General features: G+C 37.2%; 3 protein-coding genes and 1 long non-coding RNA gene across 7 annotated transcripts; 3 read left to right on the top strand and 1 right to left on the bottom strand.

Moving 5' to 3' along the window:
• Nucleotides 1-15,132: 15,132 nt before the first annotated feature.
• LOC108947013 (dormancy-associated protein 2-like) lies at nt 15,133-16,963 on the top strand. 4 transcript variants are annotated; one of them, XM_070185762.1, is made up of 3 exons: nt 15,133-15,261; nt 16,611-16,730; nt 16,853-16,963. In XM_070185762.1, exons 1-3 carry the CDS (start codon nt 15,153-15,155, stop codon nt 16,948-16,950), a joined length of 327 nt encoding a protein of 108 aa, XP_070041863.1. In that variant the 5' UTR covers nt 15,133-15,152; the 3' UTR covers nt 16,951-16,963. The 4 variants fall into 4 exon arrangements, with proteins under 4 accessions (XP_070041863.1, XP_070041862.1, XP_070041864.1 ...); XM_070185761.1 differs by having other exon boundaries at nt 16,611-16,787; XM_070185763.1 differs by having other exon boundaries at nt 16,611-16,796; nt 16,919-16,963.
• An 8,900-nt stretch (nt 16,964-25,863) lies between these two features.
• LOC138898333 (uncharacterized) lies at nt 25,864-29,659 on the top strand. Its single transcript, XM_070184393.1, has 2 exons — nt 25,864-26,065; nt 29,328-29,659. Exons 1-2 carry the CDS (start codon nt 25,864-25,866, stop codon nt 29,657-29,659), a joined length of 534 nt encoding a protein of 177 aa, XP_070040494.1.
• Nucleotides 29,660-31,757: 2,098 nt separating this feature from the next.
• LOC138898332 (uncharacterized) lies at nt 31,758-32,081 on the top strand. The gene has a single exon (XM_070184392.1). The coding sequence runs from the start codon at nt 31,758-31,760 to the stop codon at nt 32,079-32,081; it is 324 nt and encodes a 107-aa protein (XP_070040493.1).
• Nucleotides 32,082-50,742: 18,661 nt separating this feature from the next.
• LOC117279388 (uncharacterized) lies at nt 50,743-62,201 on the bottom strand. The gene is made up of 2 exons (XR_004509809.2): nt 62,070-62,201; nt 50,743-50,947 (listed from the first exon to the last, which is right to left on the bottom strand). It is a non-coding gene; the product is annotated as an uncharacterized lncRNA (long non-coding RNA).
• Between the last annotated feature and the right edge of the window lie 9,888 nt (nt 62,202-72,089).

The raw sequence follows: 72,089 nt of genomic DNA, 5'->3' as shown, positions 1-72,089 counted from the left end.
GCTGCCACTGCCGCCCCTCTCCTTCTCCATCTCCTAAAAATTCTAGGTTTGAATTACAACCCATTTATTTATTATTTCTAGGTTTTGTTAATTAGTTATGAATTAGTTTCAATTGATTAGTGTTTCAATTATTTGAACATTGCATTTTATTGAGGATTAGGGTTTAGGTCTTGTTTTAATTAGTTTTGTTAATTAGTTTTATTAACTAATTAGTTTTGTTAATTAGTCAATTAGTTATGAATTAGTTTAGTTTAGGGTATGGGTTGAATTTCTTTAGTTTAGTTAGTTTATGTTTAAACTCGTAGGATATGAATTGAAATTTTAGTTTTTAGGATTTGTTCTTGTGAATTGAACTTTTAGGATATGAATTGAACTTTTAAGATATGAATTGGACCTTTTGGATATGAATTGAACTTTTAGGATATAAATTGGTGTAATTAGAAAAAAATAATTATCTTGAATTAACTAAAAAAGATATAATTAATTTATAATTGTAGAATAAATTAATTTGTTCTTGTGAATCGAACTTTTAGGGTATGGGTTGAATTTCTTTAGTTTAGTTAGTTTATGTTTAAACTCGTAGGATATGAATTGAAATTTTAGTTTTTAGGATTTGTTCTTGTGAATTGAACTTTTAGGATATGAATTGAACTTTTAAGATATGAATTGGACCTTTTGGATATGAATTGAACTTTTAGGATATAAATTGGTGTAATTAGAAAAAAATAATTATCTTGAATTAACTAAAAAAGATATAATTAATTTTTAATTGTAGAATAAATTAATTTGTTCTTGTGAATCAAACTTTTAGGGTATGAGTTGAATTTATTTAGTTTATTTAGTTTATGTTTAAACTCGTAGGATATGAATTGAAATTTTAGTTTTTAGGATTTGTTCTTGTGAATTGAACTTTTAGGATATGAATTGAACTTTTAAGATATGAATTGGACCTTTTGGATATGAATTGAACTTTTCGGATATAAATTGATGTAATTAGAAAAAAATAATTATCTTGAATTAACTAAAAAAGATATAATTAATTTATAATTATAGAATAAATTAATTTATTCTTGTTTTATTTGTATAGATGGAACATCGTACTTGGATGTACAATAGAAATTATCCTAATCGGCGGGGATTGCGGGAGGATTTTGTAGAAGGGGTTGATGACTTTATTAGACATGAAATGTCACTTCCACCATACCAAAGTGAAAGAGTAATTAGGTACCCTTGTGTCAGGTGCGATTGTATGAAGTTTAAAAAATCGGAGGAAGTTAAACTTCATCTTTATAGGAAGGGGTTTAGAGAGAATTACTTTGTGTGGACTAATCTTGGAGAGATCGATGGTAGCCGTGGGATATTTCATAACATGGTTGTTGGTGAAAGTAGTAGGTCAGTGGAGAATACAAATCTTGATTCTAGAATTCAGGATATGGTTGCGGATGCTTTTGGGATGCACTTCGGGGGTGAGCCCAATGAAAATGTTGAACAAACTCCTAATGATGACGCAAAACGTTTTTATGAACAGTTAGAGGAAGCTAGTCGTCCACTACGTGAAGGAAGTCCGCACTCTGAGCTGTCTGTTGCAGTTAGATTACTAAGTATCAAATCTAATTGGAATATTTCTCAAGCAGCCATGGACTCTTTCATTGACCTTATGAGTGAACTAGTTGACCCTAATATCAACTTACCTGGTGATTTCTATAAGGCAAAGAGATTGGTTTCTAAGTTAGGACTTTCGTCAATGAGAATTGATTGTTGTGAAGATGGTTGCATGTTATATTATAAAGATGATGCAACTTTAGACAGTTGTAAATTTTGCGAAAAGCCTCGTTTCAAGAGGCTTTCCAGCGGGAATATGGTCGTTGTCAAAGCGATGCATTATTTACCTCTTATACCTAGGTTAAAGAGGTTATATGCGTCGATGAGTTCTGCTCCTCATATGAGATGGCACTTTGAAAATAGAAGACCACCTGGTGTTATGTGTCATCCTTCAAATGGAGAAGCTTGGAAGCACTTTGATAGGACATATCCGGATTTTGCTAGTGAACCAAGGAACATTCGGTTAGGTCTGTGTGCGGATGGCTTCACGCCTTTTTCTATATCTGTGACACCATATTCATGTTGGCCTGTCTTTCTTACACCTTATAATCTACCACCTGAGTTGTGTATGACTAGTCCATATATATTCTTAAATTGTATTATCCCCAGTCCACGTAATCCGAAAAGTTTGATTGATGTATATTTGCAACCTTTGATTGATGAGCTAAAACAATTGTGGTATGATGGTGTTGAAACATATGACATATCAACCAAGCAGAATTTTAATTTGCGTGCTAATTTAATGTGGACTATTAATGATTTTCCTGCGTATGGAATATTTGTCTGGGTGGATGACTGCTGGGAAGCTAGCTTGTCCTTACTGCATGGAAAATAGTAAAGCGTTCACTTTGAAACATGGCCGAAAGCAATCATGGTTTGATTGTCACCGTCAATTCTTGCCTGATGATCATGAGTTTAGAAGGATGAAAAATGCATTCAAAAAGAATAAAGTGGAATATGATTCTCCACCTCCGATACTTTCAGGTGAGGAAATTTGGGAGAGGGTCCAGAACTTCAGTAAAGTTACTGAGGCTCCACCTTATAGATTCTCCGGATATGGTGTTAATCATAATTGGACGAAACAGAGTATATTTCATGGAGACCTTAGTGCCTATTGCATTTTGTGGTTTGCCTGAAAGAATCTGCAAACCCATCACAGAGATTAGTTTATTTTTCAAAGACTTGTGTTCTACCATATTAAGGGAAGAAAACCTACTTCGGATGGACCAGAACATCCGTGTAATTTCTAGTAAGATGGAAAAAATATTCCCATGTGGTTTCTTTGATGTGATGGAACACCTTCCAATACACCTTGTACACGAGGCACGACTTGGAGGGCCTGTTCAATGCAGATGGATGTATCCCTTTGAGAGGTAATATTATAAGTTTGATGTAATATTCTATTTTATTTGAATGTTCTTGGCTAACATGAGATTATGTAGGGCAATTGGCAAATGCAAACAATTTGTTAGGCAGAGGAATAAGATTGAAGGATCTATATGCGAAGCCTATCTTGCAAAGAAAACTGCACATTTTTGTTCTTATTATTTTGAGAGTAACATGCCATGTTCTAGGAATAGGCCCAATAGGCACACGGTCGAATGTGTGAATGATCCATTATATCCACCAATGTCCATATTCAATCAACCAGGCCGATGTTCTAAGGATGTTAGAAAGAGAAGTTTGAGTGATATGGAGTACAAGTCAGCTACACTTCATGTGTTGCTAAATTGTCCCGAAGTTATACCATTTCTCAAGTAAGTATTGATTTATTAGTTATCAAAATATAAAATTTATTGTGACTACATATTGATGCAACTACTAAAAATATTTGATATGTCACAGTCACTTCGTGGGTCAATTTGGCTATGATGCTGTATATACGAGATTTGATACGTGGTTCAAACAGTTTGTAAGTATATATATATATATATATATATATATATATATATATATATATACGAGATTTGATACGTGGTTCAAACAGTTTGTAAGTATATATATATATATATATATATATATATATACGAGATTTGATACGTGGTTCAAACAGTTTGTAAGTATATATATATATATATATATATATATATATATATATATATATATATATATATATATATATATATATATATATATATATATATATATATATATATATATATGTAGTGAATGTATAAAAATTGATTCATAAGTTGTGCTAACTTATGAATTTTTTTAACTCTATGTAGGTAAATAATCCAAATAATGGTATAAATCAATTTTTGAAAGATATATCTTGGGGACCTGGGCTTCAGGTCACAACAATGTCTAAGTACGTAGTAAATGGTTATAAGTTTCATACAGAGGATTGCTCTAAAAATAAAAATAGCAACAACAGCGGGGTGTGGGTTCAAGGTGGTGATGGAAACCAAGTTGGAGATATTGATTATTATGGTGTGGTCAAAGAAATATTACAACTAGAATATACAAGTTTGCCATATAAGAAATTGATACTCTTTAGATGCAAGTGGTTTGACCCAAATCCAACAAGAGGTACAAGAGTACACAACCAATATAACATAATTGAGGTTAATCATACGAGGGAGTATGATCGCTATGATTCTTTCATAATTGCACATAACGTTAGGCAAGTGTATTATGCTCCTTATCCATTATGGCGGAATAAGTCCAATTGGTGGGTTGTAATAAAAACTAAGCCTGCAGGTAGCGTGGAAGTCGAGAATATGTTAGATGTTGCATATCAAAACGATATCTCCAATGTTCACCAAATAGTGGACGATCAGTTAGAAAATGATTTGGAACATCCTGAACGCATATTGGAAGAAGTTGATATAAATGAAGTAACAATTATAGAAAATGAGGACAAAGAATCAACTGATGAAGCTCAAACAAGTGAGGACGAAGAATTCTCGGACGAGGAACAATACGTCGATGAGGATTAAAAAGTTGGTTTTTTAAAGCACTCTCATTTTATAGCTAGTTTCTTATATGTTTCAATCTAAATGTGTATTATATTATGCAGATGGCAGGCAAGGGTCAAGGTAACAATGACCCTACTAGTTCTCGGGGTCGAGAAAAGGGTAGGAAGGGAAAGAGGAGGGTAGAAAATAGAAAATAATACTCCCTCTTGTCCACCCTTTTCAGAGATGCTTATGTCTTATCCTCCACCACACGGCTATACTGAGCTACCACAGCATCACGAGCCGTACACCTTCATTCAGACACCCAGTCTTCCATCACAGGGCCATAGGACTATACGTCCGACATACAGTCCAGCTGCCTCACAACCATCTGCATCACATCTATATGGATCACATCCCTACATATCACAGCCACATGGATCGCATCCATCCATGTCACAGCCACTCGGGTCACAGCCATCGGTATCACATCCACTTGGGTCGCATCCAGCTATGTCGCAGTCACAGGGATCGCAACCATCTTCATCATCGACTCCATCTATTGCAGGCCTTCGCCTGCGAGGCAGTAGCTCTGACCCGCCTACACCGTCTTCACATGCCTCTTATGCAGATGGCAGGCAAGGGTCAAGGTAACAATGACCCTACTAGTTCTCGGGGTCGAGAAAAGGGTAGGAAGGGAAGGGGGGGGGGGGTAGAAAATAATACTCCCTCTTGTCCACCCTTTTCAGAGATGCTTATGTCTTATCCTCCACCACACGGCTATACTGAGCTACCACAGCATCACGAGCCGTACACCTTCATTCAGACACCCAGTCTTCCATCACAGGGCCATAGGATTATACGTCCGACATACAGTCCAGCTGCCTCACAACCATCTGCATCACATCCATATGGATCACATCCCTACATATCACAGCCACATGGATCGCATCCATCCATGTCACAGCCACTCGGGTCACAGCCATCGGTATCACATCCACTTGGGTCGCATCCAGCTATGTCGCAGTCACAGGGATCGCAACCATCTTCATCATCGACTCCATCTATTGCAGGCCTTCGCCTGCGAGGCAGTAGCTCTGACCCGCCTACACCGTCTTCACATGCCTCTGATACACATGCTTTGGATGGTGATGACGAGGTAGTGCATTATGATCGATATGGCAGGATCATCATAGTCCCTGAGGGTGATGGGTAAGTGTTATTCATTATTTTTGCGTCTATTGATTTGTAACATTTTTACTAAGATATTAATGTGTTTTTATTGTTAAATTGCAGGTTCAGGCCGGGTAATAAGACTACGAGGATAATCACCAATGCCATCAGAAAGTTTTATGATGGCCCTTATGCGACTTGGACTGATTGCCCATTCTCACTGAAGGAGCAAATTTTCAATCAATTTAAGGTATAAATGTTCTTTTAAATAGTTTAATAATTTATATTTATGATATTTTCATCTAATATTTAACTTTTGAAATACAGAGCAAGTGTGTATGGGAAGACCGCTATAGCGCGGAAGTGGCTATAAATTTTTATCATAAAGCTCGCAAGAGATTGGCGGATGCTTTCTCGGATGCTAGAAAGAAGAACAAGAGGCCTGGCTGGTTACTTGAGAATTTGTGGAATGATTTGCAAAGGCAATGGCTTACCGCAGAGTTCTTAGAGAGGAGCAAAAAAGGAAAGAAAGCTCGCGCATCCGAGAAGGGAGGCTCCTTGCACACTGGAGGTGCGATCAGCCTAGGGACAATAAAAAGAAGATTGGTACATAATTGCTTAAATTATTTTACTTTTCTAAGTATATCTATTCTGTTTATTAACTAATTAAATTAATTTATTTTCAGAAAAAGAAGTATGGGCGTCCAATGAGTCATGATGAGCTATTCAAGGAGACACATATTGTGAAGAAGAAGAAAGAGGGGGATCAAGATAGGTGGGTCGAGGACCGGGCCTCGACTGCATATGTAAGCTTTCAATTTTATTTAAGTATTATAATTTACTTTTATACAAATTTTAAAATACTGATTTAATTTAAAATAATATAGGGTCGCTACCAAAGTAACATAGAGGAATTCATTCGTAGTCATCCAGCTGGTGAATCGGGTGAGCCAACCTAACCTTCAGACGAGGATGCTGAAAGAATATGGTTGGAGTCTGTTGGCGGTCCAAAATGGGGGAAGGTATACGGGCTTCCTACTAAAAACTTTCATCACTATAAGTGTGGAATGCGAGGAATAGGGACTTCCTCGCAAGGCGAGCAACTTAATAGGGAGAGCCTCTCCGCTATGCAGAAGACATTGACAAAGCTCACATTAGATCTAGAAGCGGCCAAGGAAAGAGAAAGGCTTAGAGATGCTCAATTCCTTGGCATGCAAGCTCAGATCAGAACTCTCCTATCTAGTGGACCTTTTCCGTTGCCCCGATCTCGTGAGTCATCTCCAGAGGGTCGACCTCCACGTGATCGTTCCTCCCGTCCTGCTCGTGATCATTCCTCCCGTCCTCCCCGTGATCGTGCTTCCCGTCCTCCACATGACCGTTCTCTATATCGTCTTGTAAATGTAAGTTCATCAGACGGTGATGATGATATTATAGAAAACACCCCTTGACTTTTATATACTTTGAACTAGACAAATAGAACCAGTTTTGAACTAGTTGTAATTAGTTTTAACTTGATTTTGGATTTTTATGTTCAATTGAACTTTAATTTGTTAGTTTTAAAGTATTTATTGAATGTTTTGGTTGTTGTTGTTGTGTTGTTGTTGTTGTTGTTGTTGTTGTTGTTGTTGTTGTTGTTGTTGTTGTGTTATTGTTGTTGTTGTTGTTATTGTTGTTATTGTTGTTGTTGTTGTTGTGTTGTTGTTGTTATTAGGTGTATTGGTATGCTGGCAGGTAGTGTAGCTGCCAAAACAGGCATTTTATGCCAAAATTAAACCCAGAAAGTTGGTCGGTTTTTAATAAAAGAAATAAATTATTCCAAAATACCGACCAAAGTTGGTCGGTTAATGAACATTGAATTCCCAGAATTCAACATTACCGACCAACTTTGGTCGGTATTTTGCCTGCACTGTTGAGATTACCGACCATAGTTGGTCGGTAATGTTTAATTTTAATTATTTAAAAAATATATATATTTTCAATTACCGACCAAAGTTGGTCGGTGTTTTTTAATTTTAATAATTAATAAAAAAATATAATTTAGTTAAACCGACCAACTTTGGTCGGTAAAATTAAATTAATAAAATATATTTCCGACCAAAGTTGGTCGGTAAGTAATTAAACTTGTCAGATGGTCGTTTTAAGCTACCGACCATCAAAACACCGTCCACACCGTAATGGTCGCGTTTTAGTCGGTAATTGGCCATAACCGACCAACGTTGGTCGTTTTTTTTGATCGATTTTTAGCGAATTTCTAGTAGTGTTCATACTGGCTTTGCCCAAAGCGGACAATATCACACCATGTTAAGAGTGTATTTGGGCTAGTTTAGCCTAACAACTGATATCGGAGCTCAGATTCGGTGGGACGAGTATGGGAATGGCAAAGTGATGGAGCGGACCGACACCCACACAAGAAGAAGCTAGTGGGCTACGCGGGATGGCAAAGTGATAGTGCGGGCCGGCACTTACACAAGAAAAAGCTAGTGGATTACGTGGAACTTAGTTCGATGGGGGATTATTGAGTGCGAACAAAGTCTCATATTGGTAACTGAAAAGATTGAGAGTCTACATATAAGGGGTAAGGATCTCATAATGAGCTTTTTGAGAAAAACCATGCGGACTTGACCCAAAACAAAAAATATCACACCAGGTTAATATTTGGACTAATTTAGCCTAACAGTTTCTTTAGTCATCAGATACGTATATACAATGATCAGACAGCCATGCCTCTGTATAAAAGTTACTACTACTAGTTTAGATCATGCCAATAGAGTTTTTTAATCCTATAGATGCCAGCCATATACAATTCGACACAGCTCCTTTGGGAATAAATTATTTTTATTAAGCTTTTCCGTCCGCTCTTCCCGAAGTGAGCTAATTGCATTTCTTCTTCTAGGACATAAGAAGAAAGTTTCATCCTATTCCCTCTATTAACTTTTACTTATCATATTTTGTTTACTAAAGTCAAACTACATAAATTTTGACCAACGCTTTAACATATTATATGAATTATAATTATACTACTTTTCGTATAGTTTTCGAATATCTAAATTTTAATTTTAAAATATTAAGAAAATTTATTACAATTTAGCCTCAAAGATTAGTCAAATTCACTCTCCAAAAGTGAAACGTGATAAGTAAAAGTGAACGGGAGTATATAACAAGGTTCAAGGTATATATAGTATACCAGACATGAGAACTGCTGTTTTCGTAGAGTTTCCAAGTGCAGAAAATTATCAGATATGTATATACAATGACAACGTATTATGAGTGTTGTGTACTTTTATACTATGACTTTTATTAATGAGAAGTTCATATAAATCTCCTCTTGAGAAATATCTTTGTATTCATAAATAGGCTATTTTTATTAATTTGTTAGGCAACTATATTTTCTATTATCCAGGTGTAACTAGGAAGAAAATAAAGCTGATATAAACTTTAATTTAATTGCTGGCACTAAAAAAACTTTAGCCACAGAACTTTTCTCAAAGACTTTGGTCGCCACAAATATTTAGTTTATTATTTATGGAATATCGCGTGTTGAGAAGAACACATAAACATTATATTTCGATGTGTAAGAATGAGTAGCCAATATCAAATTAATGTTTGTACATCAGTTTTCTTTCAAACTAGTGAATTGATCCGCGCTTCGTGCGGTTATAATTCTTTTTATTGGATTTATAAAATAATATTTTTAATACTTGAATATTGAAATGTATTTAATTTTTTTGTAATCTTTAAATCCAAATAGATTAGAGAAGTTAAAAATATTTTGAGAGGATGACTTGGCACCACTCAAAAGCTAAGAATGACATGTGTCTTTTTTCTCCCTCTTTTGAATTTTTCTCCCCTTTTTTACCTACTTAGCTAACTTTAATTGGTTACCTTATTACTTAACCACGAACGCCAAACGTCTTCATCAAACCTGAGTTAGGAGAAGTGACTGATTATTATCATTTATTACTTTTGCTGAAACGTTGCTAATCAAACGATTATAACTTTTAGTATTTATTTTAAGTGATCAAGCAGATTCGAACAGTTACAACTTTAACATCTGTTGCATGTCTCAAGAGTGTTGCTGCTCATCAATCTTCAAGCACGATATGTTTTCTCTTCTCATTTTGCTATCTAATAGTCTTGGTTATTTTTCCCTTCCCTATTTAAAGGCCCTATTAAATGTATGTAATTTCTCAACAACATATAAAAATTTAATAAGGGTCAAATAATATATTTGTATATAATTTGTATCTTATCACAGTCTCATATTCAGAATTTAAGATTGGTTCTTGCCCAACATTATCACAATGAGAAAATGTATTAACTCTTCTTTTATATTCACTATGAAACTATTACCTATAAGTTATTCCTTAGAGGCAAGTAATTTTATGAAATAATAACAATGTTCTCTTCACAAAGTAAAACTAAACCTCTAGTATGCAAAAAAAATAAAATAATGAAAGGATCAACTCATTTCTATACTATTAGATCACAAGATGGTATAAGATATAAGTACATGTACTAAATTTAACCTCTCTATCGCAATAGGAGATGATTGTGTTCTTTTTTTCTTTCTTAAAAAAAGTAATACAATTACCAGGGACCTATAGAAAGGTTGTGCACAAATTTAGCCATTTCTTGCACCTATAAAAATAAAACAGAAAATTACCATTAATATAGAAAAATACATGTAGAAATAAATTTTTAATTGCACATAAACCTGATTATCTACAAAGTTTACTTCTTTTGCAAACATGTAGAAAAAAGATACAACCACTATTATGAAAAAATGCATAAAGAAAATACATGTAAACTATTGAAGGTTTCGACACGATAGTTTCTTACATTGCACTTGCACATAATGCCTCGACATTTGATCAAGTATATAAAGGATGCCATGGTGGCACAATTGAATCACATGAGCTGTGAATTACTAAATTAAGAAGACGCCCGCACAAATATATTCATATCTTGTACCTATAAGAAAAAAATGAGATTACCATTGTTTTTAGGGGAACAAAAAATAATCTATATATAATTAGTATTTAGTTGAAAATAAAATGGCATGAAATTTACTTACACATATCAAAGCAAGTTGAAGGATATAGTTGTAGATATATATAGAGCGAACTTCAATGTTGTGAAGGTCCTTTTCAAATTTAATAATTAAATGGTATCTTTTCATTTTCCAGATTAATAATGGAAATAATCCGTTTTTGCAAATATGTGAGCATTCCTTGGGAAAACCAAACGGCTACTTGGGCTTTATTAGGCCTATTCCACTTACTTAGTATTTTAATTAATTATTTTGTAACTGAATTAGATATAATGAGATGTAATAAATATGATAGAAAATGATCATTTTCCAATTATTATACAAATTAAATGAAAAGAATGAAGGGAAAATACAAAAAAAAAAAGAGGAGAAAAAGATAAATAAGATCCTTGGCCAAAGAGAGGTGCCACCTCACTTTTTTGTGAAGATTTAACTTAAAACTTCCTAGTTCTTTCTTAACAAAGCGAAGGATGAAGATAAAGGAGAATAATTTATTTATTTTTTTCCTTGGCATAAAGGATTCATAGTTTTCTTTATTACTTGTTTGGTACAAGTGCAAAGGAAGTAATAGAAGCGTGCTTTTTCATCTTTATCTAATTTAAAATTGATATAAAGAATTTAAGTGAATATATATAGGAATTCTTCTACTTTTCTTGTCTTTAGCTTCTCAAGCGAAAATAACTCTTTAATTAGGTATTATCCTTCTTCTTTCTTTCACCTAAAAAAATGGTTCTTTTAATAAAAATTCATTTTAAGAAAATTCTGATTTTAGTTATATCTTTTAATTTTAAGGTTTGATTTTGAGATTAGATTGATTCTTTATTAATAGCAATCAAAATTTATTCACTTGTCTATTCTCGAAGACAATTTATCCATATTTTCACAAAAGGTCTTTCCTCCCTTAAAGTGATAAGATCAAGGAGAAGAAAATGCATGCTTACTGTGAAGTTATTTTGTTGACCAAAGAAACAAAATGTTTTTTTTCATAAATTAAAAAAATATATTCTAAAGAAAGAAAGCCCATTGTTGTTTGGCTAAAAACTAAACTAAATCAAACACAAATTATTGTTAAAAATTCTTAGAAATTTCACCAACAAAATATTTTTCAAAAAGGTGTTGAAATACTAATAACACTAATTGCGTCAAAATGGTAATTCGGAAAGTGAAACAAACATTAGCATCTGTTAATTTCAGATAATTGTTCATCCTTGTTCTTAAAAGTTTCAAACATTTTCAAAAATATTTTCAAACGGTAATGTATGACACAAATATCATCATGTATTTTTGGTACTCATGTTAGTTTCGAAACACTGAGTACCTAGTTTCTTGCTCCTTGTTCTAATGTTATTTTTGGTGCTAATTTTCTTCTCATTTTTCCTGTCTTCCCTTTCTTTTTCTTTTTTTCTTGTTTTTCCTTTCTTCTGACTTTTCCTTACCCATCACTTATTCAACAAAAACTAAAAATCATTACTCTAGATATAGGCAAAATCCCTTTTCCTCCAAGAATCAGACCAACATCTTAAAAATATTCCTTATCTCATGAAATCCATCTATACCAATCACATTTTTTTACCACCTTCTTCCATATATAGAAGACACATAAAAGAAACAAAAGAAGAGAAAAAAGAGTAGAATATTAAACTATAGAGTGGACAATGTAATACCCCACTTCAATTCCATCAAAATTTCAAGTGAGTTTTCTTCTTGAACTCACTCATGATATTCTTGTTTTCAAGACGCCATTTTTTCAATGGTTTTCCCCTTAGTATTTATAAATAATCACCAAAGGTTCTTGCACAATGAGATCATTGCAAAAAAAAAAAAAAAACATCTTACAAAATTAATTTCATTGAAGTGATGGTATGAATGCAAAATATTTTCACACGCCTCTTGAACATCAAGTTAAAACCTCAAATTTCAAGCGAAAAATTAAAAATTATTTTTCAACAAACATCAACAAATAGTAATCGATAAATTTAACGAAAATAAAGAAATAAAGGCAACATTATCACACTCAACATAAAAAAATTTATTAACATAATAACATTAAAATTCGAAAAGATCTATCTTTTGGGAATATAGTGCCTTTCGTGAAACCATATTACACTTCAATATCCAATGCTAACATAAACTTAATCAATGCAAGTTGCGAGGCTATATTATATTATTAGAAATAGATGAGACTAACAAAGGGTTAATGATCAGAAAAACCTGTGTTGTTTCAAGGATCTTTGAAAGGGATAATGGCAACCTCTTCAGAATTCTTCTTGTCGGTAGTGCTTGATAACTTGGCAAGAGGAGTTCTTTATAGTATTGATAGAATTGAAGAAATTTATTACTTCCTTAATCCTTAGGGCGTTACATGCGTTTGGATTGGAAGCATACTAATTACCATAAATATTTTTTAACTACTATAGGCAATTACATTTTTTTTTGAGCAGTTACATCTTCTTTTTAAGGTGACTTTTGGATTATTTAATATAGGACATAAATATAAAAAAGGTAAAGAAATTCAAAAAAAAGAGAAAAAAAATAAATAGGCTCCTTGGCCATAGAGATGTGCCATGTCAACATTTCTTTTCCCTCATTTATACTTTTGGATTATTTAATATAGGACATAAATATAAAAAAGGTAAAGAAATTCAAAAAAAAGAGAAAAAAAATAAATAGGCTCCTTGGCCATAGAGATGTGCCATGTCAACATTTCTTTTCCCTCATTTATATATATATATATATATATATATATATATATATATAGATGTGGCCGGAAATTTTTATAATTAACTTAAGACCACAATGAAATTCTAAGATGCTCTTAATATATTAGGAGACATTAAATAATTCAAGATGATAGGTTAGGTTATACAATTCAGTTGGTTCGTTCTCTGATCCCTTCACATGAAAAATATAATATATATATATATATATATATATATATATATATATATATATATATATATATATATATATATATGTAAAAGATGGGGTAAATTTCACAAATGGTCATATAATTATGACTTTTTTTCACCGAGGTCATATAACTTTATTTTCTTACACAAAAATCATAAAACTTGCATTAACTCACACAAAAATCATAGTGACCGAAAAACATAATTTTTTGGTAGTATTTTCTTATTCCATATTTTTTTCTTCAGTCTAATAAATAATAATCCAATTAAAATAGAGAGAAATATATATATATATATATATATATATATATATATATATATATATATATATATATATATATATATATATAGAGCTGCTCTAAAAATAATAGTCAATAAAATATATATTTTTATATTATACATATTTTTTATATTATTTTTTCTAGCGAATGCAATTAGTTTCAGTCATTTTTTATATTTTTTTCTTAAAATAGGAATGACTCAACTGGACTCGACCCAATACCCATATACATATATTGAAATAATACTAAAAGTGAATCCTTCCAACAAAAAACTTAGTTTGGAACGCATGAGATTCTGATCAAAAAATAAATTTGAATGAAAATCTTGAAAAATAAAATAAAATATAGAAGTATCGTGTTTTGAAATATTCACTTTTAGTATTATTTTAATTTATATATATTGGTATTAGGTAGGGTGAGTCGGGTCGACTTGGATCATTCCTATTTTAATTGAATTTTTATTTATTAGTCAAAAAATAAAAAATAAAAAATAAAAATCGTGGAATAAGAAAATAATATTAAAAAGTTGTATTTTCCTGTTACTATGATTTTTATGTGAGTTAGTAAAAGTTTATGATTTTTGTGTGAGAAAACAAAGTTATATGACTTTGGTAAAAAAATATCATAATTATGATGATCGTGAATGATAAGTACTCTTTTATCCTGAATGAGAGATCTTGAATTTAATCTTGAGTATGGAATAGCCTTTTGTTAGAGAACGTTTTACTCCAATGTGAAACTTCTCGGCCGAATCTATGATTTAGTTGGCCCAATACCGTACCCAATACCGGTGAAAAAACCCAACATTCTGTAGGTTCTTTAGTAAGTTGAGTCTGAAAAACAATCTATATATCAAGCTCCCAATTTCTGGTACTCCATTAATGTAATATTCAATCTTCGCCCGCACACATATTTAGATGATGATACTATAAATAGGGGCAAAATGTTCATTAGGGACAAGGTGGGTTGCTCTGATAGTAAGCGCCCTCCACTTCCAATCAAGAGGTTGTGAGTTCGAGTCACCCCAAGAGCAAGGTGGGAGTTCTTGGAGGGAAGGATGCCGGGGGTCTATTGGAAACAGCCTCTCTACTCCAGGGTAGGGGTAAGGTCTGCGTACACACTACCCTCCTCAGACCCCACTAGTGGAATTATACTGGGTTGTTGTTGTTGTTGTTTGTTTCCTCATCCTTATCACAACTAATTAAGTAATACTTATAAGGTTTTCAAGCAAGGAAAAATGGGATCAAAGGTATTTATGCTTATTGTTTTGGCTATTTTACTTGTGATAATATCTGAGGTTGCAGCTAGGGAGTTGGCTGAGAGCCCCACCAATTCTATGGACAAAGGTGAGATTCCTTCCTTTTAAGACAATCGACCTATTCTCTTCCTACATGCAAAATATTGTTCCCTTCGTCTCATTTTATTCGATAGATTTTGACTAGACAAAAAGTTTAGAAACTAAAGAAATACTTTTGAAATTTATGTTCTAAAACAAGTCATATTCTCATACATGCGGTTGTAAATCATCTTACTAGGGGTCGTTTGATTTGAAGACAAGTTATGTCGGGATTAGTTATATTACTTATATTACGATTAGTTATGCTAGGATTATTATACTTGGACTAATTTTTATTGATTGTTTGGTATTTTGTATTAATCCTGGGATTGCCAATTTTATTGTTTTATCCTAGGATTACTATTCCACTCTCTTGCATGTATAAGTTATTCTGGTACTATTTTAATCTTGGAATAACTTATCCCAGGATTAGTAATCAAACAAGGGATAACGCGATACAAAATTTTCATCGCAAGATTAGTTTTGCTAATCCATCATACCAAGCGACCCCTTAAGGATAAATAAAAAGTTTAAAGTTAAATTATTTCTAAATTAGAAATATATCATACCTTCTAGTACAAACTAAATTAAAAAGAATATGTATCACATAAATGGGGGACGAAGCAGTACATTTCAAGAGTTTCTGTTTATTTTAACCGACCCCTCAGGTTATGAGGTAACACTTGCTCTAATAAAGTAACTCGTTATGTGTTCTCTTTATTATCATCATCATAATTAGTAGTATATAGGTTTCAATTCTTCTCCTTTTTTTCTGTGCGTGTATGTTTTCTTTCTCAATAAAATTGCTGTTTATACTCGAGGCTTTTACTATTAAACTTTTAAACACATATTTTCTTATGGTTAGACGTTATGAATTCGGTCTATTTTATAGTATTAGATTTAAGTTATACGCGTTGATAATAAGGTAAAAGAGAATTACACTATCAGTACAATTTAAACTATTGTTGATGCTTCACGAATTAATTATGCGTTACCTTGATATTAGTTGGCCCTTCTATTTTTTTTATAGTCCTAATTATTATTTTGCATTTGCTTCTATTCTTAACAAGTCGAGTACTCTAAAAGGAATAAAAAGATCACAGTCATGATCATCAGCCTCACATGCACATGTATATGATGGATCTAAGTTATTACAATGACAACATAATTCTTTTAACATTATCAATATATATAGTTGAATAGTCTACAATAGGTAACTACTCTACTTTTCAATTTATCATGCATATCAGCCTTGCTATAAAAAGTACTTACCGATTATTGTATGTCAACTTAATTAACTCGACGAGGTAAACCATGCAGTGCAATTTTTTTTAAACTCATGTATGATCATTGTTGCAGCAAAGGTATTCGATGAGAAAAATGATCATGTAAATGATGCAAAAGACTTAGAATTTGGAGGATTCGGAGGCAGAATTGGAGGAGGAGACGATGGTGGAATCCCTGGCGGCGGTAATGGTGGTTTTGGAGGTTTTCCAGGAGGAGGGTATGGTGGAAACCCTGGCGGCGGCAATGGCGGTTTTGGAGGTTATCCGGGTGGAGGATATGGTGGAAACCCTGGCGCGGCAATGGTGGTTTTGGAGGTTATCCGGGTGGAGGATATGGTGGAAACCCTGGCGGCGGCAATAGTGGTTACGGAGGTTATCGAGGAGGAGGATATGGTGGATTTCCTCACAACTAATTACTAAGGAAAATATATTTATATGAAAAATATATATATACTAGTTTCTCGCCACGTACGTTGCGTGGTGTATGCTAAGTTATATAGTAATATCTTGGTCTTTACTATCGTCTGAACCTAGATGGTTAAGTGCTCAAAATGTGAAAATGCGTTTAATGTCCAACACATCCAGAATTTTTAATAAATAAATTCGTTTCACCTATTTTACCTCTCTTCATCCCTTAGTATAAGAGCTCACCCCTTACTGTAACTCATAAGTTTAATGCTAATCAAGCAAAAATTGGTTTAACTGGTCAGTACCTTACTGAAAAAAATAAGTCATTTTAACTTATGTTGGCAACAGTAAAAATACAAAATTGAAGTGGGACAACAACAACAATATTAGACAAAAATATGCAATTGAATGAGTATTAATTCATTTTTGAACTCGATGAGAACGACCTCGGCGTCTTAGCATGTTTTCATAATATATACTCCCCAAACAAGACAAATATTCCAAGTCAATGATGTATTGATCAAATAATAAATATTTTTCTCTAAACAATACTATGAATGTATTCAAATATATTTACAAAGGTGTTAAATTACTGTGTTTATTCTCTAATGTTCTGATTAAATGCTCAAAATAACTATATAGGGGGGTCTAAATACTATGCTAAAGTTTATTATATTAGTCAGAGTGCGTAAATGACATCTGATGGTAAACTGAACAATACTAATAACTACAGCATAGAGCAGTCTTGAGACTATAAAAATTAAGCTATAGACAATAGCGTAAACGAATTGAGCAAATAAAGACATACCCATTATTTTGAGCCACGAAGCATTGCAAAAACAATAACTGAAAGAATGAACAAACCTTAAATGAGCGATAAATTGTCCTTAAATTTGATGTAAAGAATCTCTTTGGCGGAAATCTGATGACGAACTGATCCCAAAATTCAATGGCAATCTTTCCACTAACATAATAGAGACATGGATAGAGAAACTCAAAAATAGTAGCGCTTGGACTGTTTTTAAACGTAAGTAATATATTGGATAAAATATGTTATGCTACGTGGCCACCTAAGAAGGGGACACGTAGAATCAAAATCGGGAGGATGAAAAATCGGACACAACTACCTCGTGTGTCACCGAAGAAGGCAAGTTCGTAAGGGCATTAAGCATGCTGCGCCCGATGACATTTAATGAAGAATATTTCACAGCATTAAAGAGCAACGACTCATTAAACATATTTCGAAGGTTTCAGACATTTTTGCATATTTGGAGCTATGGATCTCGGATTGAGACAATTTTTGAAGCGATTTTCACCATATGAATTAGGGTAAGTATTCTCTACTCATTTTTTTTTTATTATATTTCATGAATCTATCTTCGTTTTTGGCATTTGATTGAGGATTTCAAGAGAGAAATTGGGGGATTTGTCTAAAATTTCATAGAGTGAATTTTGGAGTTTTGAACATTGATACAGAGTCGGATTTGAGTGAAACTAGTATGATTGGACTCGTAATTGAATGGGTTATCAGATTTTGTGAGTTTTGTCGGGTTCTGAGGTGCGTGCCTGGGCTTGACTTTTAATTGACTTTGGGCTTTTAATTAAAGATTCGGCCTTTATCATTTGAAATTATTTTCTTGGGCATTATTTGATGTATTTGAGTTGCTTTTGGCAAGTTATGAGCCGTTCGGAGGTTGGTACGCGCAGGATGTCATTTTTGGAGCATCGTTTGGCTTGCTTGGTATTGGATTTAGCTTGTTCGAGGTAAGTAACACTTCTAAACTTGGTGCTCAGGGTATGAACCCCTGGATATACGTGATATGTGTTTGGTGTTGAGGTGGCGCACATGCTAGGTGACGGGCATGTGGGCGCGCACCATGTAAATTGTAAATCGGTTATTCCTGTGGTACTGTGTAGTTACCTAATCATATTTGTATCCATGAATTCTCTACGTGCTAGAGTAAATGAGATGTGATCTATATTAGAAACCATGTCTAGGCTATATACTTATCTTGTTGAGACCCACTGAGATCATTTCTACTGTTGAGTTATTTGCTTATATTACAGTTACATACTCAGTCATACGTATTCATTTACATGTCACATCTCAATCTCTGTTATCATTTGTTATCACATCATATTGTCATCATTGATTAGGGCTGCTTAGTATGAGCGTTGTGAGCCCGTGAGACTAGAGAGATTGGTGACTGAGTTGGGGCCTGAGTGTCGTGCTGTGAGTTATATATATATATATATATATATATATATATATATATATATATATATATATATATATATATATATATGTATGTGTGTGTGTGTGTGTGTGTGTGTGTGTGTGTGAGAGAGAGAATTGGGTTGCAAGCTGCAATGAGCTTTATGGCTATATATATATGGATCGGGTTGCACGCCGCAATGAGCCTTATGTCAATATGTATATGGATTGGGTTGCATGCCGAAACGAGCCTTATGGCTATATATATGTGGTTCGGGTTACACGCCGGAACGAGCCTTATGGCTACATATATGTGGATTGGGATGCACGCCGGAACGAACCTTATGGCTATATATATGTGAATTGGGTTGCACGCCACGATGGGCCTTATGACTATATGTGAATCGGACTGCACATCGCAGCAGGTATTGTACAGCGCTGAGCGACTGAATGTGTTGAGTATTGATCATGGTGAGCGAGAATGCGAGATAGTGAGATTGAGTACTCTGAGAGTGTGAGTACATGAGTTCATCAATGAGATACATTGCATTTGACATGCGTACTTGAGATACATGCATATAGATGCATTTCCTTCTGCTACCCAGTTTTGGTAACATTCATGATTTTACCTGTATCTTGACATGTAGGCATAGAGAAGTACTTTCCTCATGCTATATGAAAATGAAATATCTTATTTATTGTTGAAAGGTTTTTGGACAAATCACAGTTTTTAAACTTACTCATATGCTTTTGGGGTTTTCGGTGAAGAATCTGGGGTTTACTGTTATACTTGAAAAGCATGTCTGTTCTTCTGAAACTGTGAACGAGTTGAGAATCTTACCTCTGAGTTATTTTCATGTACCCTTTTATTATATTATGATGAACTATTGCAGGTTATTGGAGTTGGACTCTGACCCTTGTCCCAGCTCGTCGCTACTTTAAACCTAAGGTTAGGTTTGTTACTTATTGAGTACATGGGGTCGGTTGTACTCATACTACACTTCTGCACCTTGCTTGCAGATGTTGGATGATGATGTTGCTGTGTACGGCGGGAGCTGGATCGGAAGATGTACTTGCGTTCCAGTTATGGCTATCACTAGTCCTTGGTAGCATTAGATTCGAATTCCATTCATTTACATTTCAAACATGTTGTAACTATTTCAATTCAGTTTTGTAAAGAAATCTAAATCTTAGATGCTCATGATTTGTACTACCAGTCATTGGGGAATTCTTTGTATAAAAGCAGTTGTATTATCTTTTCTTTTCTTAATGAATCTCATTTGAATTGGTTTCTATTAACTGGCTTACCTAGCGGGTTGGGTTAGGTTCCATCACGACTAGTTAGATAATGGGTCGTGGCACTAAGAAAATTCTATCCCAAAATATTGAATGAGGTAATACCAGGATGACCTGGTTCAGGATTGTAACAAATCATAACTATCATAAATATGTCAAAGACTTTGTACTGAAAAGATGAGGTGATGCTGTCCTCAATAAGGTCAGAGTTGTCATGGAACTCACAAAGCGTTGGTTCTAGTAAGGTTAGTAGTAACACAATAAATGACTATATTCTTAAGCTTTGTCTAGATTTAATTTAGTTACCAAGAAGGTCAATCATGGATATGCCACTGTTAATGTGAAGAGATTAGGTGGAAAAGAGATATATCGGGATTTGCGTCCCTAAGTTGAGATCAAATTTTGGTTTAACACAACGAGGCTAATATGTTTGTACGGGGGTCAGATAAGAATTGTACATACTATTAAGGAGAAACTTATGGTAGTTGGAGTGAGTACTTTATGGCTCCTATCAAAGAATATTTTCTAGATGATGAAGATGATAAGAAGAAACTGGTAGTTTATTGTATGTATTATGACCTTTAGTAACACAATGAATAGATCTTTTGAAGTGTATGCGTGTTCTATTACAGATTAAGAAGTACAAAGAGATATGACCGCAAAATATCAAAGTTCATATAAATTACCACCATGAGGCGACCCACGGTAGAATGACAACACCAAGCTCTTTAAAGATACGATGTCTGGTCATGAGTACCAAAGAACAAGAGGAGATAGAAGGAAGGTAAATATACACTATAAGGCATTCTCTTTAGGGAAAATAAAGTCACAAAACTCAGAAAGTCATCCTTGCATTATGGAGAGAATGAATACTACAGACAATAGGATAAAGTGAAGAATATACTTTTAATAAGATACATGAGTGATGTGTTGGCGTAAGGCCCTAGAGTTCTTAAAGTGATACCGACACATTTTGAAGCCAACTTAGTTATGAAATATTCAGAGATACTAGATAAGGGGACTCGAATCTCAACTATATAATATTTTGATCATCACCATCAGTGCTTAATATGACTTAAGGTTATGCTTGAGAATAATCACATGTCAACGAGCTAAGCTCAAAATTTATAGCATGCATGCATATACATAATAAGAATATTTATATATCTTAATAAGATAGATGTTTAGCCTGGCTAAGGTGCTATAGTATCACAAAAAAATTCAGAAAAGTCAAGCCCTAAGGAGAAAGATATCATAAATGTTAGCCTTCGCTCTAGAAGTTTAATTTTGAGATACCCTAAAACATTTCGTGAATGTATGATATCAAAATGGTAAGATTACATAAAACATATATTTTTCTATGGTGCACACATATAGTTGTAACAATGTAAAGTAAATTTTGAGAGTTGGCATATGAGTTTCTTGAAGAGCCTCACTTTCTCAAATTCTGCTAAATGTCACTCAAAATAGAATAGAACATTACAAGAAAAAATATCAAGATGATTTGCATGTGAAGTGTGCAACCTAATGCAATAAATTGGATGGTCCATGATGTTTAGACAAAAGAATAAGAGTTTTGTAGTAACGTAAAGTTCAGATACAATAAGAACCAAGAGAGCCCAAGATTAGTGAGCGATTGATGAAATAAGTGGTTAGGCGTTAGGTATTACACGAGCTAGATAGTGAAATAAGAAACTATATCCTAAAGAGATAGATAACTAGAAGAAAATAAGCCACTAGATGAGATCATGACTAACTAGTGGTATTAAGAGATGCAGTAATCAATCGAGAAGAGGTTCATCTATAAAGTAGTAAATCGAGGAAGTCTTGGATATTATGGAAGGATTAAATGTGTGTGGAAGCACATTTAAAGTGATGTTTATGATGCTAGGATAAATCTAGACCAATTGTGTAACAACACAAGCAATCGTTTTGTCTTATAGAACCCCGCTCCCCTAAATATGACTTCCCGTATGTGCTTTAACTAATTTATAACTTGCGGGAATGGTTAGTTTGGGAGTTGGAAGTGTTCGGGTTGAAATCAGAATACTTGGTTCCTTAGTTTGGCTTTAAAAGGCCAAATTTGACTTCGGTCAAAATTTTCAGAAAATGACCTCGGAATCGGGATTTGACGGTTCCAATATGTTCGTATGATAATTTTGGACTTAGGCGTATGTTCGAATCAAGTTTTGGACAACCCGGGAGCATTTCAGCGCTTAATAGTGAAAACTAGCTATTTGAAGGTTTTAAGGTTCTTTAAATTTGGTTCGGAGTAGGTTTTGGGGTAATTGAGGTCCGTTTGGAATTCTAAGCCTAGGAATAGTTCCGTATGGTGATTTAGGACTTGAAAATTCTAAGTTGAATCAATTTAGTTTGAGGTATGATTCTTAGTTTTGATGTTGTTTTACACGTTTCGAGGGTTCGAGCGAGTCCGTTTTATGAGCTCAAACTTGTTTGAATGTTCGGGCGATGCCCCGGAGGGCTCAGGTGTTAACCGGACAAGGCTCGGACCAATTTTGGAATTTGGAGCAGCAGCTGAAGCTTCCAGTTTCTGTTGCAATCGCACCTGCGCTTGGCCAGCCGCAAGTGCGAGCTCGCAGAAGCGAGCCACGATCCGCAGAAGACGAAAGAGGAGGGGTCGTTGGGCACCAAATATGCGAGACAGGAACCACACCTAGGTAGGCGCAGGTGCGAAGGGAAGGACCGAAGGTGCGAAAGAGGGCACAGGTGCGGCGCATGCACCACAGAAGCGGCCTCGTAGAAGCGAGCCACTAATTACAGAAGCGGGCAAGCTGGTTAAGGGGAAAGCCGCATCTGTGAGGTCTTTTCCACAGATGCAGAGCCGCAGAAGCGAAAGGCCTGTTTGGGCGGAATGTTTAAAGGAACGGGAAATCAACCATTTTAGCCCATGTTTCTTCATTCTTGGGCGATTGTGGAGCTTTTTGAGAGGGGATTTCAACTAGCAACTTGAAGGTAAGTTAATTCTACTCACTTTGAGTTAAATAAATAGGTTATGGGTAGATTATAACATGTAAATTGTGGAAATCAAGGGTTTAGATGAAAAAACCTAGGTCTTGATAACAATGAGATTTTAACCAAGAAAATGGTTATGGAATGGGATGAAAATTACATATTTGAGTTCTTGAGATTATGGGTAACGTTGTCCTCCGAAAATTTCAGGAATCCGGGCACGTGAGGCCGGTGTAAATTTTAGGAATTTTAGTATTTTGGGTTGGGTAATTAATTTAAGAGTCTAATTTCAAATTATTGAGCACGCATTAATTATTTTATATAACATTTGGATAGTTTTGGATTTTTCGGCATCAAATTGAGACTTTAACGCGACATTGTGGTTAGGAAGTGGACTTTGAGACCTGGTAAGTCTCTTGTCTAACCTTGTAAGATAGAATTTATCCCATAGGTAATTTAAATTAATAATTATTGCTAATTGTGGGGGCTATGTATGCACAAGGTGACGTGAGTCTGTGTGTAGCTACTAATTATGCTATGTCCAGGTAGTTTAGGACTCAAATTATGAATTACTTGTAATAATTACATCCTTTATTAATTAAAGTACTGAAATTATATTTGAAATTGTTAGAGGAAATAGTAAAGGACCAAAATTTCACATACTTGAATTTTGTGCAAATTACTTGACTATTAATAGAAAATGTGTTATCCTTATAATAACTTCTCATTCCGGAGGTTCATAAGAAAATGTCTTCCTTTCTTGTGGAGTGGGCCGAATGCCTCGACAGTATAGATGCATCTATGCATCATGCCGCATGTCCCTCGACTGTGTACACGACACTCTGGACCGGGCTGAATGACCTCGACATAAAATCGTGCTTAATAATAATAATAATTGCACGATGCCTTGATATTTTATTGCAGCTTGTGAAAATAATTGATTGCTGGAAATTATTGAATTTGAAAGAATTTTCTATTTCCGCTTGTTAAGAAAATTATTGTTATTCACATAAATCATGTTTATTTAAATATTTCTATTTTTTAAATATTATTGAACCATAGTGAGTGTCAAAGTCGACCTCTCGTCACTACTTATTCGAGGTTAGACTTGATACTTACTGGGTACACATTGTTTACGTACTCATGCTACACTTGCTGCACTTTTTGTGTAGGATCTGAGACAAGATCTTTAGGCGGTCCTACCAGAGCGCATTCATGTTACCTCGAGGCCTAGTGATGAGTTGTCTTTTTGAGTCGCTCTGCAGCAACTAGTGCCTCTTCTTGAATTTGTATTCTGTCTATTTTATTTCAGACAACATTTATAATTTTTGTATAATCTACTAGATGCTCAAATACTTGTGACACTAGCTCTTGGCAGACACACTAGTAGGTATTTGGTTTGAATTAATTTTCTTAGTTTTTATTTAATCGGAGTCATTCATATTTTCTTAAATCTTACAAGTAAGAAGAGTTTAACTACTCGGATAATTTTTAAAGGAATAAATATATGTTTAATTCACTAGTTAGCCGGCCTAGCTGTGACATTGGGCGCCATCAAGACCTATAGGTGAAATTGGGTTGTGACAACATGGTATCAGAGCACTAGGTTCACGTAGGTCTCACAAGTCATGAGCAGGCCTAATAGAGTCTTGTGGATTGGTACAGAGACATCTGTACTTATCTTCGAGAGGCTATATGGTGTTAGGAAACTACCTTTCTTTATTTCCTATCATGCAGTTGATGTAGTACTAAGTATCTTTATATTATTTTCTCACGGATGGTGAGAACGCACTCTACTAAGGTTCCAGACAAGGGAAGAGCTGCTCCCCCAATTGTTAGAGGCCGAGGGAGGGTTCCTGTCTGTGGTAGGGGACGAGGACATCCCAGAGTTGTTCCAATTATGCCACCAGTAGATCCAATGGAGGATCCTATCATCGAGGAGAAGGGCGAGGTGCCCGTAGCCGAACCAGCTCGGTGGATTTCACCTCCGCACCGGGATTTCAGGAGGTCATGGGCTGTATGTTGTGGTTCATGGACACTATGACTCAGGCTGATTTATTTTCGGCAGACCCTGCCACATCTCATGTGGGAGGGGGAGCACAGACTCCTACCGCACAGGCTCATGGGTAGGCAACCGTTGTATATTAGACCTAGGGTGCACTACCCGTGGGTGGAGCTCAGTCAGTGGCAGCAGCTACACTTGAGCCCAGACCAGCCGCATAAGCTATTGGATAGATGTACTAGGCTATATCCTCTTGTCTTTGGGGGTGAGCGACATGAGGATCCCCAGGGCTTCATTGATCGGTGCAGGGACAGACTGCACAACATGAGGATATTGGAGTCTTATGGGGTAGACTTTGCTACTTTTCAACTGGAGGGCAGGGCCCGTAGGTGGTGGAAGTCCTATCTTCTTGGTAGACCAACAGATTCTCCTCCCATGACTTGGGACAGGTTGACCCGTATTTTCCTGGATAGGTACATTCCACCTTTCAAGAGGGAAGAGTTGCGGTTTCAGTTTGAGCAGCTCCAGCAGGGTCAGATATTAGTGACCGATTATGAGGCGAGGTTCTGTGAGTTGTCTCTCCATGCACTTCTGATACTCCCTACTGATGCAGAGAGAGTACAGAGGTTTGTTGCAGGTTTGCATACTGGCATTCAGGCCACTATGGCCCGAGAGGTTGAGATGGGGACTTCTTTTGAGTTGGTTGTGGAGATAGCCCAGAGGATTGAGGGTGTGCGTCAGCGTAGCCGAGAGCAGGTTATGATAGATAAGCAGTTTAGATATTTTTGAGAGTTCAGAGGTGCACCGTCTAGGGGTAGAGGTCAGTTCATGAGAGGGCAGTCCAGCAGGCCCCATATCCTGCACCACCGCCTCATCGGGGTGCTCTAGTGCGATCTTATTTCAGTGCTATGCCAGAGAGTTCTTACCGCCCAACGTCTATGCAGATTTCTTCGAGTGGATATTTAGATCACCAGGTCCAAACTTCAAGTCAGCAGCCCATCGTACTGAGGGGTTATTTCGAGTGCGGGGATTTTAGTCATATGCTTAGATTCTGCCCCAAGTTTTGGGGTAGACCAGTGCAGCAGGGTCAACAACCTATGATTACTGCAACAGTTTCTCCACCAGCCGTCTGACCACCCAAAGGTGAAGGGCAGGTGGGTGGGGGCCATCTTAGAAGTGGAGGCCAGCCAGGTGGTGCTCCAGCTCGATTCTATGCTTTTCTGGCCAGACCATAGGTAGAGGCCTCAGATGCCGTGATCACATGTATTATTTCTGTCTGCAGCAAAGATACCTCCATATTATTTGATCCAGGATCTACATAATCCTATGTGTCATATGTATTTGCTCATTTCCTGTCCACTCATGTGGGCGATTCTGTTGTGGTGGATCAGATCTACTAGTCCTACATTGTTACATTCTGTGGTTATGAAACTAGAGCAGATCTTCTGCTGCTTGAGATGACCGACTTCGAGATCATCCTGGGCATGAACTAGTTATCTCCATATCATGCCATCCTATATTGCCATGCCAAGACTGTTACCTTGGCGATTCCAGTGCTACCTAGATTGGAATGGAAGGGTTCGTCTATAAGCGCATCTAATCAGGTGATTTCCTTTCTAAAGGCTCGACACATGGTTGAGAAAGGTTGTTTGGCTTATCTACCCTATGTTCGGGATACTACCGCAGAGACTCCGACAATTGATTCAATGCCTGTAGTCCGAGAGTTCTCCGATGTATTTCCTTCAGATCTTCCAGGCATGCCACCAGATCGTGATATTGATTTCTGTATTTACTTGGCTCCAGATACCTAGCCTATATCTATCCCACCATATCGCATGGATCCGAAAGAATTGAAGGAGTTAAAAGAACAGCTTGAAGAGTTACTAGCCAAAGGGTTCGTCAGATCGAGTGTATCGCCTTGGGGTGCACCAATATTAATTATGAAGAAGAAGGATGGGACTATGCGGATGTGTATCGATTATCGCCAATTGAAAAAAGTTACAATTAAGAACAAGTACCCGTTACCGCATATTGATGATCTATTTGACTAGTTGTAGGGTGCTAGCGTGTTCTCTAAGATCGACTTGAGGTCGGGGTACCATCAGTTGAAGATTGGGGATTCTGATGTTCTGAAGACCGCTTTCCGGACTAGATATGGTCATTATGAGTTTCTGGTGATGTACTTCAGTTTGACTAAAGCCTCAACGACATTTATGGATTTGATGAACATGGTGTTCATGCCATATATTGATTCGTTTGTCATTGTCTTCATTGATGACATTTTGATCTACTCGCCCAGTAAGGAGGAGCACGAGCAGCATATGAGAGTGGTGCTTCAAACATTGTGGGAACAAAAGCTATATGCTAAGTTCTCCAAATGTGAGTTTTGGCTAGATTCTGTAGCATTTTTGGGGCATATTGTATCGGGCGAGGGTATTAAGTTGATCCCAAAAAGATTGAAGCGGTTCAGAATTGGCATCGTCCTACTTTGGCGACTGAGATTAGGAGTTTCCTAGGGTTAGTAGGTTATTATCGTTGGTTCGTGGAAGGTTTTTTAATCTATTGCAGCACCTTTGACCAAATTAACCCAGAAGGGTGCTCCATTCCGATGGTCCGATGATTATGAGGTGAGCTTTCATAAGCTCAAGACAACACTGACTACAATACCAATGTTAGTGTTGCCTTCTGGTTCGGGGATGTATACAGTGTATTGTGACTCTTCACGCATTAGTTTGGGTTATGTATTGATACAGGAGGGGCGAATTATTGCATATGCCTCGCATCAGTTGAAACCTCACGAGAAGAATTACCCGGTACATGATTTGGAGTTAGTTGCGATTGTTCACGCTCTTAAGATTTAGAGGCATTATCTTTATGGGGTGTATTGTGAGGTTTACACTGATCATCGCAGTTTGCAGCATTTGTTCAAACAGATGGATCTAAATTTGAGGCAGCGCAGATGGCTCGAGTTACTAAAAGATCTTCACTATTAGAGCGGATCAAGGATCGCCAGTTTGATGACCCACACTTATTGGTTCTTCGAGAAACGGTACTACGAGGTAGTGCCAAGGAGGTTACTATCGGCGAAGATAGTATTATGTGTTTTCAGGGTCGTCTATGTGTTCCTAATGTAGATGGGCTGAGGGAAAAGATCCTAGAGGAGACACACAGTTCTAGATATTCTATTCATCCCGGTGCTACGAAGATGTATCGCGATCTGAGGCAGCATTATTGGTGGCGGCGGATGAATAAAGACATAGTTGAGTATGTAGCTAGGTGACTAAATTGCTAGCAAGTTAAGTTTGAGCACCAGAGGCCAGGTGCCCTACTTCAACAGATGACTATACTAGAGTGGAGATGGGAGAGTTGTTATGAAGTGTTGTTGGTTATTGGAGTTGGACTCTGACCTTGGTACAAGCTCTCACTACTTTCAATCCAGAGGTTAGTCTTGTTACTTATTGAGTTGGTTGTACTCATACTATACTTTGCACCTCGTGTGCAGATCCAGGTGCTTTCGTACATGGCGACCGTTAGATCTCAGAGTGCTATCAGTTGGAGACTATCAAGGTAGCTGCCTGGAGTGCGCTGACCTTGACTCTCTTTCTTTCAATTATTGTATTATTTTATACTTTCAGACAGTGTTTCATCAGTCAGATGTTGTATTCATATTAGATGCTCATGTACTCAGTGATATCGGGTTTTGGGAGTATTTATATCTGTATTTGCGAGATTTCTTCCGCTGAATTTAAATGTTATGTTGTTTAAAGTTAAAAGATATGGTGTTTTATTGAGATTGTTGGGTTGCCTAGTATTGAGATAGGCGCCATCACGACATGTGAGATGTTGGGTCGTGACAAACCACTAGTTCTTTTTTGTTCTGACTTTGGGAAATGTAGCAGGTGCTAAATTCGATGAGGTGGTTGATAGTGATCGGCGGCTAGAGATGGTTCGTATTCATGAGTGTGAGGAGAGGGAGTCCAAGAGGTCTCGTGGTCTGGGTAATTCCAACGGTGTTCCTTCTGGGGGACAACCCTATCACAATGAGGGTCGACCTTATAGGCTCGCTCAGATGGCTCGTCCAGCTCATCGTGGCGCATCAACTAGCCATGGTTCATATAGTGCTCGACAGAGTCAGTCTTCTCTTAGTACACTTCCAGCTCAGAGTTTATCTCGTGCATCATTAGTTCAGGGTTTTTCTTGTAGTTCTTCTCGTTCTCGAGGTCCACTTTAGTACTTGCCGACATTTTAAGAGAATGGTTGCTTTGAGTGTGGAGATTTGGGTCACATAAAGAGATATTGCCCTCACCTTATAGGAGGTTCAGCTCAGCAGAGGAGTCAGACTATGACTTCAGCACCAGTTGCTTCACCACCCGCCCAGCCAGCTAGGGGTAAGGCTTAGTCAGCTAGGGGTCGCCCAAGAGGGGGAGGCCGATCAGGTGGCTGTCGGGCCCGATTCTATGTTATTCCTTCCAGGACAGATGTCGTTTATTCATATGCAGTGATCACATGTATTGCCTTAGTGTGCCACAGGGAAGCTTCTATATTATTTGACCCTGGTTCCACACATTCGTATGTATCATCATAGTTTGCTCATTATCTAGATATGCCATGTGAGTCCTTAGTTTTACATGTTTGTGTATCTACGCCGGTGGTTGATATTAATATTGTGGACCATGTGTATCGATCGTGTGTGGTAACTATTGAAAGACTGGAGGCTAGAGTTGATCTCTTATTTCTTAGTATGATTGATTTCGATGTAATCTTGAGTATGGATTAGTTGTCTCCATGTCATGCTAATCTGGACTGTCACACAAAACCTGTGATGTTGGCGATACCGAGATTGCCGAAGGTCGAGTGGAGAGGTTCTCTAGATTATATTCCTAGGAGGTTAATTTCTTACTTGAAGGCCCAACGGATGGTTTGGAAGGGGTGTTTGTCATATTTTGCCTTTGTGAGAGATGTTGGTGCAGACACTCCTACTATTGATTCTGTACCGGTAGTATGAGACTTTCTGGATATATTTCTTGCAGACCTATCGGGTATGCCACCCGACAGGGATATTGATTTCGGTATTGACTTGGTGCCGGACACTCAGCCCATTTCTATTCCTTCATATCGTATGTCACCAACTGAATAGAAATAGCAACTTTAGGAACTACTTGATAAGGGGTTTATTAGTCATAGTGTGTCGCCTTGGGGTGCACCAGTTTTGTTTGTGGAAAATAAAGATGGTACTATGCAGATGTACATTGACTACAGGCATTTGAACAAAGTTACAATCAAGAACAAGTATCATTTGCCGCGTATTGATGATTTATTTGACCAACTTCAGGGAGCGAGAGTGTGTTCTCAAAAATTGATTTGAGATTTGGGTATCACCATTTAATAATTTGGGATTCGGATATTCTAAAGACAGCATTCAGGACCCGTTATGGTCACTATGAATTTCTCGTGATGTCTTTTGGGCTGACCAATGCCCCAGCCGCATTTATGCACTTGATGAATAGTGTGTTCCAGCCGTATCTTGATTTGTTTTTTGTAGTATTCATTGTTGACATCTTGGTGTACTCACTTAGCCAGGAGGAACATGCACATTATTTGAGTATTGTACTACAAAGGCTAAGGGAGGAGAAACTTTATGCCAAATTCTCTAAGTGTAAGTTCTTAGTTAGGTGGCATTCTTAGGACACATAGTGTCTAGTGAAGGAATGAAGGTGGATCCAAAGAAGATAGATGCAGTTCAGAGTTGGCCCAGGCCATCTTCATCTACTGAGATTCGGAGTTTTCTTGTCTTGGCCAGTTATTATCATCGCTTTGTGGAGGGCTTCTCGTCTATTGCATCGCCCTTGACAAAATTGACCCAGAAAGGTGCTCCATTTAGATGGTCGAATGAGTGTGAAGAGAGCTTTCAGAAGCTCAAGACTGCCTTGACCACAACTCTAGTTATAGTTTTGCTTTCAACTTCAGGCCCTTATACAGTATATTGTGATGCTTCTCGGATCGGTATGGGGTGTGTCTTAATGCAGGAGGGTAGAGTGATTGCTTATGCTTCGCGCCAATTGAAGCCACATGAAAAGAACTACCCTGTTCATGATTTAGAATTGGAAGCCATTATTCATGCATTGAAGATTTGGGGGCACTATCTTTAAGGTCTGCCTTGTGAGGTATTTACAGTTCATCAGAGTCTTCAACACTTATTCAAACAGAAGGATCTAAATTTGAGGCATCAGAGATGGTTGGAGTTGCTAAAGGACTATGATATTACCAAGCTGTATCATCCCGGGAAGGCCACTGTGATGGCCGATGCCTTGAGTAGAAACGCAGTGAGTATGGGTAGCCTTGCATTCATTCGTGTTAGTGAAAGGCCTCTTGAAGTTTATGTTCAGACCTTGGCCAATCAGTTCGTGAGATTAGATGTTTCAGAGCCCAGTAGGGTTCTAGCATGTGTGGTTTCTCATTCTTCCTTATATGACCACATTAGAGAGCGCCAGTATGATGATCCCCATTTGCTTGTCCCGAAGGACACAGTTCAGCACGGTGATGCCAAAGATGTTACTATTAGAAATGATGGGATGTTGAGGATGCATGGTCGGATTTGTGTGCCAAATATAGATTGTCCGCATGAGTTGATTCTTGAAGAAGCCCACAACTAGCAGTAATCCATTGATCTATGTGCCGCTAAGATGTACCAGGACTTGAGTCAGCACTATTGGCGGAGAAAAATAAAGAAAGATATAGTTGGGTTTGTAGCTTAGTGTTTAAATTGGCAACATGTGAAGTACGAGCATCAGAGACCAGGCGGATTACTTCAGAGACTTGAAATTCCAAAGTGGAAATGGGAACGTATTACCATGGACTACATCGTTGGACTCCCACATACTTTGACGAAGTTTGATGATGTTTGGGTGATTGTAGATCGGTTGACCAAGTCCACATATTTTATTCCAGTCAATACTACTTATTCTTCGGAGTAGTTGGCTGAAATTTATATCCATCATGGTGTGCCAGTGTCCATTATTTCAGACTGGGGCACGCATTTTACATCATAGTTTTGGAGAGTAGTGCAACGAGAATTGGGCACGTAGGTTCAGTTGAGTACAACATTTCACCCTCAGTCAGACGGACAGTCTGAGTGTACTCTTCAGATATTGGAAGATATGCTACGCGCTTGTGTTATAGATTTTGGGGATTCTTGGGATCCGTTTCTGCCACTTGCAGAGTTTACTTACAATAGTAGCTACCAATCGAGCATTTAGATGGCTCCATATGAGGCCTTATATGGGAGTCGGTGTTGGTCTCCACTTGAAAAAGGGCAAGTTGAGTCCTCGGTATAATCAACCTTTTGTAATACTTAAGAAGATTGGAGAGGTGGCTTATGAACTTGCATTGTTGCGTAGTCTATCAGATGTTCATCTAGTGTTTTATGTATCTATGCTCTGGAAGTATGTCGGAGATCCGTCTCATGTTTTAGATTTCAGTTCATTGTAGTTGGATGGTAATTTGACTTATAATGTGTAGCCGGTGGACATTTAGGACTGGCAGGTTCAATAGTTGAGATCAAAGAACATAGATTAAGTGAAGGTATAGTGGAAAGCCAGGCAGTCGGATAAGCTACTTGGGAGACTAAGTGGGAGATGCTGAGCAAATATCACACCTATTTGAGAATCCAGGTATGATTCTAAACTCGTTCGAGGACGGACGTTTGTTTTAGAGGAGGAGAATGTAATGACTCGGCCGGTCATTTTGAGTATTACAACCCTATTCCCCCATTTACTGCTCAAATTGGGCTTTACAACTGTTATGTGACTTGCTGGGATAATTGGTTCGGGTCCGGTGAGGTTTAGACACTTACTCTCAATGATGAAAACTTAAGTTGAAAAGGTTGACCGGATGTTGACTTATGTGTAAACGACCCCGGAATAGAGTTTTGATGATTCCAATAGCACCGTATGGTGATTTTGGACTTACGAGTGTGTCCAGAAAATTATTTGAAAGTCTGTAGTTAAATTAGGCTTGAAATGGCAAAAATATGAAGTGTGACCGGGGAGTTGACTTTTTGATATCGGGGTTGGAATTTAAGTCTTAAACTTTGCATAGGTCCGTTATTTTATTTATGACTTGTGTGCAAAATTTGGGGTCAATCTGCGTTGATTTGATAGGTTTCGACATCGAATATAGAAGTTGGAATTTCTTAGTTTCATTAAGCTTGAATTGGGATATGATTCGTGATTTTAGCATTGTTTGATGTGATTTGAGCTTTCGACTAAGTTCGTATGATGTTTTTGTACTTGTTGATATTATTGGTTGAGGTCTCGGGGGCCTTGGGGTTATTTGGATCATGTTCGGAACATTTCGGGACTTGTTGAATTGCAGAAAATCACCGATGCTTCTGATGCTCGTTTCGTTCAGTGCGTTCGCGAGAGGGGTCTCGCGTTCGGGAAGGGGTTCTAGGTGGCAGGTGAAAATTACTCTTCACGTTTGCGTATGAGCCCATGCGTTCGCGAAGAAGAGTGACAGAGGGGTGGACCTAATGCTTGGCCTACGTGTTCACGTGAGAGGCTTCGCGTTCGCAAAAGCCTGGGTTCAGTGACCATCGTGTTCGCAAGTAGGCCCTCACATTCGCGTAGGAGGTTTTTGGAAACTAGTACTTTTGTGCTTCGCAAACGCGAGAGAGCTTCCGCGTTCGCGGAGAAGGAAGCACATGGACAGAGAGTTTAAGTTCTAATAATGGGACTTCGTCCCATTATCCATTTTTAACGATTTGGAGCTCGTGAAGAGGCTACTTTCGAAAGATTTTCAAGGAAAACATCAGGGTAATTGTTCTATACTCAATTTTGGTCAAATTACCCGAATCTATTGCTATTTTTAGTATTTAATTGGTGTTTTAAGTATGGAAAATTGTGAAAACCCTTCAGATTAAATTGAAGATTTGAGGGTCGAGTTGATGTCGGAATTTGGTAAATTTGGTATGGTTGGACTCGTGATTGAATGGGCGTTCATATTTTGTAACTTTTGTCGGGTTCCGAGATGTGGGCCCTAATGGCGATATTTAAGTGGAATTTTGGATTTTATTGGAAAATTAGTATCTTCATATGTAATTAATTCCTATAATTTTTATTGACTGAATCAAATTAATTGTGACTAGATTCGAGGCGTTCAGAGGCCGATTCGCGAGGCAAGGGCATATTGGAATAAAAATTTACATGGTTTGAGGTAAGTAACACTTATAAACTTGGTTTTGAGGGTATAAATCCATGAATTACGTGTTATGTGAATTGTATGGAGGTGACGCACATGCTAGGTGACGGGTGTGTGGGCGTATACCATAGCAATTGTGACTTAAATAAATTATGTGGAGTTGTATAATTAAGAATCATGTCATTATCCACATATCCTCCACGTGTTAGAGGAAATTGAGCTAAGACTCATGTTGAAGATCCTGTTTAGGCTACGTGTCGATATTTTGCGACCCACAAGGTTGTGTTGCTGTTAAATTATTTGTTTGAATTGAAATTTTTGTACTCGGTCTCATTCATCATTTGCATATCATATTCAGTATCTATTGTCATTCATTGATACATCATATCATCATGTCGGGTTGATTTTCATGTCATTGAGAGTCGAGAGACTAGATATTTTTAGTGATATTATATGGGATCGGGCTGCACGCCGCAACATGTTTTATTTATTTATGCCTGGATCTGACAATTATAGCGATTGGGCTGAAGGATCTCGTCTGGAGTCTGCACCCCCCACGGTGAGCGCGGTTCATTTATATTGAGGTATGGATCTTGTCCGAATCATTTATATTGGGTATGTATATTCCCCTGGCTGAATTGGCCTTATACAGTACTGATCGATTGGTTGCCAGTTGATGTATATATATATGGGATGGATCTTCCCTAGGCTGGATTGCCCATATATAATACTGAGTGATTGAATATATGAGATTGTGACTGCATGAGGTTTTTCCATAGAGGTGCATCGCATCAGCTTGTACATTGGCATGTAGATATAGAGATGCCATATTCATCATATCATTGATAATTCATCCATTTTATTTGTACTGAGTTAACTGTTGAACTTGAAAGCATGCCTACATTCCTGTTATTTATTGAACCCAAAGGTTAGTCTTGTTACTTATTGAGTACATGGGATTGGTTGTACTCATACTACACTCTGCACTTTCGGTGCAGATCCAGGTACATCCGGACACGGCGGTTTCTAGTTTTTGGGAGATTATCTGTTGGAGACTATCGAGGTAGCTGCTTGACATCTGCAGACCTTGACTCTCTTTCCTTTCAATTATTTGTACTGTTCTATATTTACAGACATTGTTTGTATTATTTAGAGTATGTTATCATTTAGATGCTCATGTACACAGCGACACCGGATTTTGGAAGTGTGTTTATATTAGTATGCATGGGATTTTTCTATTAAATATAAATATTATGTTTTCAAAATTAAAAGAAATTGTGGCTTATTGCGGTTGTCAGCCTGCCTAGTATTGAGATAGGCGCCATCACGACATGCGGATTTTGGCTCGTGACACATTCGCATTTCCCTACCTAACACTTCTTCCACAAAACAGACCATCCTTAGACTGCCCGAAAGTGATGCCAACATACTCTGAACTACTAGTAGAATAAACACTTCATTGGCTAGAAACCTTTCACTTAACTCATTTAGGAAGAACCATTGCAACACGCAACTGAATTCCCACGACCGCAGAAAATACAAAACTCAAGTCGTGGTCTAAACCGCCATAACTCTTATGGGATCCATTTACACAACAAGACCATAGGAATCGAATACCTCCAAAATCAAGAAAAGTATGGTGGTTGTCAAGCCCGTACGTACAACAACAAACCACATGTATAACTTAACACACTGAAGGAATTGATCATTGCCACAATCATGTTGATTCAAACCATTACTTAATGACCCCACTTCTTTCAATTTACTCTTGAATTGCCTTAGAAATAATAATAGCTCCACATAACGAACCAATTAGAACCATTGTTGAGAGTCACCCACTCTGACTTGGTCCCGAATATAAAATCAAACTCTAGTGCACTGTGAGCATATGAACAGTCCCAAAGAAGCAACCAGATTAATTATTTTCCTTGTACATCACATCCCCAAGAAGCATAAACTCTGAGTCTTCCCGAAACCTGCACATGAATCGATAAGGAGAAATATATCACACATTCACCAGAGTTATTTTCTCGAATTACCCCTTATGTTTTCTTTTCTTAGCCAAAATTACTCCACAAATGTACCGATAACTAGAAACTGCACAAACAGACAACCACGTGACCCAATCGTAGACAGCGGGCTCCCCCACTAAGTTGTAAGCTACCATCACATAATGTAGAACCCGCAAAGATTCCTCCTTCTCAATTACCATGATCTTGCATCGCCAACCCGACAAATTTCTCGTAGTCTATTGTTAAAGTTTTCATGAACATTCCGAATTATCAGCCACAATCGCGTCTTCAATCTTCTACCGGGTAGTAAGTAGAACACTTTGTAAAAAATTCATCAAAGTTGCGCAACCACTAACCTTCTCACAGAAGATAACCCACGCATGGAATTCCATACTGACATCTTCCAATGACGCTACATTAGGTACAACTACCACGAAATCAGTAAAAGCTCCTGAGCCCATGCTCGTCCACCAGCTGTACAAGTCTGTTCATTCCCTATTGCCATCAACTGAAAGTTCGACAATACATTCCAAACTCAAAGTCACGTCATATCCCAGAATGATAATCAAGCTTTTATACACCTCTCCATTCCAAGAAAACTTCTTTCTGTCATATTCAACCTTCCTTAGCACAGTAGCCACCATTCTAAATAAAATTCGTAGACCTAGTCACTCTGCACCATGATTCCTAATCGCTCTAAACTTTCCTCAAAGTATGTGGCTATCTTACCACAGAATCCATATGCTACTCTGCCACTCCCACTTCAGTTAAACCATCTCCTTTAGGCAACTTCTCAAACTCTGCTTTTCATACACTACTAGCAATTCAATCACCACGAGACACATCCCACCGCATCCTACATCCTCCTTTGCTGCCAAAATTCTACCTCAAATCATAATCCATCTGTAGCATCCGAACAAATAAATCGCCACCAACTCTAAGCCTCCCCGGAGATCATCTTTCTTGAGCCATCAACATTAGAAACACCAATTCGATTCGGAAACTGCTACACATTGCCATTTATGGAAATCGCTTCTCAGGTACCACTTCATAACACCCTGCCCCGGAAGAAAATCACAGAAGACCACAACACTGACAAGGCTTCATGTGTTCAAACAAGGAAGATAACCAGAAACCGCACAAGCAGACAACCACGTGACCTAATCGTAGACAGTGGGATCCCCCATTTAGCTGTAAGCTACCATCATATAATGTAGAACCAACAAAGATCCTTCCTTCTCAATCAACATGATCTCGCACCACCAACCCGCCAAATTTCTCATAGTCTCTTGTTAAACTTTTCATGAACATTCCGAATTATCAGCCACAATCGCGTATTCGATCTTCTGTCGGGTAGTAAGCAGAACACTTCGTAGAAAATTCATCAAAATCGCACAACCGGTAACCTGCTCACAGGAGATAACCCACCTTTGGAATTCCATACCGACATCTTCCAATGACGCTACACTGGGTACATCTACCACAAAATTAGTAAACCCTCCTGAGCCCATGCTCGTCCACCAGCTGTAGAAGTCTGTTCATTCCCTATTGACATCAACTGAAAGTCCGACAATACATTCCAAACTCAAAGTCACGTCGTATCCCAGAACTATAATCAAGATTTATACCCCTCTCCATTCCAAGCAAACTTCTTTCCATCATATTCAACCTTCCTTAGCACAGTAGCCAGCATTCCAAATAAAATTCATAGACATAGTGACTCTCCACCATGATTCCCAATCGCTCTAAACTTTACTCAAAGCATGTGGCTATCCTACCATAAAATCCATATGATACTCTACCACTCCCACTTCGGTTAAACCATCTCCTTTAAAAAACTTCTCGACCTCTACTTTTCATACTTGACCTACTAGTAATTCAATCACCGCCGAGACACATCCCACCACGTCGTTCCTCCTCCTTTGCTGCCAAAATTCTACCTCAAATCATATTCTATCTATAGCATCCGAACATATAAATCGCCACCAACTCTAAGCCTCCCAGAAGATCATATTTCTCGAGCCATCAACATTAGAAACACCAATTCGATTCTGAAACTGCTACACACTGCTATCTATGGAAACCGCTTCTCAGGAACCATTTCACAACACCCTGCCCCGAAGGCAAATCAAAGAAGACCACAACACCGACGAGCCTTAATGTGTTCAAACAAAGACAAAGCCACCACCTCACAAATGAGAGTTCCTAATCACTCAAAAATATCAAGTCTCGTTACTTCATCAAACAAAGCCGAAACACCCATAATCCGATTGCCTTTCCTCCGCTGGAATTAAATGTCGAACTTCTACGCCATGAACTGAGAAATCCTCCTTTTGAGTCATTCGCTGCCGTGATCCATAAATGAGTAACCTACCATTCACAACATCACATCATGATAATAATGCACGAACATCATAACAATCTGTGCATTACCTCAAACCATAGGCAATACTGATACAAGGCTGAAATGACAGAACTCCCTAGAGATCCGATAGAAACTTGTCACTACCCAAAACCCACTATAGGTCGTGATGGCGCACAACGTCATTGTTAAGCAAGCCAATGTTGAACTAACAACTTAATTACTCATTTTATTATTTTTGAAATCATGAATCTTAAAATGTTAGTAAGATTTAAAATAAAAGATGACAATATCAAGCTGAACCACAAACAACCACTAGAGTATCCCAAAATCCGGAGTCACAAGTGCATGAGCATTTATTTACTAAGGAGTACAATAATAATACAACATTTGTCTGAAATGTAAATAAGACAGGATAAGGTAAATAGTACGATGGAGACTTTGTGGGTTGCGATACGTAGCCTGGAATGTAGCTCACCATAATGTCTCCTCAGTAGTTGCACCAACGTGCCAACATGACCACCAAATGAACCCGTCAGATCCTGCACATTTAGTGCAGGAGTGCGTCATCAGTACGTAAATCAATGCGTACCCAGTAAGTATCTAGCCTAACTCTGGAGAAGTAGTGACAAGGGGTCGACATCGACACTTACTAGAGGTCCAGTAAAGCAATATGATAAATTGTAAGCAGGTACGAAGCACAACAACAATAATGGGATAAATCGGTAACCAACATATTCTTTCAAAATTTCTTTTAACGATATAAAATTCTCAATCTCGTATCCTATCTCAACATCTCGGAAAATATCAATTGTCAATATCAAAGGAATGAGTAATACCATATAAAATGACAGGCATCAAAGGAAGTATAATCTCGTGAATATTCAGACTGCTAGCAATATAACGCACGATTATGCCGAGGTTATACGACCTGATCCTGAATAATGTGTACACTACAGTGGGTCGAGCGGCATGAACCATAGATGCATCTATTATACTACCGAGGAGTTCGACCCGCTCCACAAGAAAGGAAGAAAATTACTGAATTACGAGACACATGCTTACAATACAGTACATGAGCACAAAGTGAATATAGCCTTGACCGTTTCTCAAATAACTTGCCAACAACTCAAGGTGATAAGGCTCTGCTTAATATATACATATATTTCCAAATCAATTTCAGTTATAAATTCAATTAATTAAGCCAACATAATGAGTTCAATAATTCAAATATTATATGACAAAGTCCTAAGTCTACCCGGACATAAACATACTTTAGCTATATATGGACTTTCATCACCTCATGCGTACGTAGCACTCATAAGTCGTAGCACATAACAATTACATCACCTAGGGCTAGTTTTCCCCTCACAAGATTAGACAGGAGACTTACCTCACTCTGAAGTGCCATAACCGGCTCCAATGCCTCTGAAATTCTTCAACTTAAAGCCAAACGACCCGAAACTAGTCAAAGAACATGCAAATCAATCAAAATATGCTCCAATGCTTATAATTAATGAATTTGTTGCAATTCCCAACTCCGCTCGAAATTCAATAAAATCAACCCTCGGGCCTACGTACCCGGATTTTGAAAATTTTTGAAGATAAACTTTACCAATGACGTCACGAACTCAAATATATGATTTATTTCAAATTCTATATCCAATTTCGTGGTCAAAATCTAAAAATACCAATTTCTAGGTTGTTTACCAAAATCTAAAATTTCTACTAATTTCAATGTTTAAATCCTTATAGAATCCATGTATTTAATGTACAATAGGTGGGAATAACATACCTCACAATAGATGATGAAATTCTCCCCTTCAATAGCTACAAAAATCGCCCAACCAACTGAAAATATGAGAGAAATGGGCTAAGTCTCAGATTAAAAACACCTCACTGCCCAGCGACTTTTGCACCTGCGGACGAATTTGTCGCACATGAGATCTCGCTTTTACAAGACAAAGATCGCTTCTACGAAGTGCACTGCCCTGCTGCTCCATTGCACCTGCGGAAGAATGTCCGCTTCTGCGCAAACGCAGGTGCGAGCCACCATTGCACTTCTATGCTTCACATCGCTTCTGCATTGCCACCGGCCGCATGAGCAATCATGCATGTACGGGAATTTCTTCGCACCTGCGACCAATGCCTTGCCCCTTCCCCATATGCTTTTGTGACCTTCATCTTGCTTCTTCGAACTCGCATCTACGACTAGGGCTTCACCGAAGCGATCACACCAGCAATAGAAAAATCCGTACAACCTCAAGAAGGCTCTAATCTATCTGAACCACGTCCGAAACTCACCCGATCCACCCGGGGCCTTAACCAAATACACCAACACATCCCAAAATATGATACAAACTTAGTCGAAACCTCAAATCACACCAAATAATATGAAAACTACGAATCGACGATCGACACCTTTCTTTAAACTTTCAAATATTCAAACTTCCCCAAACGCGTCCGAATTATGCTTAAACATCCCGGAATGATGGCAAATTTTGCGTGCAGGCTACAAATCATGATACGAACCTATTCCAATGAACGGAACTCCAAAAGGACATCAATAACACCAAAATACATTTCAATTCAAACTTAAGAAATCCTTAAACTTCAAAAATGCCAACCTTCCGTAATAGACGCCGAAATGCACCCGGACAACCCAATACTCAACCTGAACATACGCCCATATTTGAAATCATTATACAAACCTATGGGAACCCTCAAATCCCGATTCCAAAGTACTTTACCCAAAAGTCAAACCTTAGTCAATTCTTCCCACTTAAAGCTGCCAAATTTAGAATTTTCCTTCTGAGTCAACTCTGAACTTCCAAAAATTCGATTCCGACTACCCGTGCCACCACAACCCAATTGAGCACATTAGCTCGAGCCATACTAAAGATTCTCCATTTTATTTAGTCAAAAATCCTCATAACCAAATTTCACCTCCGAATTTCTCCACAGGACCTGATTTTAACATACGAACACCATATCAATCTCCACACGTTGAACCCACACATAATCATGCACCCATGCTGACATCACACAATGCACTGCATAACTCATTTTCCCAAGGCAACCTCAACCAAGCACAACAACTGCAAATTCACTGGCCTGACGCCCGTAGTATACCTCATAACACATATAAGCCCAGTTTCAATCCTCACAATACTGCAATGATGAAAGCGATGTGCAGTAACTCATAACCACCCATCAAATCAATAACTTGTGGAGTTTCTCCGCTTGGAAAGAACTATTACCTCATTCTGAACTGAATATTGACACTTTCCCTTTAACGTACCTTGCCTAAACCCTTTCCCACCGATTTTAGGTCCAAAAACCTCGTCCCACCCAATATACAAACTGCTCCGGCAATGAGCCACCTCTAACACTGACCAAAATCTCATATGACGCCACCAATGCGCTAACAAGCTACAACTTGAATATGATACATAAGGAAGAATGAACTCTGGAAAAGAACTACCCAGCCCGCATAGCGAATAAAATGGTCGAACAGACGCTATGAACCCTTCTCAGAGAATGAGAGACAAAATACACAAGAATAGATATAGGAACTGTAATCAATATCTCACTGTTGTGGCGTGCAACCCGAACCAAATATGACACTGTTGCGGTGTGCAACCCGATCCTAACATAACATCGTTGCGGCGCGCAATCCGATCCACACAACATACCCATAAAGGCGTACCACCTGATCCAAACAATATACCCGTGGCGGCGTACCACCAGATTCACACATAACAATCAGTAAGGAAACACCATCAAGTCGAAATGCTTATACTTACGAAATGCCGAAATATCGACCACAAGCAAGCCAAGTGCATAATGTAACCCTGGGGAGATGGATAGTGACATACTCTAAAAAAATCCAAGCACGACTAAGGTACATTAAATGACCTGCATCTCGAGAGCCATCTTGCTCATATAACACCACAAGCTACTCAGGATCACAAAACATGTGCGAATAATCAAGCTGTCTCACAACCCACCTAGAACAACAACTTATTACATTGAATGGCTGACGACGTGAATAACATCTAATGGCCGAAGACTCCTCCATAAGCAATGCTACGATTAATGAACACATCCGACCTGACGTGGAGCACACATTCACATTAGACCCACCAACGGACCCAATGTTGATTTTGATCATCCCATACTAGGACGACAACCTTTCAAGGATCCAGAATGGCCCTATTCCTGACACACACGAGTAGTTGTCCAATACGGACCAAACTCCCACAGTCCACAACTAAATGAATAGAGCAACTTTCAGGCATAAACTCTCATATTAGCGATAGTACCAGAATCTCCATACTTGGTTTCAATCCTTAACAATCAAGTGACTAACAAGTCACACTTATACAATTTCCCACGGGATATACCCTCACAATCTTCCACACAAGGTAGTAAAATCTGAACATTAATGACCATCGACCATGCTATTTCCATAGTACTAGTCAAGCATCCACATTTCCATACTTAACACTTCTTCCACAAAACAGACCATCCTCAGACTGCCCGAAATTGATGCCAGCATACTCTGAATATCATAAATCTCTCCCCGCTCCTCCGAGCTTGTGAAATTCTTATCCACACCGAACCTCAGCCTTGGTCCTCAACTTCCAATTTCAGTACCGCTCACTGCACTTATCATACCACTACGTGAGAGTACAAGAATTCATTCTAACCCCTTAAAAACTAGTAAAATAAACACTTCATTGGCTAGAAACCTTTCACTTAACTCATTTAGGAAGATTGCAACATGCAACTAAATTCCCACGACTGCAGAAAATATAAACCTCAAGTCGTGGTCTAAACCGCCATAACTCTTACAGGATCCATTTACACAACAAGACCATAGGAATCGAATACCTCCCAAATCAAGCAAACTATAGTGGATGTCAAGCCCGTACGTGCAACAACAAACCACCTGTATAACTTAACACGCTGAAGGAACTGATCATTGCCACAATCATGCTGATTCAAACCATTACTAATTGATCCCACTTCTTTCAATTTACTCTTGACTTGCCATAGAAATAATAATAGCTCTATTCAACACATAATGACACCCAACAACACTCATCCTGAGTGACCCAATTCACGAGACCACATCGTCTCAATACCCATGAACCATCTCATACCCTCCTTATGCGCATAATAGCATCTCCAACGGGTACACCCATTCTGAAAGACCTTCTGCGAATCAGAAATTGTTTATCCCATTTTTCCAATACTGCCCCGCAGACTCGATGATAACATAGAAAATTCCCCAAGTATTCTTCACACTCTTCTGTAAAATCCTGGTCTTCAGCCACATAAAGAACCCATTAGAACCACTGTTGAGAGTCACCCACTCTAACTTGGTCCCGAATATAAAACCAAACTCTAGTGCGCTGTCAGCACATGAACACTCCCAAAGAAGCAACCGGGTTAATTATTTTCCTTGTACATCATATCCCCAAGAAGTATAAACTCAGAGTCTTCCCGAAACCTGCACATGAATCGATAAGGAGAAATATATCACACATTCATCAAAGGTTTTTACTCGAATTGCCCCTGATGATTTATTTTCTTAGTCAAAATTAATCCACCAATAACAAGAAACCGCATAAGTAGACAACCATGTGACCCAATCATAGACAGTGGGCTCCCCCACTTAGTTGTAAGCTACCATCACATAATGTAGAACCCATAAAGATTCCTCCTTCTCAATTACCATGATCTCGCACTGCCAACCCGCCAAATTTCTCGTAGTCTCTTATTAAAGTTTTCATGAACATTCCGAATTATCAACCATAATCGCGTCTTCGATCTTCTGCCGGGTAGTACGTAGAACTCTTCGTAGAAAATTCATCAAAATTGCACAACCGCTAACCTGCTCACATGAGATAACCCACCTATGGAATTCCATATCGACATCTTCCAACGACGCTACACTGTGTACAACTACCACGAAATCAGTAAATTCACCTGTGCCCATGCTCCTCCACCAGCAGTACAAGTCTGTTCATTCCCTATTGACATCAACTGAAAGTATGACAATAGATTCCAAACTCAAAGTCACGTCGTATCCCAGAACAATAATCAAGCTTTTATACAACTATCCATTCCAAGCAAACTTATTTCCATCATATTCAACCTTCCTTAGCACAATAGCCACCATTCCAAATAAATTCGTAGACCTAGTCACTCTCCACACTCCACCATGATTCTTAATCGCTCTAAGCTTTCCTCAAACCATGTGGCTATCCTACCACAGAATCCATATGCTACTCTGCTACTCCCACTTCTGTTAAACCATCTCCTTTAAGAAACTTCTCGACCTCTGCTTTTCATATACTACTAGTAATTCAATCACCGCGAGACGCATCCCACTGCGTCCTTCTTCCTCCTTTGCTGCCAAAATTCTACCTCAAATCATAATACATTTGTAGCATCCGAACAGATAAATCGCCACCAACCCTAAGCCTCACCAAAGATCATCTTTTTCGAGCCATCAATATTAGAAACACCAATTCGATTCTTAAATCGCTACACACCGCCATTTATGGCAATCGCTTCTTAGGAACCATTTCATAACACCCTGCCCCGAAGGAAAATCAAAGAAGACCACAACACCGATGAGATTTCATGTGTTCAAACAAGGACGATGCCACCGCCTCACTAATGAGAATTCCTACACACTCAAAAATATCAATGTCTCGTTACTCCATCAAACAAAGCCGAAACACCCATAGTCTGATTGCCTTTCCTCCGCTAGAATTAAATGTCGAACCTCTAAGCTATGAATGGAGAAATCCTCCTTTCGAGTCATTCTCTGCCGCGATCCATAAATGAGTAACCTACCATTCACAACATCACAACATCATAATAACACACAAACATCATAACAATCTGTGCATAACCGCAAACCATAGGCAATACTGATACAGAGATGAAACGACAGAGCCCCCTTCACAAGGCGACGATAATAACTCGCTCGCATACGCAGGGAGAAAACATCCTACACCATATCTGCAGTACCACTACAGCTCTTTGATGCCCAATTGATAACAAGTGCTCCATGTCATATAATATTGAGTAGGAAGAGCATGAAGGCATAAGCTTTAGTAGAATCAAATCGCACAATGAGTAATCAAGAAGGGAAGTTCTCCTGTAGCTTTTCGAAGATAAGTACAGACGTCTCCGTACCGATCCGCAATACTCTACTAGACTCGCTCATGACTCGTGATACCCAAGTGAACCTAGAGCTCTGATACAAAGCTATCACTACCCAAAACCCACTATAGGTCGTGATGGCGCCCAACGTTAACGTTAGGCCGGCCAACGGTGAACTAACAACTTAATTACTCATTTTATTACTTTTGAAATCATGAATCTTAAAATGTTAGTAAGATATAAAATAAAATATGACAATATCAAGCAGAACCACAAACAACCACTAGAGTATCCTAAAACCCGGTGTCACAAGTGCATGAGCATTTATTTACTGAGGCGTACAATAATAATACAACATTTGTCTGAAATGTAAATAAGACAGGATAAGGTAAATAGTACAATGGAGACTTTGTGGGTTGCGATACATAGCCTGGAATGCAACTCACCATAATGTCTCCTCAGCAGTTGCACCAACATGCCAACATGACCACCAAATGAACCCGTCAGATCCTGCACATTTAGTGCAGGAGTGCATCATCAATACGTAAATTAACACGTACCCAGTAAGTATCTAGCCTAACACCGGAGAAGTAGTGACGAGGGGTCGACATCGACGCTTACGAGAGGTCCAGTAAAGCAATATGATAAATCATAAGCAGGTACGAAGCACAACAACAATAATTGGATAAAACGGTAACCAACATATTCTTTCAAAATTTCTTTTAACAATATTAACTTCTCAATCTCGTATCCTATATCAACAACTCAGAAAATATCAAGTGTCAATATCAAAGGAATGAGAAATACCATATAGAATGACAGGAATCAATGGAAGTATAATCTCTTGAATAATCGGATTGCTAGCGATATAACACACAATTATATCGAGGTCGTACGGCCTGATCCCGAATAATGTGTACACTGCCGAAGGTCGAGTGGCACGAACCATAGATGCGTCTATTATACTGCCGAGGTATTCAGCCCGCTCTACAAGAAAGAAAAGAAATTACCGAATTATGAGATGCGTGCTTACAATACAGTACATAAGCACAAAGTGAATATAGCCTTGACCGTTTCTCAAATAACTTCCCAACAACTCAAGATGATAAGGCTCGGCCAAATATATACATATACTTCCAAATAAATTTCAATTAAAAATTCAATTAATTAAGCTGGCAGAATGAGTTTAATAATTCAAATATTATATGATAAAGTCCTAAGTCTACCCGGACATAAATATGCTTTAGCTACGTACGAACTCTCGTCACTCATGCGTATGTAGCACCCACAACTTGTAGCACATAACAATTACATCACCTAGGGAGTAGTGTACCTCTCACAAGGTTAGACAGGAGACTTACCTCGCTCCAAAGTTCCATAACCGGCTTCAATGCCTCTCAAATTCTTCAACTCAAAGCCAGACGACCCAAAACTAGTCAAACAATGTGCAAATCCCAACTCCGCTCGAAAAGTCAACCCTCGTGCCCACGTGCCCGGATTTCGAAAATATTTGAAGATAAACTTTACCCAAGATGCCAAAAACTCAAATATATTATTTATATCAAATTCCATGCCCAATCTCATTATCCAAATCCAAAAATATAAATTTCTAGGTTTTCTAACAAAATCCCAAATTTCTATTAATTTTCATATTTAAATCCTTATAGAATCCATGTATTTAATTTACAATAGGTGGGAATAACTTACCTCACAATAGATGATGAAATGCTCCCCTCCAATAGCTCTAACAATCACCCAACCAACTTAAACTCTGAGAGAAATGGTCTAAGGCTCGGATTAAAAACACCCACTGCTAGACAAAGCTCGCTTTTGCAAAGTGCACTGCCTAGCTGCTCCATCGCACCTGCGGCATCATGTCAACTTCTGCGCATACGTATGTGCGAGCCACCATTGCACTACTGTATTTGCCATCGCTTCTGCTTTGCCAGCGATCGCATCTGCGATCACACATGTGCGGAAATTTCTTCGCACATGCGACCACTGCCTTGCACCTTCCCAAGCCGCTTCTGCAATGTTTTTCACATTTTTGCGAAGTCGCATCTACGACCAAGGCTTCGCAGAAGAGATCGCAACAGCAATAGAAAAATCCTAGCAACTTCAACAAGGCTCAAATCGATCCAAACCCCATCCGAAACTCACCCGAGCCACCCGTGGCCTTAACCAAATATACCAACACGTCCCAAAATACGATACAAACTCAGTCAAAGCCTCAAATAACACCAAACAATATCAAAACTACGAATCGACAATAGAAACCTTTCTTTAAACTTTCAAATATTCCAAGTTAGTCGAACGCGTCCGAATTGTGCTTAAACATCCTGAAATGATGCCAAATTTTGCGTGCAAGCCACAAATCACAATACTAACCTATTCCAAGGCTCGAAACTCCAAATGGACATCAATAACACTAAGCAAACTTTAGAAATTCTTAAACTTCCAAAATCCAACCTTGCGTATTAGACGCTGAAATGCTCCGGAACCACCCGATACTCAACCTAAACATATGCCCAAGTTTTAAATCATCATACAAACCTATTGGAACCCTCAAATTTTGATTCCGAGGTAGTTTACCCAAAAGTCAAACCTTAGTCAATTCTTCCCACTTAAGTATGTCGAATTTAGAATTTTCTATCTGAATCAACTTTGAACTTCTCGAAATTTGATTCTGACTACGCGTATAAGTCATAATACATGAAGTGAAGCTACTCAAGGCCTCAAACCATCGAACGGTATGTTAAAGATCAAAACGACCGATTAAGTCGTTACATAGAGTCAGAACAGAGTCATTTGTGTCCACTTTAAATTACATTTATTTTTCAATGTATTCTAGATAACATAATGAAATTTATTTTCAGACTATTATTTCGATTAAAGATTCAAAAAAAATTGCTTTAAATTATATTAAATTGTGTTGAGATGCATTGCACAACAGAAATAGAACAAAATAGAAAAGCCTAGATGGTTCGCTCGGTCAAGTTAAGGCACCGAGTGCCATTACGACTTGGTTAGAAATCGGGTCATGACAATTAAAACAAGTTGTCAAAAAGGTTCTTCTCGATATGCATGACATTAAGATTATGCCAAAAAAGATTGTGCTTCCAATAAGGTAACTCCCAGAATATGTTCTGTTTAGTCCAGTTGTGTGTAACACCATAACCAAGTATCTTATTAGACAAGGGATACTCTATTACCTTAGGTAGATCCCTAAATATGTTCCAAATCATTTGTGGAGACAAGACAGATGGTGGATCCTCATAATCAGTTTTGTTCTTCATAAATGCAGTAGTATTTATCCTGAACTCATGATCCATTAGCAATAAGTGGTGATGACAGTCAAACCATGTGTTCTTACCTCCATGTTTCAAAGTGAATTCCTTTGTATCTTCCATACAAATCGGGCAAGCTAACATTTCGGCAGTCGACCACCCAGACATCATTCAATAAGCAGGAAAATTATTTATAGTCCACATCAGAGCAGCACACAATCTGAAGTTTTGCTTAGTTGATACATCATATGTTTTCACATCTTGATGCCACAATAACTTCAACTCATCAATCAAAGGTTGAATGTAAACATCAGTCAACCTTTTTGGATTGCGTGGACCTGGAACAATACAAGTTAGAAAAAATATGGACTTGTCATATATAATTCAGGTGAAAGATGATACAGTGTAACAGACACTGGCCAACATGAATATGGTGCAGTAGAGACTACAAATGGAGTGAATCTATCAGCGCATAATCTCAACCTAATTTTTCTTGGTTCACTAGAAAGTCCGGGAACACCCTATGCTTCGATGATTCTCCATCTGAAGGATGACATAGAACACTATCTGGTCTTTTATGCTCATAATGTCATCTCATATGAGGAGCATAGCTCAATGATGCATACAACCTATTTAACTTTGGTATAAAGGGTAAGTAGTGCATCGCCTTCACCGGGATCTTCTTCTTCTCATCATTTGTGGCATCCTTGTAACGAGGCTTGTTACAAAATTTGCAGTTCTCTAGAGATGCATCATTCTTATAGAATAACATGCAACCATTCTCACAGCAATGAATCCTCTCTGATGAAAGACCCAATTTGGAAACTAATTTTTTTGCCATGTAGAAATCTTTGGGTAGGTCAGTGTTACTCGGATTAAGTTCATTCATAAGCCCAATGATAGAATTCATTATGATTGAGAAATAGAACTATTTGACTTAATTTGAAGTAATCGAACAGCAACAGACAACTTGGAATGCACTGAGCCTTTATACAACGGACAACTAATTTCGTCTAACTCCTTGAAGAACTTCGTAGCCTTATCATTTGGTTCATATTGAGCCCCCGGGAACATCTTAAAGGCATCCCTCATCATGTTATTGAATCTAGATGTCATGACCCAAAATTCCACCACAGGCGTCGTGATGGCACTTAGTCTCTAAGACTAGGTAAGCTGATTATAATAACAATTCAAGCCATTTTTATTTAAAAAACATATAATTAAATACTAGTGTCAAAACCAACAACGGAAATATTCAAACAACCTCCTATGACTGGAAATACTGAGTCATAAACTCTAACTGAATACACGGAATTATCTCGAGGGTCGAATATACAATATTGTTCGAATAAAAAATTAATAGTACAATAAAATGGAAAGACTCTAAGGGACTGTGACGACCAAGTAGTCCTACCTTGAATCCTTGCGATCATACTCTAATCTCTGTCCGAATCCGATATCTCCAATATGTGGCTCTGCACAAAAATGTGCAGAAGTGTAGTATAAGTACATCGCGGTTGGTACCCAGTAAGTATCAAGACTAACCTCGGTGGAGTAGTGACGAGGTACAGTCAAGACACTCACTAGTCAAATAACCTGTGCAATATAGCATAGAAAAAAAAATAGAAAGCAAATAGCAGTGATAACAACACCAATCAACTAGTGATTTAAAAATCAAGGCAACAAGAACACCATAATTATTTCTCAAATGAATAATAAACACAAGTACAGCCAATTAATCAAGTCCTTCAAAATATAAATCTTTTATCTATAGTTTTTCAAATACAAAATCTTTAGAATGTAATCCGTACAATTAAATATATCTCGAATATACTTCCTTCAAATAAATATCTTACGAATATAATTCTTTCAAATAAATATCTTTCGAATATAATTCTTTCAAGTAAATATCTTTCGAATAATATAATTCTTTCAAGTAAATACCTTTTGAATATAATTCTTTCAAGTAAGGTCACCATGTGACACCTCATTTAATTTTCCGGGTGTGAGAAATATATTCAACATATCACATCAAATAACAAGGCAATACATTTGTGCACTTGTCTCTTTCTCATCCAATATATATATGTAGATCAAATCAATTGGCACAGCAACACCCTTCGTGCATTTATCTCGTTCTCACTGAGCATACATGTAACCGTACCAACTAGGTAGGAGAAATGCCAATAACAATAAAAGAAATAAAGTGGGAGGCACACAGGAAGCAACAATGACTACAAATCACATAGAAAACATAGGTGCACAATAACATCTCATGATAAAGGCATGAATGTATACACAACGAAAAGATATCACAATATAATGTATGTCTCTTGTCCTCGCCTGCACGGAAACACCCTTCGTGCCATGAACATATGATAATACAAAAATAATGGCACGACACACCCTTCATACTTTTACTCTCATCCTCACGTGATAATATAACTGAAATGGCATGGCATCAGTCTTCGTGCTTTACACTCTTAAATGGTACGGCATCACCCTTCGTGCTTTACACTCTCAAATGGCACGGCATCACCCTTCGTGTTTTACACTCTTCCTTACCAAGCACATGCATATCATTAACAAGCAAGGTGGGAAGCATAAATAACAACAAGGAGAGTGGTTAGACGATAACACAATAAAATAATCCATATCACCATTTGTCCACCGGCCACATCCAACTCCAAAGATACAATAAAAATTAATTAATTTTACAGCAAATAATCCAAATAGTCCAAAGCTCCACACAACGTTTATAAAACCTCAAAAACAACAGCAAAGATGGAAAAGTCACTCAGCATAGGATAACACCTTCTTTAATCCAAATTTTTAACAAACATATTAAACTCCTCTTTTTATGCTTATTTAATTAATTATTTGCAAATGAAAAATCCATAATGAAATTAATTCCAAGAGATATAAAATTAACAAACACACGAAATTACATAAAAGTCCAAGTGACAATCACCCAAAATTATCATATAAAATATAAACTCGACAAATAAGGATTAAGGCATGACAAATAAAGGATTTACTATATTTCAATAATTTTCTAATTTAATACATAAGGGTGTCTACGAATTTAATCCGATATAATTTGCATATATAAATCAAGTACGCACTCGTCACCTCGCGTACATGATTTTCAATCACACAATTTTCACATAAAACTTAATGCCTAAGGAGAATTTTCCCCACTCAAGGGTAGGCAAGATACTTACCTTTTTGAAGTTAGGCCGATATTTTAAAATAGCCTTCTTGCGTGAAATGACCTCCGGACGGCTCAAATCTAGCCAAATAAATTATATAACTTCATTAAAATTCATCGAAAATAATTGTGGATAATAAAACGTCGACTTAAAATTTTATTCTAAAAAGTCAACCAAAAGTCAACGCGGGGCCTGCCTCTCGGAACTCGACATAAGTTTTACGAAATCAGAACGCCCATTCCGATATGAGTTCAACCATACCAATTTTATAAAATTCCGATAATGTATCGATCTCAAAATCTTAAATTTTCATTTTTGAAAAGTTTTACAAATTTCTCCAATTTCTTCTATTTGATTCACTAATAATTGATGAAAATAAACATGGAATCATGAACTATAATCACTTTTGGATATAAAGTACTTTCCCCAATCCATATGGTAAAAATCTCCTCAAAAATCGCTTCAATCTGTGCTTCATAGCTCCAAATATGTTAAAATGGACGAAACCCCAAAATATAGCTTCTGCCCAGGTAGGTTGCATCTTTAAAATGCGACCTACTTCAACTTATTTCCAACTAGAAATTACAATGAAAACTGCAGTACCATGCTTTAGTACATCACTCATACCTTTCTGTACAAATGTCCAAATGATGAATGGTTTACCTTTTTGAAAACTAGACACCAAGGGATACAATTTTTATGTTTTGCTCATCTCCCAATTTCTTATAGATTGCGAGATATAAGCTCCCAAGGTCAGCCATGTGCAGCAAAAATTTCTTGCGATGCACACTGTTTTAGCCAAAATCTGCACTACCATCCTTCAGTCAATTGCTCATAACTTTCTGTACAAATTTTCAAATAATGAATAGTTTATTATTACAGAAACTAAAATCAAAGGGCTACAACTTTCATGTTTTGATAATTTCCATATTCCTTATAGATTTCGAGATATAAGCTTTCAAAGTCAGCTCTGCGCATCAGAAATTTCGCACACTGCTGTCAAAAACCAGCAGTTAAAAATGATCTGAAACCACTCCGAAACTTATCCGAGCCCCTCGGTATCCCATCCTAACACACTAACAAGTATCCAAACATATTATGGACTTAGTCGAGGTCTCAAATTACAACAAACAATGCTAAAACCATGAATCACACCCCAATTCAAGCTTAATAAAAACTAACGAATTCCAAATTCTACATTCGATGTCGAAATGTATCAAATCAATCCGGAATGACCCCAAATTTTGCATGCAAGTCATAAATGACATAATGGAGCTGTTCCAATTTCAAGAATTGAATTTCGAACCCGATATCAATAAAGTCAACTCTCGGTCAAACTTTCCAAAAATCTTCTATTTTTCAACTTTCGCCAAAATGCGCCGAATTGTCCTACGGACATCCAAATCAAAATCCGGACAAGAGCCTAAGTCTGAAATCACCATACGAAACTATTGGAATCATCAAAATTTTATTTCGGAGTCGTTTGCTCAAAAGTCACATCTTCGGTCAAACTTTAGAAATTCAAGCTTTATAAAATCAAATATTTTGTTTGTTTTTCAAAAACTACCGTAAAACATGCCTACACACCTCGGAATAACTTCAAATTTTGTACATATGTGATAAATATTGTTAGAAAGCTGATCGAACTCTTGAAATCCAAATCGGGACCGGTATCAACAAAAATCTAATTATGGTCAAATTTAAGAATTCTTTAAACCTTTAAATTTTTAGTTTCCATCAAATTGCGATAATTCAAGCTAGGGACTTCCAAAATTAATTCTAGGCATACACCCTAGTCCCAAATCATGATACGGACCCACCGGAACTATCAAAATACTGATCCGGGTTCATTTGCTCAAAATATTGACTGAAGTCAACTCAAATGAGTTTTAAAGGCAAAATGAGTTTTCACATAAATATTTTCCGAAAAAGATACAGATTGCGCATGCAAATCGAGGAAGGCTAAATGGAGCTATTCGAGGTTTCGAAATACATCAATGAAGGTTATAATTAAAAATGACCTATCGGATCATCATATTCTCCACCTCTAAAATAAACGTTCGTCCTCGAACGTGGCAAGAATTATTCTGAGGTTATTAAATTGTCAGTGTACTATTACACACATACTCATGGTGAGTCCACGTCACCAAATTTTTAACATGGTCCGACAATACCATCTCAGTTGAGATTATTTCTTTTATCCACATTTATAAATTTTAAAACCAATTTCTTACACTCCAAACATTTTCAAAAGGCCTGATTTTTCACATCAACACACGGTATTAGTCTCAACCGATTATAGCAACTCGTGCCTATGCATACATCATACGTATGCCCATAACCATATCTCTGGTCATAATAGATGGTCATAATTAATTCCAGCATCGTTAATTAACCTCATATTAACCAAAACCTCGTTTTGAATTTTTACAACACTTACAACAAAACGTGAGGCATGAAAATCTCATAAATATTTACCCGACTTAATGAGTCACATTTAACGCCACCTGGGCACTCACCTCGTGGGCTAAAACTCAATAATTACAACACGAATATAGTTAAATATGCATAATAACACATAAAAGAATTATCAAATAAGCCTAAAAGGCATGACTCCCTATTAATACTATAGTACAAATTTAAATTTCACAAAGGGAAATTTAAGCACATAAATTTTCACCACAAGGACTTCGTCCTTATATAACTTCCACCGCGACTTGTAGCCCGATTTAAATATTTCACATCATATAAAAATTGTGAGGATCTCGTCCTCAACTCTACATCACAAGTATTTTGCACCTTGTGCCAATTGAAAATTTTCCATTCCCTTTCCTTCTTCTTTTTTTTTAATAAATTCCGTGAAATAATTTTACAACACACAATGAACCCCCATACAGGTAGGGTATATAATTCACAAATTTTAATCAAACTATCCCGAATTTATATCAAAATCCACTGTAGTGAGTAACAGAAAGTCACTTTTGGACTCTTAGCCCTCAATCGTGTACAAAACAAAATGCTAGACATGGGCTAACACCATCAAATCTCTCAACATGGATAAACACGTGAGTGGTGTAAAAAGTCACTAACTCGCCATACATGGAGCATGATAGGAGGACTCACCTCGATAAATGGAATTGAATCGAACTAAGAACAGTGCTCCTCTATTATGAATTAAATTATACCTGTAACGACACAATCTGGTGTAGAGGCCTCATCCATACCATATCAATTATATCAATGGGTCGGGCCTCCCCCTCTAGGGCGCCCCTTTACCCGCCTGTCCTCCACCCCTAACTGACTGTGCAAATGGGATAGTAACTAGAATAAAACCTTCATCATGAGTATTCTGATGAAACCCGCCTCTCCCAAGTCTGAGAAAATCTCTTATGATGTGCTTAGTATCATCACACTAATAACAACCCCTCTGCAGGTTCGGCTGCTCATATTTGGTCTATGCCAGATAACTGGAATAACCATTATAGGAACCATGTGTTGGTGGTACATTAAAATAACTTATTGGAGCACTTCGAGTATTCTGAAATTGTTTCCATGACCCTGCTGATACTGAAATGTAGATTTATTAAGGACGTGGGAATACCGCAAGTCCCGGTATCATCCCATACAAATGTCAGCTCTTAATCATATACAAGTTTCTGAGAAACTTTCAATACCACATAAATACATCCCAGGCCAAAACTGATATAACATATGACCCCGCAATATGATCGTTGATAGTGGACTCCCCTCACTTGGCGCAAATCCATAGGACACATACCGATGATCCACAATACTAAACTTCATCGCTCCTACGACACCGGTCCTAAGACACCTCAAGCCATTTATTTGGCGCATGCCATCCTCGTGACAGTTAAACTCGCTTCCTCCAGTGTTTTGTCTTCTAGTATGTACCTTTCGCTAAATAAAAATCCCATACGAACCACATAGTCTCTAATACCACAAACTATCTTCAGATCTGCATCCACCTCGTGACCCTACCATGATTGTGATGATTAGGTAACTAATTAAACCTTCTTAAGATCATACTTATCAACCAGATGTCAGAACCTGCTGTACCCCCATGTGTACAACTGAATGATCTCTCAATACATCCGCATCCTCGATCTGGACGACACGTGGTAATAATGGTTGAGCAACCTTGGCTCCCTTATAACCCCTATGTAGTATCACGAACCGTTAGCGCATAGTTAATACCGAGTGTGCAATTTCATACACGAGTGGATGCAAAAGAACATAAGATATATGCTTTAAGCTGAATAAATACCGCACGATAAGGAATGAAAGAAGTGAAAATTTTTCTACTAGTTCTATAGCCTCTCGAAGATAGGTACAGACGTCTCCGTACCGATCCGCAAGACTCTACTTAACCCGTTTGTGACTCATAGAAACTATGAACCTAGAGCTCTGATACCAACTTGTCACGACCCTAAATCCCACCACAAGCGTCGTGATGGCACTTAGTCTCTAAGACTAGGTAAGCTGATTATAATAACAATTCAAACTATTTTTTAAACAAACATATAATTAAATACTAGTGTCAAAACCAACAGCGAAAATATTCAAATAACCTCCCAAGACTAGTAATACTGAGTCACAAACTCAACTAAATATATGGAATTATCTCAAGGGTCGAATATACAATACTGTTCGAATAAGAAATTAACAGTACAATAAAATGGAAAGACTCCAAGGGACTGCGACGACCAAGTAGTCCTACCTTGAATCCTTGCGATCATAATCTAATCTGCCTAAATATGATATCTTAAATACTTGGCTATGCACAAAAATGTGCAGAAGTATAGTATGAGTACACCACGGTCGGTACCTAATAAGTATCAAGAATAACCTCGGTGGAGTAGTGACGAGGTACAGTCAAAACACTCACTAGTCAAATAACCTTTGCAATATAACATACAAAAATAATAAAAAGCAAATAGCAGTGATAGCAACACCAATCAACTAGTGATTTAAACAGCAAGGCAACAAGAACACCATAAATATTGCTCAAACGAATAATAAACACAAGTACAGCCAATTAATCTAGTCCTTCAAAATATAAATCTTTTATCTATAGTTTTTCAAATAAAAATCTTTAGAATGTAATCCGTACAATTAAATATAACCCGAATATAGTTTCTTCAAATAAATATCTTACGAATATAATTCTTTCAAGTAAAGTCACCATGTGACACCGCATTTAACTTTTCTGGTGTGAGAAATATATTCAACATATCACATCAAATGGCACGACAATACCTTCGTGCACTTGTCTCATTCTCACCCAATATATATATATATATATTGATCAAATCAATTGGTACGGCAACACCCTTCGTGCATTTATCTCTTTCTCACCGAGCATACATATAACAGTATCAACTAGGTGGGAGAAATGCCAATAACAATAAAAGGAATAAAGTGGGAGGCACACAAGAAGCAACAATGACTACAAGCCGCATAGAAAATATAGGTGCACAATAACATCCCATGATAAAGGTATGAATGCATACACAACAAAAAGATATCACAATATAATGTATGTCTCTTGTCCTCGCATGCACGGAAACACCCTTCATGCCATGAACATATGATAATATAAAAATAATGGCATGGCATCACCCTTCGTACTTTTACTCTATCCTCACGTGATAATATAACTGAAATGGCACGGCATCACCCTCTGTGCTTTACACTCTCAAATGGCACGGCATCACCCTTCGTGCTTTACACTCTCAAATGGCACGGCATCACCCTTCGTGCTTTACACTCTCAAATGGCACGGCATCACCCTTCGTGCTTTACACTCTCCCTCACATGATAATGTAAATGAAATGGCACGGCATCACCCTTCGTGCTTTACACTCTTCCTTACCAAGCACATGTATATCATTAACAAGCAAGGGAGGAAGCATAAATAATATCAAGGAGAGTGTTTAGACGATAACACAATCCAACAATCCATATCACAATTTGCCCACCGGCCACAACCAACTCCAAAGATACAACAAAAATTAATTAATTTCACAGCAAATAGTCCAAATAGTCCAAGGCTCCACACAAAGTATATAAAACCTCAAAAATAACAATAGAGATGGAAAAGTCACTCAGCATAGGATAACACCTTCTTTAATCCAAATTTTTAACAAATATATTAAACGCCTCTTTTTAAGCTTATTTAATTAATTATTTACAAATAAAAAATCCATAATGAAATTAATTCCAAGAGATATAAAATCAACAAACACACAAAATTACATAAAGATCCAAGAGGTAATTACCCAAGAGATTGAGGCATGACAAATAAAGGATTTACTATATTCCAACAATGTTTTAATTTAATACATAAGGGTGTCTACGAATTTAATCCGATATAATTTGCACATATAAACCAAGTACGCACTCGTCACCTCGTGTACATGGTTTTCAATCACATAATTTCCACATAAGACTTAATGCCTATGGAGAATTTCCTCCACTCAAGGTTAGGCAAGATACTTACCTTTTTGAAGTTAGGATGATATTTTAAAATAGCCTTCTTGCGTGAAATGACCTCCGAACGGGTCAAATCTAGCCAAATAAATTATATAACTTCATTATAATTCATCAGAAATAATTGCGGATAATAAAACGTCGGCTTAAAATTTTATTATGAAAAGTCAACCAAAAGTCAACGCAGGGCTCGCCTCTCGGAACCTGACATAATTTTTACGAAATCAGAATGCCCATTCCGATACGAGTTCAACCATAACAATTTTATCAAATTCTGATAACGAATCGACCTCAACATCTTAAATTTTCATTTTTAAAAAAGTTTAATAAATTTCTCCAATTTCTTTCACTAATAATTGATGAAAATTAACTATGGAATCATGAACTATAATCACTTTTGGATATAGAATACTTTTCCTAATCCATATGGTGAAAATCGTCTCAAACATCGCTTCAATCCGAGCTCCATAGCTCCAAATATGTTACAATGGCCGAAACTCCAAAATATAGCTTCTTCCGAGGTAGGTCGCATCTTTAAAATGCGACCTACTTCCACTTATTTCCAACTAGAAATTGCAAAGAATACTGCAGTACCAGGCTTTAGTAAATCACTCATACCTTTCTATACCAATGTCCAAATGATGAATGGTTTACCTTTCTGGAAATTAGACACCAAGGGCTACAACTTTTATGTTTTTTTCATCTCCCAATTCTTTATAGATTGCGAGATATAAGTTCTCAAAATCAACCGTGTGCAGCAGAAATTTCTGGCGATGCACACTGTTTGTAGCCAAAATCTGCAGTACTAACCTTTAGTCAATTGATTATAACTTTATGTACAAATGTCCAAATGATGAATGATTTATCTTTCTGGAAAATCGAATCAAAGGGCTACAACTTTGATGTTTTGATAATTTTCATATTCCTTATAAATTTCGAGATATAAGCTTCCAAAGTCATCTGTACGCATCAGAAATTTCGCACAGTGTTGTCAAACACCAGGAGTTAAAAATGATCTGAAACTCACCCGAGCCCCTCGGGACCCTGTCCGAACTCACCAACAAGTATCCAAAAATATTATGGACTTATTCAAGGTCTCAAATCACATCAAACAACGCTAAGAATACGAATCACACCCCAATTCAAGCTTAATAAAAACTAACGAATTCCAAATTCTATATTCGATACTGAAACCTATTAAATCAATCTGGAATGACCCCAAATTTTGCATGCAAGTCAAAAATGATATAATGGAGCTGTTGCAATTTCAAGAATTGAATTTCGAACCCGATATCAATAAAGTCAACGGTCAAACATTTCAAAAATCTGCTATTTTCCAACTTTCGCCAAAATACGCAGAATTGTCCTACGGACATCCAAATCCAAATCTGGATAAGCGCCTAAGTCTGAAATTACCATAAGAAACTATTGGAATCATCAAAATTCCATTCTGAAGTCGTTTTCTCAAAAGTCACATCTTCGGTCAAACTTTAGAAATTCAAGCTTTATAAAATCAAACCTTTTGTTTGTTTTTCAAAACCTAACGGAAAATGTGCCTACACACCTCAGAATAACTTCAAATTTTGTACATAAGTCATAAATATTGTTACAAAGTTCATCGAAACCTCTGAATCCAAATTGGGACCCGGTATCAACAAAAATCTAATTATGGTCAAATTTAGGAATTCTTTAAACCTTTAAATTTCTAATTCCCGTAAAATTGCGATAATTCAAGTTAGGGACTTCCAAAGTTGATTTCGGGCATACACCCAAGTTTTAAATCACGATACAGACCCACCGAAATTGTTAAAATTTAAAATATTGATCGAAGTCAATTCAAATGAGTTTTAAAGGCAAAATGAGTTTTCACATAAAAGTTTTTCGAAAAAAGATACGGATTGCACATGCAAATCGAGGAAGGCTGAATGGATCTATTCGAGGTCTCGGAATACATCAATGAAGGTTATAATTAAAAATGACCTATCGGGTCATCACACTAGAATTTTTAGTATTATTCTCTACTACGGGACTACCCTTCTCACCACCAAAAGAATTATAAAAATCAACATCATTTACGCTATCAAGATTCTCCCCATGAGCAGTCTACACATAATAATTTTCCATAATCCCTTTTTAAAAAGATGACATGTAACAATTACTAATTACTAGAAGTTGACATGTGTATTTTATTTATACTAATTACTAAGTTATATTCTCCCAAAGGTTATCTAAATAGTTTAATAATATATTTTACTATAATACTTGGGTGATTTCAATATTAATAGGTACATCAAATTATTGTAAGACAAAAAGTCCTAAAACATATAAATTAATCTAATTTATTTCAAATTAGCATATGATTGCGCTCTAATACTTAATTGACTGCATTTTCTCCATTTTGTTCTAATAATAAATAATATAATTAACACATAGATAGTGCATGGAGAATTTCCAAACGAAAAGTCGAAACAGAGAAATATTAAGACTTAAGTTATTTCTTAACTAACCCAACTTGAACGCATACAAATTCTAACTCTTTAAAATATTGTTCAACTCTAACAGAGAAGTATTAGCACTTAAGTTTTTTTTATATATAAACAAGAATTTCATAATTGTAGAAAATACCCAAATTATGCTAAATTTTTTCTTGATTTACTATTGGATACATACAAGTATACTAGCCATTTTCCCAAGAACATCTAACTAAAAAAAAAGAAAAAAATAGATAATTAATCTAAACGAGCAAATCTTTAACAAGTCACTATATACATACTATATTGCAAAATTTATTGCAAATTTATCCATACTAGATTGAAAATTATATAGCTAATTTATACATACTATATTGCTAAATTAATATAAAAAAAAAACTTACTTGTAGAAAAGGACTACCGGATCTGTTGGCAGAAGGGAGAAATTATTGCCGGACCACCACCGGAGGGGAGAAGAACCGCCGAATTCACTGCACCAAAAACGAGTTAAACAAATTAGGGAAAAAATATTAGGGATCAACCATCCACAAAAAATGGTGAGAGTGAGAGAGAGGGAATTTGTTTTAATTACCTTATATAGAGAAGAAATAGAGCGGGGTGGGGGCAGAAGAGGAGAGGGGGAAAAAATAGAGATGATTGAAGAAAGAAGAAAAAACGGGTGGGGGCTGTATAAAAATAGATTTACGACCGAATCGGTCGCAATTTAAAATTTAAAATTTTCAATGCGACTGATTCGGTCGCAAATCCGTTGACCAGTCAAACCTTGTTCTTGTTGCAAATTCCGACTAAATCGGTCGAAAGATTTATATATATTTTTTAATTTCTACAACCAATTCAATCGGAAACCCTACAAAATATTTTCGCGGTAATTGAGCGACCGAAAGAGTTGTAATTTGGAGCTAAAAATTTAAAAAAATTAACATGTATTTTTAATAACATTTCCGACAGAATCAGTCGGAAATTGCGACTGCATAAATCTGCCGGAATTATTCAATTGGAATCTACACTGTTTTTAGTAGTGATAGTTTGCTTTGGATTTCTCCTCAACTAGACACCCTTTCGTTTGTCCGGGATCAAGAAGATGATGATGATGTACTAGGAACAAGTTATTTAGTGATGGCTAGAGCAGAATGAATCAGGAACAGGTTATTTAGTGATGTGTTTCCTAAGTTGTATGCATAAGGACTAATGTCTTCAGTATACACAAAAGGATTCTCTACACTGTTTGTCAAAGGGAAGCTTAAAGGCAATAACCTTTCATTTAAACTCAATCTTTTACTGAACATACTTCTAGCTTGTAAAATGGCACTCCAGTTTAAAAACTTTATCAAAATTCTGTATTTTCTGTGTAAGTGAAATAATTCAAAGATTTTCAATGATTTCAATATAAGAGAATTAGGCATTACAGAAATTGTTATACGTAACTTATTGGATGCATGTTGAAATGAATTCTATTTGTATAATTACAGAAAATATAGTTGAATTCATTTAGAGTGACTTGGATAGTTGGATTGTGAATAAGCTGTGAAATACCAAGAAAATTAAATGTTATAAACACACACACACACACACACACATATAAATATATATATATATATATATATATATATATATATATATTGTACAACAAACATTACATGACCAACCATCCATAGAAAATGAGTGGCTTTATTCTTACTTTTACGTACAGACTGTTGGGAATAAACCCCCACAGAAATAATATTCACGGTATTAAAAGCGGATTAATAATGTAGCACTGAGATATGGTAATTAACAAGAATAAAAGAGTGACAACGACACCAAAATTTTTACGTGGAAAACCCCTTTGAATAAGGGAAAAAAATCACGGCCCCGAGACGAGCAACTAATATCACTATAGCAAGGAATTTTACACTTTGTAGGTCCGAGTAAAATACTCCAAAGACCACTACAACACTCAAAAGAAATAACCCTCTTTTGATATTCTCACCTCACTATAATATCGCTCACCCTCTATTTTCCTCTATATAGTCTATTTCTCACAATGCCTGAGAAATATTATCTGCAACTATTGTGTTGCTTCTCTTTCTGTGTAGTGAAATGAAGAAGCAGAAGCTCTCCTTTTATCGGAGAAATATCATACCTCTTCAACCAATCAGAATGAAGGATTGGTTGAAAATTTTCAATGCAAATTTTTTCTTTCTTCCGCCTAAGAAGTTTGACATTTTCCTTCTGCAGCCTACCTTATTTGACAATAAGAAAGAAAAGATGGCTGCCAATCAATTTCGTCCTTAATTTATGGGATGGACCCCACAAATATCCCCTTCTAGTCTCATTCACCTGAAGAAGGTAGCACCGTCTTCTAGTTTGAGTGCATGCCGACAAGTTCTTTGCATAGCTCGAACTTGTCTCTTAGTACCAGCTTGGTCAACATATCAGCAGGATCTTCACTCGTGTGAATCTTTTTGACCTGTAAAGATTCGTTCTCCACCTGCTCACGAATCCAATGATATCTCACATCTATATGCTTTGTTCTTGCATGGTACATGGAGTTCTTACTCAAGTCTATTGCACTTTGACTGTCACAATAGACGACATACTCCATTTGATGCAATTTCAGCTCTTGAAGAATCCACTTGAGCCATGCTATCTCCTTGCCAGCTTCTGTAGAGGCAATGTATGCTACTTCAGTTGTTGAAAGTGCAACACACTTCTTCAATTTAGATTGCCATGTTATAGCTCCCCCTGAAAATGTAAACAAATATCCAGTAGTGAATTTTCTGTTATCAATGTCACCTGCCATATCAACATATGTATAGCCCTTCAAGATTGGATGAGATCCTCCAAAGCACAAACAATCTCCCGTGGCACCTCTCAGGTACCTGAGTATCCACTTGACTACTTCCCAATGTTCCTTTCCAGTGTTTTCAAGGAATTTGCTAACAACACCAACTGCATGAGCAATATCAGGTATGGTGCATACCATTGCATACATCAAGCTTCCGACTGCTGAAAAATAAGGAACTCTAGCCAGGTTCCCTTTCTCCTCCACACATGTAGGACACATCTTCTTGCTCAACTTTAGATGACTAGCAGGAGGTGTGCTGATTGGCTTAGCACTCTTCATGTTGAAGTGTTCCAGTACACGGTCAATATACTTCTCCTGAGACATCCACAACTTTCTGCTTGTTCGCTCTCGAACTATCTTCATACCCAAAATTTATTGTGTTGGGCCCAAGTCCTTCATATCAAATGACTTGGACAAATCTCCCTTCAATTTTGCGATCAGCCCCTTGTCTTTTCCTATAATTAACATGTCATCCACATTCAACAACAATATAATAAAGTTATTTTCAGAATAACTTTTGAAGTATACACATGGATCAGAATATGTCTTTGTGTAAGTTTGACTTTTCATGAATGAATCAAACTTCTTATACCACTGCCTTGGTGCCTACTTCAATCCATAAAGACTCTTATTCAATTTGCACACCATGTGTTTCCATTCAGCTACTTCAAATCCTTTTGGCTGCTCCATATAGATCTCCTCTTCTAAATCTCTGTGAAAAAATACAGTTTTTACGTCCAACTGCTCCACTTCAAGATCTAGGCTAGCTGTTAAGCTCAAGATTATTCGAATAGAAGTCATTTTGACAACAGGTGAGAAACTTTCGTCAAAATCAGTACCTTTCTTATGCTCGAAGCCTTTTACCACCAATCGAGCTTTGTATATGACCAGCTTGCCATTTCCATCTTTCTTGAGTTTAAAGACCCACTTACATTTGAGTGGTCTTTTACCCTTTGGAAGTTCAACCAGCTTGTACGAGCCATTTTTCTGCAAAGATTCCATCTCCTCTTGTATGGCTTTCATCCATTGGTTCTTTTCTAGATGGGACATCACCTCCTTAAGACTTTTTGGCTCCCCCTCATCACTGATGAGGACATACTCCATAGAAGGGTACCTGCATGACTCTACCCTTGGCCTTTCTGATCTACTCATAGGTTAAGGTTGTTCTTCTCCCTGAGTGGGGTGATCCACTTGCTCGACATCATCATCAAGTTCCTCCCCCTACTCAATAACCTCACCAGGTTGCTCCCCCTACTCGGAAACCCCGTCGATCGTACTTTATGCACTTATGTGATTGTTAGAAGTAGAAGGAATAGTAACAAGGTTAAGAATTATACCATTCTTGGCTTTCTCTAGTATATCATCACCAGTTCCAACTTCACTTTCTCGGGAGACTACATCTCTACTTCTGATGACCTTCTTCTTTACAGGATCCCACAATCTGTATCCGAATTCTTCATCTCCATATCTGATAAATATGCAAGGAACAGATTTATCATCCGGCTTTGTTCTCTTCTCCTTTGGTACATGTGCAAAAGCTCTACAATCGAACACCTTCACATGCGAGTAGGACACCTCCTTGTTGGTCCAAACTCTCTCCGGGATTGTCAAATGCCAAAGGAACTGATGGACTCATATTGATCAGGTAACAGGTTGTCTGAACTGCTTCACCCCAGAATGACTTAGGCAGTTTAGCCATTCTGATCATGCTTCTCACCTTCTCCACAATGGTGCGGTTCATCCTTTAAGTTATGCCATTGTATTGTGGGGTTCTAGGAACTGTCGTTTCATGTCTGATCCCATGGCTCAAACAGTACTCTTCAAATTCCCTTGAAGTGTACTCACCTCCATTGTCACTTCGGAGACATTTTAGCTTTTGGCCTGTCTCCCTTTCCACCATAGCATGAAACTTCTGAAAAACTTGAAACACATGATCTTTGGTTTTCAAAATATAAAACCATAATTTTAGTAAAGCATCATCAATAAAAGTAATAAAATATTTGTTACCGCCCATCAATTCAATTTCCATTAGACCACAAACATCAGAATATACCAAATTAAGTATATTCAATTTTCTTTCAGACGATGTCTGAAATGAGACTCTATTCTTACCAAATAAACAGTAGTCACAGGGTTTTACCATTGTACCTTTGTCATGAGAAATGAGTGATTTCTTGGCAAGAATCCGCAATCCCTTATCGCTCATATGACCCATTCTTTTGTGCCACAAATCTGCAGAAATCTCATCTTGTGCCGCGTTCAATTTACCTTGGCATATTTCTGCATTTGTCCTGTACATCGTGCCATGAACAACTCCCTTTGCAATCACCAATGATCCCTTGGTAAGTCTCCACTTTTTATTTGCAAAATAGTTCTCGTATACATCTCGGTCTAAAGCAATTTCCGAGATCAAGTTCATCCGCAAATCAGGTACATGTCGCACATCCTTCAGAACCAATGTGCATCCGACATTTGTCTTGATACAAATATCACCAATCCCCGCAATCTTTGAGTAACTTGTGTTACCCATTCTCAGAAGGCCGAAATCATCTGCTACATATCTGCAAAAAAGATCTCTTACCGGTGTGGCATGGTAAGATGTTGCTGTATCAACCACCCATTCCGACTCTCGACCTAATAAGTGCACGCATTCCTCTTCTTCATTTATACAAAGGACAATATTATCATTGTTTTGCACCATGGTAGTTGTGTTGTCGTCATTCTTCTGGCCTCTAGTTTCACCTTTGCCCTTCCTTGGATTTGGGCAATTTCTTTTGAAGTGACCTGGTTGACCACAATTGTAGCAATTTTCAGCTCTTGATTTGGATCGGTTTTTAGACTTCTCACAAGCTCTGGATCTACCATAGTTGCTCGAACTCCTTTGATAATTCCTGCATCTACCTTCTGTGATGAGAGCATGTCCTTGTTTTTCAGGCTTCTTTCTCATCTTCTCATTGAGTAAAAGAGCCGATGTGATATATTTTAACTCAATGGTAGTCTTACCGTGTAGGATGGTTGTTGCCAGATTATCGTACGAATATGGCAACTAGTTCAACAGGAAGATGACTTTGTCTTCTTCCTCGATTTTTACTCCGAGATTGGTGATCTGTGTGATTAGTCCATTAAACACATTTAAATGTGACAAAAAATTTGTACCTTCACCCATGTGTAGGGCATATAGCTGTTTCTTAGGTATAATTTATTTGTTAGCATTTTGGACATGTATTGGATTTTCAACCTTGCCCAAATGCCACGTGCGGTGTCTTCATCAATGATGTTATTTACCACATCATCTGATAAGTGCAACCTGATTGCACTAGCAGCCCTTTCATCCATGTCAGCCCAATCTTCAGCTTTCATGATATCAGGCATTTTGGCATCAGCATCTAATACCTTGTGTAATCCTTGTTGGATGAGCAGATCTCTTATCCTTCTTTGCCATTTTGAGAAACCTCTATCACCGTTAAATTTTGCTACCTCGTACTTTACTCCGGATATTTTTATTTTTCACCGAGTATAGTAATACCGATAGTGAATAGTATTTCTGTGAACGAGTAGAACATGTGCTCTGATACCAGTTGTTGGGAATAAACCTCTACAGAAATAATATTCATGGTACTAAAAGCGGAATAATAATATAGCACTGAGATACGGTAATTAAGAAGAATACAAGAGTGACAACGACACCAAGATTTTTACGTTGAAAACCCTTTTGAATAAAGGAAAAAAAACAACGGCCCCGAGACGAGCAACTAATATCACTATAGCAAGAAATTTTACACTTTGTAGGTTCGAGTAAAATACTCCAAAGACCACTACAATACTCAAAAGAAATAACCCTCTTTTGATATTCCCACCTCACTACAATATCGCTCACCCTCTATTTTCCTCTACATAGTCTATTTCTCACAATGCATGAGAAATACTATCTGCAACTATTGTGTTACTTCTCTTTCTGTGTAGTGAAATGAAGAAGTCAAAGCTCTCCTTTTATAGGAGAAATAGCATACCTCTTCAACCAATCAGAATGAAGGATTGGTTGAAAATTTGCAATGCAAATATTTTCTTTCTTCCGCCTAAGAAGTTTGACATTTTTTCCTTCTGCAGCCTATCTTATTTGACAATAAGAAAGAAAAGATGGCTGCCAATCAATGTTTTCCTTAATTTATGGGATGGACTCCACTTAGACAACAATCTTACTATTACATCTTGCCACAACGTACAAGGGTTTTAATTTATACTCCACCTGGGGAGAAATCATTATACAAATATATTGAAACCGTCAAACCCCGATTCTGAGGTCGTTTTTATCAAAATGTTGACCGAAGTCAAACTTGGCCTTTTAAAGCCAACTTAAGGAACCAAGTGCTCCGATTTCAACCCAAATACTTTCAAATCCCGAACCAACTATCTCCGCAAGTTATAAATCAATAAAAGCATATACAGGGAGTTTTATTTTAGGGAACGGGATTCTAAAAGTAAAAATGACCGATTGGGTCATTACAGATCTATATTTGGAGTTCATAGAATCCATTAGAGGAATTTGGGTCGCGATGGCGGTGAAACATCGGTGAAGCAGCAGAGGGAATTTCGGAAGGGGCAAAATATTTCAGCGATGGAAAATTTGAAATTGGGCGAAATATTTTAGTGGTGGAAAATTTGGAATTGGACAAAATATTTCAGCGGGTATCTCTTTTTCCTTTTCAGAATTGGGGGGTAGGAAAACTTTTGATAGAAATTTTTAGAGTAACACTTTATAAGTGTTGCTTTTAGGATGAAATAATAGCACACTCCAAAAGAGTTGTATTATAGGTCAAAAAGTGTTTCCAGTTATTTCATGTTTTGGCAACACTTAAATAGCGTAGCCTTTATATTAAAAGAGAACGCTTTAAAAGTAATGCCTAACTTCCGTAGCCAAAAGCTCCCAGCAAAGACCACCCCTCAAAAACAGTTGCCACAAGTACTTTTGACAACATTTCTAAAGTATTGTCTAAAATTAGTGTGGCCTTAATTAAGCTAAGTAGAAAGAGTTTTTTGTTTCTGATGATGGAAAATTGTGTAACCAATCCTAACCAACGTGGAGAGGATTTGCCACTTTTTACCCTTCTTTTGCCACTTAACATAGCCTTCTTGAATGACTAAGACATTTGTCCAAAAAGCTTTAAAATATTGCCACACATTCTCTTCATGCAACATAATCTTGACCTGGATGACTTGTTTTTTTACAGAGAAAGTTGGAATTTTGTTTTTTGTTTTGCAAAAAAGTAAATGTGAACTTAAGAATTTCTTCACTCTTCACCTACCAAAAAGGAATATGGGTCGGGTGATGGAGCGCGTTGGTAAATGATTTTAGTAGTTGCTTTTAATTTTTTAAATGATTGGGATGGAAAGATAATAATAATTATCAGTATGATCGATGAACACTCCCTTGAAATATATTGGTATCCATATATCGATTAGGTTTTTATATCCTTTGGAGTAATTATGTGAAGAATGTTTCTTCGTACAACATAATCTTGATCTTGATGACTTGTTTTCTACTAAATTTTTTTGAATTTAGTTCTTAATCTTTGAGAAAACGTCAACGGAAATTCAAGAATTTCTTCACTCTCTTCACCTACCAAATCAATACTGGTCTACATATTCCATAATCAATTAAACACACACCACGTGTCCTCACTAAGGGTGAGGTGACTATTCCCTCTGTCTAAAATTATCTGTCGTATTTCTCTTTTACAGGTCTCTTAATAAAATATTAAATAGAAGAGGTTTTCGCATGTTTTACTCTTATTTATGTCTTAAGATAAATATCTCTTCATTTAATATTTACCCATAATCGAGGTATTTGAAGTCTTCAAGAATAATTAATATTTAGGGTGGAATAGCAAAAAGATAATTAATTTAGTCTTGAACTTCTAAAATGATAAATAATTTGAGACAACTATTTTTTGAAACCATGACAGATAATTTGAGACGAAGAGAGTAGTTTTTAACATAGGAGTTCGGAAGAACCTAATAATTTTAGACCAAAGTTTGTATGTGTAATACGTACAAACATTAAATTCAAAACCAACTTACTATCCTCTAATGGATTCTATGAACTCCAAATATAGATCATATTTGTAATGACCCAACCGGTCATTTTTACTTTTAGAACTCCGTTCCCTAAAATAAAACTCCTTGTATATGCTTTTATTAATTTATAACTTGCGGAGATGGTTGGTTCGGGATTTGGAAGTATTTGGGTTGAAATCGGAGTACTTGGTTCCTTAAGTTGGCTTTAAAAGGCCAAGTTTGACTTCGGTCAACATTTTGATAAAAACGACCTCAGAATTGGGGTTTGACGGTTCCAATATGTTTGTATAATGATTTTGGACTTGGGCGTATATTCGGATCAGGTTTTTGATAATTCAGGAGCGTTTTGGCGGTTAATAGTAAAAATCAACTATTTGAAGGTTAAAATTCTTTAAATTTGGTTTGGAGTAGGTTTTGGAGTAATGGAGGTCCGAATTGAATTCCAAGATCGAGGATAGTTTCATAATGTCATTTAAGACTTGCACGTAAAATTTGGTGTCATTCCGAATAGTCCAAGTATGATTCGGCGTATTCGGAGAATTTGGAAAACTTGAAGTTTAAAGTTTGATCCAATTTGGTTTTGGGGTGTGATACTTGGATTTGTTGTTATTTTACGCGTTTCGAGAGTTCGAGTAGGTCCGTATTATGATTAAAGACTTGTTCGTACCTTTGGATGGGGTCCCGAGGGGCTCAGGTGTGTTTCGGACCGCCCAGAGCAAAATCTGAGAAACTAGATTTTCCAGTTCTAGTTTCCTTCTTCGCGTTCGCGAGAGGGAAATCGCGTTCGCGAAGAAGGATTTGAGGAAGTGGAAAATTTCCCTTCGTGTTCACAAACAGGCTCATGCGTTTGCAAACCCCACTCGCATTCGCGTAAGGGAAATGGGGCCAGGGAGGGCCAGTAGGCTTTACTCTTCGCGTTCTCGAAAGAGCTGTCGCATTCGTGATGCTCAGTCAGCGTAGGCCTTTGCGTTCGCGAGACCCCTGTCGCGTTCGCGAAGGGTAATTTTTAGGCTATGGAATTTTGCCTTTGCGAACGCGAAGCCTTGATCGCGTTAGCGAGAAGGGGTCATCGGTGCTGGGCAGAATGTCTTAAAAACAGGGTTTCCCCATTTTTAAATCCATTTCTTCCATTGTTGGGAGATTTTAGAACTTTTTTAAAGAGGAGTTCAACTAGCAACTTGAAGGTAATTTAATTCTACACACTTTGAGTGAAATACATAGATTATGGGTAGATTATAACTAGTAAATCTTAGAAATCAAAGGTTTAGATGAAAAACCTAGATTCTTATAAAAACGAGATTTAACCACGAAAATGGTTATGGAATTTGATAGAAATTATATAGTTCAGTTCTTGAGATTATGGAAAATGTTTTTATCCGAAAATTACCAGAATTCGGGCGCGTGGTCCAGGGGTGAATGTTAGAAATTTTACCTTTTTGGTTAAGGTAATTTATTTAACACCCTAAGTTAGTATTATTAAACATGTATTAATTATTTTGTA

This window comes from Nicotiana tomentosiformis, chromosome 9 (assembly GCF_000390325.3).
Source record: "Nicotiana tomentosiformis chromosome 9, ASM39032v3, whole genome shotgun sequence".
NCBI lineage: Eukaryota > Viridiplantae > Streptophyta > Magnoliopsida > Solanales > Solanaceae > Nicotiana > Nicotiana tomentosiformis.
This window is presented reverse-complemented; position numbering and strand designations above follow the sequence as displayed.

Excerpts from the sequence above, each read along its gene's own strand:
- LOC138898333 (XM_070184393.1), top strand. The coding sequence starts at position 25,864 with ATGACTTGGGACAGGTTGACCCGTATTTTCCTGGATAGGTACATTCCA. Across the intron at positions 26,066-29,327 it reads AGTACAGAGGTTTGTTGCAG|GTGCTAAATTCGATGAGGTG; the intron begins GTTTGCATACTG and ends GAAATGTAGCAG.
- LOC138898332 (XM_070184392.1), top strand. The coding sequence starts at position 31,758 with ATGGGTAGCCTTGCATTCATTCGTGTTAGTGAAAGGCCTCTTGAAGTT.
- LOC108947013 (XM_070185760.1), top strand. The coding sequence starts at position 15,153 with ATGGGATCAAAGGTATTTATGCTTATTGTTTTGGCTATTTTACTTGTG. Across the intron at positions 15,262-16,610 it reads CACCAATTCTATGGACAAAG|CAAAGGTATTCGATGAGAAA; the intron begins GTGAGATTCCTT and ends TCATTGTTGCAG. Across the intron at positions 16,797-16,852 it reads CGGCAATGGCGGTTTTGGAG|GTTATCCGGGTGGAGGATAT; the intron begins GTTATCCGGGTG and ends GTGGTTTTGGAG.